Source organism: Euphorbia lathyris, chromosome 7 (genome assembly GCF_963576675.1).
Source record: "Euphorbia lathyris chromosome 7, ddEupLath1.1, whole genome shotgun sequence".
NCBI classification, from domain to species: domain Eukaryota; kingdom Viridiplantae; phylum Streptophyta; class Magnoliopsida; order Malpighiales; family Euphorbiaceae; genus Euphorbia; species Euphorbia lathyris.
In genome coordinates this window covers 42,689,470-42,761,558 of record NC_088916.1, presented here as the reverse complement: position 1 = coordinate 42,761,558, position 72,089 = coordinate 42,689,470, and the positions used below count along the sequence as shown (strand labels likewise).

Below are 72,089 nucleotides of genomic sequence, written 5' to 3'. Positions count from 1 at the left end.
ATTTTTCCTACACCAGGTCCATGCAAATGAATCTCACACGGCTAAGCATCTATAAAAGCCCATCATCGAGGTGTTGAAACACCTTTCCATATGACTTTGATTTGACAAAATTATTTTAATCCATGATTAAGAAAATTAAATTTATGTGCTTTGATTTAATTGTACTAATGTGCTTGTTCAATGATGAGTATAATTATAAGTAAGAACAGAAACAAAAAGTATGACAGACGAAGTCAGCATGAGCCACAGAAGCTGAGTAAAACACGACTCAGCGTAATAGAAGAAAAGTCTTCCTCAGAATCAAACGCTTGAAGACGAAGCTGATCAAAGAAACTGAGTGGAACACGACTCAGCCTGGCCAAAAATAAAAGATCAAAGGAAACGTCTATAAGTTCAAGCTGAGTGTTCGTTAGGACAGCGCGAATGGTCCGTTTGCTAATAGACAAGATCCGACAACTGTCTGCACCAATAACAGAAGCTTTAGAATTATGCATGGAGACAGTTTTGAGATGCATGGGTCAACTGGCCATTAGCTAAAAGACGAAACTGGCGCTAGAAGACGAACCTGGCAGAAGAAGACAAGCCTGACGCCTGCTAATTTCAGAAGACATGATTGGCCTGCTACATCTATATGCTGACCAGTGAATGACGCAAGGAGCCGTTTTAATTCAACGGATACTTCTAGATTCAAATGATTGCCTCTTCAGGAATTCACTATAAAAGGACAAGTGCTTCACTTGGATCCTTTGCCGAAGTACAAAAGAAAAAGAGTATACATACAAAGCACATTCAAACAAGAAAAAGATCTTACACCAAATTTCTATTTATGTGTAAAAGCTAGATTGAATTTATATTCATCTAAAGTGTTCTTCATCTAGAAAGAACAAGTTTGTATCAATTGTAAAAATTGAGAGAGTGGTGCTGAGTACTCAGTGGTAGAGAAAATCTGAGTGTTCGGTTATAGCGCTCAGTAGGAGTTAAGTAGACGGATAGAGGAAGGTACTCTTGCATATTCAACTGCCTTGTAAACGGTTTGTGCTCTACCTTTAAAGAGCTCAGTATTGGATTGAAAAAGCCCGGAAGGACTCTGGGGACTGGACGTAGGCGGTGAGGCCGAACCAGGATAAATCTGCTGAGTAATTTCTAACCCTTTTTCTCAATATATATGTATGTGCTGTTTGCTTAAATTACTCATGATATAAATTCTATAAGCTGACACTGAGTAATCAGAGTGCTGAGTTGGAAGCTGACCTTAAGTGTTAATTCCCAACTCATAAGTAAAACAGTTCTAGTCAGTTTCAGACTAAAGTTGTCTTACATCTCTCGGCCGTGCTGACCAAAACTGAGTCAAGTAATTCAAAGAATTGATTAAGTCAGCAATATTAAATGAAAAAGTTACATTAGTTCCTAACCCCCCCCCTTGGAACTAATCACACGGGACCAACAAGTGGTATCAGAGCACAGTAGCTCACTACTCAAAAGATATAACTATCTTGAGCTGATCCCTATAAATGGCTGAGAACAGCACTCGTTTCCTTCCTGGAAATCAAACAACACAGATACTCCCTGATGGATTATCAATTAGTCGGCCTCCCTTGTTTTTCGGATCAAACTATACATTTTGGAAAAACAAGATGAAAAACTTTATTCAAGCTACAAACATGAGTGCGTGGCTTGCAATAGTTCAAGGCCCATATGTGCGTTACAAAACTGTAGACAACGAAAAAGTTGTTAAGAGTGAAGCTGAGTGGTCAGAGGATGACCTTAGAAAACTGCAAAATAATGCTTCGGTTATCAATATGCTTCACTGTGTGTTAGATGCTACAGAATACAACAAAATTTCAGGTTGTGAGTCAGCACATGAAATATTGAAGAAGCTGGAAGTGACCTATGAAGGTACCAACAAGGTCAAAAAGTCAAAGGTGAACCAACATATGCGATTATACGAGCTGTTCGAGATGAATGAGAATGAAGACATCTCGGAGATGAACTCAAGGTTCACAAATATCATAAATGAGCTTAAACGACTCGGCAAGATCTTCACAGAAGAAGAGCAGGTGAAGAAAATCTTGAGAAGTCTACCCAAGAGCTGGCAAGCTAAAAAGACAACTGTGGAAGAAGCTCAGGACTTGACCACATACAAATATGATGAGCTGATCGGATCTCTGCTGACCCATGAGATCTCCATGAAAAACTTTGAAGATAAAGAGAAGTCAGAAGACAAGAAACAAAAATCACTTGTCATGAAAGCTGACTCAACAGAAGCTGACTCATCAGATGACGAGGAGATGGCCATGTTCACAAGAAAGATGAAGAAGCTGTTCAGAAAGAACGACAAGAATAGCAAGAGGTCTTTCAGAAGAAACAACAAATACAAAGCTGAGCCCAGCGACAGCAAATACAAGAAGGCATCTCAAAGTCTGTCACATGCTTTGAATGTCATCAAACTGGGCATATTAAATCAAGCTGCCCCACACTGAAGAAAGATAAGAAAGGTAGCAGAAAAGCTATGGTGGCAATGTGGAGCGATAGTGATGAGTCAACCTCATCAGAAGCTGATGCCACTGAGTCGGCGAACATATGTTTTATAGCTGACGAAGCTGCTGACCTATACCAATCTGAGCAAGCTGACCTCTCAGATGACACTGACCAAGAGGACCACTCCAATGAGGTAACATCTCTTCTTTTGCTTAGAAATGAAATGGTCAACGCCCTGAGTGATTTATATACACTGACCAAAAAGTGTAATAATAAAGGCACTCAGCAGGCGATGTGATGAGATTGAGGAGGTCGAACTGAGTGATCTCCGACATCTACTTCAGGACAACACTAGACAGGATGAAAATTTGAAAATAATGCATAAATTTGTCTCTAAAGTCCAATCAGACTCTAAGAAGCTGAGAAAGGACATCACAACCATACAGAACCAGCTGAGTACATCGGCTAAGAAAAGGTTCCATCCCAATGCTGAGTTTCAAGGTACTGGTGAGCATAGACAGTACACTTAGCAGAACAGTCAGTGTGACTATTGTGGGAAAAGAGGGCACACCATTGATGTGTGTTGGTATATTCGACGGAATGTCCAATGCGACTTCTGCGGAAAGAAAGGCCATACCACTAAGGTATGTTGGCATGCTCAGCACAATCGTGCTGACCAGAAACAAAATTACCCTCAAAGGGAAACCTATTGTGACTTCTGTGGTAAAGCTGGCCACACCATAAACATATGTCGTCATAAATTAAAATATGATGCTTCACCTGTTCATGCTAACAAACGAGGACCCAAAAAGAATTGGGTACCTAAAGATGAATAGTTCAAAATGCAGGTGAGCCTGAGGTGCGTGGAGAAGTCAAAGCTTTGGTATATTGACAGCGCATACTCGAGGCATATGACCGGTGATGAAACTCAATTCATCACACTTGAGCGTAAACGAGGTGGAAGTGTAAGCTTTGGAGATAACAAGAAGGGTAAGATAGTAGGTTCAGGTACTATCGGAGGTAACCCTACTATTGAGTCAGTCTCCTTAGTCAGCGGTCTCAAATATAACCTATTGAGCGCGGCTCAGCTGTGTGACAGCGGTAGAAAGGTTGTATTTGATGCCACTGAGTGTCGGATACTTGAGGGAAAAACAAACGATTTGATTTTAACTGCCCCTCGTGTTGACAATGTTTATATGTTGAGTTTAGAAAAGAATTTTTCGAAAAACATATGCTTAGTGTCAAAGGAAGATAATTCCTCGCTATGGCATAGGAGACTTGGTCATGTAAGCATGGATCTCCTTGCCAAATTAGCAAGAAAGCAATTAGTTAAGGGATTGCCCAAACTTAGATTTGAGAAAGATCAATTATGTAATGCTTGTCAGCAAGGTAAACAAACCAAAAAGTCTTTTCAAAGTAAAAATATTGTCTCAACCAAACGTCCATTAGAATTACTACATTTGGATCTTTTCGGACCTGTCCAGCCACTCAGCTTGGGCGGTAAGAAATTTTCCTTAGTCATTGTAGATGATTTCTCTCGGTATACATGGGTTCTCTTGCTGAGTAGCAAGGATGAAGCCTTTGAGATGTTTTCAACATTGATAAGAAAACTTGAAAATGACAGAGATTTAAAATTAGCTCACATTCGTAGTGATAATGGCGGAGAATTCAAAAATCAACAGTTTGATGAATTCTGTGAAGTCAGCGACATTGACCATAATTTTTCTGCCCCTAGAACTCCTCAACAAAATGGGGTAGTTGAGAGGAAGAACAGAACTCTAGTTGAAATAGCTAGGACAATGCTGAGTGAGAATAGGCTTCCAAAGTATTTCTGGGGTGAAGATGTCAACACAGTATGCTATATACTCAATAGGGCTTTAGTTAGACCTATTCTTAAGAAAAACCCCTACGAACTTTGGAAAGGACGAAAGCCCAATATTGGATACTTTCGTGAATTTGGTTGTAAATTTTTTATACTCAATACGAAAGACAACCTAGCCAAATTTGATTCTAAAGCTGACGAAGCGATCTTTCTAGGGTACTCAACTAACAGTAAAGCATATAGGGTGTTCAATAAACGAACTCAAGTTGTAGAAGAGTCTGTCCATATAGAGTTCGGTGAAACTGACCCTATAGGAAAATCAAGTCAGTCTGCCGAAGATGATCCAAGCTCAGCTTCCGCTGACCAAAATGGAGCCGCTGAGTCATTACCGCATGGGCTGACCAAAGGTAAAAGCGAACCCGAAATTACCTTTGCTGACCAATCTAAAACTGCAGAGATTGTTGAAACACCAGCTGCTGACAACTCAACATTACCCAAAGAAATCAAAATTCCAAGAGGACATTCGGAGAAGTCCATTCTTGATGCTGCTGAGAACAACCTGATGACAAGAAATCAACTCAGGAGATATCTTAGCAATGTTGCGTTCGTCTCAGTCCATGAACCAAAGAATTTCACCGATGCTGAGCACGACGTATTCTGGATCAATGCTATGCAAGAAGAGCTTGATCAATTCAAGAGAAATGAGGTATGAGATGTTGAAACACCTTTCCACATGATTTTGATTTGACAAAATTATTTAAGTAATTGATAAAAAATATTCTAAACACATTAAATTTAAATGCTTTGATTTATTCATACTAATGTGTTTGTTCAATGTTGAGTTTATTGATTAATAAGACATTAAGATTAAGAGTCAAAAAGCCCATAAGTGGAAGTCAAGCCCAAGTCAACACATCAAGACCTCACGGCCCAAGATTTCAATGAAGAACTTCGAGGTGAAGGAGAAGTCTGAAGACAAGAAGCAAAAGTCTCTTGTCATGAAAGCTGACTCCACTGACGGGAACTCAACAGACGATGAAGAGATGGCAATGTTCACTAGAAAGATGAAGAGGCTGTTCAGAAAGAATGATAAATATTCCAAGAAGCCTTACAAGAAGCTTGATAAGTACAAAGCTGAGTCCAGCGACAGCAAGTACAAGAAGGACAGCTCAAAGCCAATCACATGCTTTTAATGTCATCAAACTGGCCATATCAAATCAAGTTGTCCTACCTTAAGGAAGGAAAAGAAGAACAGCAAGAAGGCAATGGTGGCAACCTGGAGTGATAGTGATGAGTCATCATCATCAGGAGATGATGCCACTGAGTCAGCAAAGATCTGCTTCATGGCAGATGAACTTGCTGAGCCATGTGTTTCTGAGCATGCTGACCCTTCCGTTGCATCTGACGATGAGGCACACTCAACTGAGGTAAGCCTGAGGTGTGCTGAGAAGTCAAAGATGTGGTACATTGACAGCGCATGCTTGAGGCATATGACTGGTGATGAAACTCAGTTCATCACATTTGTGCGTAAACGAGGTGGAAGTGTAAGTTTTGGAGACAACAAAAAGGGTAAGATAGTAGGGTCAGGAACCGTTGGTGGTAATCCTACTATTGAGTCAGTCTCCCTAGTCAGCGGACTCAAGTATAACTTACTCAGCGTAGCTCAGCTATGTGACAATGGAAGAAAAGTTATATTTGATAACATTGGATGTAAAATATTCGAGGGTAAAACAAATGAGTTGATTTTAACTGCCCCTCGTATTGATAATGTCTTTATGCTGAACTTAGAAAAGAAGTTTTCAAAAACTGTATGCTTAGTGTCAAAGGAAGAAAATTCCTGGCTATGGCACAGGAGACTTGGTCATGTAAGCATGGACCTCCTGGCCAAATTAGCAAGAAAGCAATTAGTTGAGGGACTGCAAGAACTTAAGTTTGAAAAAGATCAACTATGCCACGCTTGTCAAGCTGGAAAACAAACCAAACAATCTTTTCATAGTAAAAACATTGTCTCAACTAAGCGTCCATTAGAGTTACTACACTTGGATCTCTTCGGTCCAGTCCAGCTGCTGAGCTTGGGTGGTAGAAGATTTTCCTTGGTCATTGTAGATGACTTTTCTCGGTACACTTGGATCATCTTGCTGAGTAGCAAGGATGAAACCTTTGAGACGTTTTCAACTTTAGTAAGAAAACTTGAAAATGATAGAGACCTTAAGTTAGCTCACATCCGAAGTGATAATGGTTGAGAATCCAAGAACCAACAGTTTGTTGAATTCTGTGAAGCCAACGGCATTGACCATAATTTTTCTGCTCCCAAAACGCCTCAACAAAATGGGGTTGTTGAAAGGAAAAACAGAACCTTGGTTGAAATAGCCAGGACAATGCTAAGTGAGCATAGGCTTCCAAAGTACTTTTGGGGAGAAGCTGTTAACACAGCGTGCTACATACTTAATAGGGCTCTAGTTAGACCTATATTAAAGAAGACCCCCTACGAACTTTGAAAAGCACGAAAGCCCAACATTGGATACTTTCGTGCCTTCGGTTGTAAATGTTTTATCTTAAATACCAAAGACAACCTAGCTAAGTTTGACTCAAAAGCTGATGAAGCTATCTTTTTAGGCTACTCAACAAACAGCAAAGCATACAGAGTTTTCAATAAACGAACTCAGGTCTTAGAAGAGTCAGTATACGTTGAGTTCGATGAAACTAACCCTACAGGAAGAGATATGCAGCTGACTAAGGATGATCCCCACTCAGCTCCCGCTGACCAAGAAACAGCCGCTGAGTCATTGCCTCAAGGGATGACCAAAGGTAAAAGCGAAACTCAAATTGTTTTCACTGACCAATCTACACCTACAGAGATTGTTGAAACACAACCAGCACAAGACATCAATCTACCAAAAGAGATCGGAATACCAAGAGGACACTCAAAGAGTGCCATTCTTGATGCCGCTGAGAACACCCTGATGACAAGGAATCAACTCAGGAGATACCTCAGCAACGTTGCATTCATCTCAATGCAGGAACCAAAGAACTTCGCTGAAGCTGAGTATGATGAGTTCTGGATGAATGCAATGCAAGAAGAACTTGATCAGTTCAGAAGAAATGAAGTATGGGACTTAGTGCCAAAACCAAAAATCCAGAAGACCATAGGAACAAGATGGGTCTTTCGCAACAAGATGGACGAACAAGGGAACGTGGTTAGAAACAAAGCAAGACTTGTAGCTCAGGGCTACAGTCAGCAAGAAGGTATTAACTACGGTGAGACCTTCACCCCAGTGGCAAGGCTAGAGGCTATAAGAATTTTATGTGCTTATGCAAGTTATATGAATTTTAAATTGTTTCAAATGGATGTTAAGAGTGCATTCCTTAATGGAGTTATAAACGAGGAAGTCTATGTTAATCAGCCTCCAGGGTTTGAGGATCCCAAGTTCCCAAACCACGTTTATAAACTCAAAAAGGCTCTGTATGGTCTCAAGCAAGCACCACGTGCTTGGTATGAGAGGCTGACCAGTTTCCTGCTGACTAGAAATTATGTCAGAGGTAAATCTGATACAACCTTATTCATCAAGAGAAAGGGTAAAGATACCCTATTGGCTCAGATATATGTTGATGACATTATTTTTGGTGCCACTAACGAGTCAATGTGCAAGGAATTTAGTAAGCAGATGCAGACTGAGTTTGAAATGTCAATGATGGGAGAACTCACCTTTTTCCTTGGACTTCAAATCAAACAAGGGAAAAATGGCATCTTCATCAGTCAAACTAAGTATGCTAAGGAGATATTGAAGAAGTATGAACTTGAGAATTGCAAGTCAATATCTACCCCTATGGGCACTGACACTGTCCTCTGCGCTGACGAAAATGGTAAGTCAGTAGACAGCAGATTGTACCGAGGTATGATTGGTTCTCTACTTTACTTAACTGCTAGTAGGCCGGACATTCAGTTCTCAGTATGTTATTGTGCTAGATATCAATCTAACCCTAAGGAATCCCATTACATAGCTGTAAAAAGAATCCTTAGATATTTGCAAGGCTCAGTGAATGCAGGTTTGTGGTATCCCAATACTCATGATTTCACACTCATTGGATACACTGACGCTGACTACGGACGAGACAAGATTGAACGAAAAAGCACCTCAGGAGGATGCCACTTCCTTAGAAGCTGTCTTGTGTCCTGTTCAGCAAGAAGCAGGCGTCAGTAGCCCTGTCAACCACTGAAGCTGAGTACATTGATGCTGGAAGCTGTGTTGCTCAAGTCCTATGGATTAAGTAATAGCTTGAAGATTATGGTGTTCAGACTAAAATAATTGAAGTTAAATGTGACAACAAGAGTGCCATTAACCTATCAAAGAACCCAATCCAGCACAGCAGGATGAAGCACGTCAGCATAAGACATCACTTCATCAGAGATCATGTACTCAAGGGAGAGATCAAGCTGACCTATGTCCCAACGGATGAGCAGCTTGCTGATATCTTCACAAAGCCACTGGCTCGTGAGCAATTCAACATACTTAGAGAAGCCATTGGTATGTTTAATCTCTTCAGTAAATTCCAAGTATAATATGTGATATATGCATGCTGAGTTGATTACCATGCTGAGTGATTTATGCTAAATCAATAACTATCACATGCTGAGTGAATTTACTTGCTGAGTGTTTATCTTAAGCTGAGCTACTAAGCATACGAATTATACCTTGCGTAACACTGACTGCTCAGAACCTTAAACGTTTGAAATTCTTAACACTGAGTAAAAATCCATTGCAAAACTTAATGCAAAACACGCGAATTAAATAGCCACCTAGGATGACGTAAGCGCAATAATTAGAATATACATGCGCCGAATGTGTCATAAATGCCAGAATCCTTGTCGATTGAGTATCTCGAGGTCAAACGGACACCTTAACGCTTAGGATCAATTCGACACCTCTATAAATAGTGGATGATTTCCCACTTTTATCTCTTTACGCTTAGAAATTTCTGGTATTCTAATACTCTTCTCTAAAAACTCCCAAACTTCTCAAAACTTCTCTATGAATCATGGCAAAAGATTCTCAGAATGTCTCCGGTGCCGGTTACATCGATAATCGCTCCGATGAAAACCTTCAATCCCCTGCTCAGCATGACCACTCAAAGGTCACCACACCGAGGAAGCAAACCAAGGCTGACCAAGCCACCTCTTCAAAAGAAAAACAACAGAAGGATAAGGCAAAGAAGCCCATGGAACGCACCTACTCTCTAGTTTACGAGAGTGTGAGGGGGTACAAGGTTGACCACTCTAGATGGTTTTCAAAGGGTTTTGTGGAAGCTGAGCAACCCTTCTATGAGTGGATCAAAAACAACGGCTGGACCGAGCTGTTCTCAGTTCACGAACATACCTATCCTGAGTTAGTAAAGGAATTCTACGCTAACTTAAGAGTCGCCGATGATGACCGGGACTATATGGTCACCAAGGTTCGAGGAAAGGATATCTTCATCAACCCAGTTTACCTTGCCTCACTACTCAAGCTAAAAAACGAAGGAGCAATACTTCGTAAATCAGGTGACCAAGATAAAACCAACTACTCCGTTGAGTTGTGTAAACCTCATGGTCATGTAGGGGAGATTTCGAGTACTTCCATGGGCCAGCATCAGAAGATGGCCCATTACATACTGACCAATTTCCTCTTCCCTAAAATCAACTGCACCAACTCAGCTGAGAAAAGACCAAGGCAAGCTGAGCCTGAGGTAGAAGAGAGAGAAGACACTGATGAGCAACCTCTGAGGAAGAAGAAGAAACTCTCTTTTGAGTTAAGACCCATCAATGCACCTCCCACTGACTTCATCATTCCCGCTGATTCACACTATGCACGAAGTCTTGGCGATGTCATTGAGCAACCACAAGATGAACAAGAGGAAGAAGAACTGGGTGGTCAGTTCGACAATCAGGAGACAGAAAATGTTGAGGAACATGAGTCAGACGCTGACCAATATGATACAACCTACACTGAGCAGGTTGAAGAAGAAGAAGAAGCTGAGCAAACAGAAAAGGAACACACTGTTCTAAGAGAAGCTTCACCTGCTGACTCTATTGACTCTATTGAGTCTATTCCTACTGACTCTCCTCCAAAGACCAAGAAATTAAGAAGACTTAAGAAGAAGGCACATCGATCCCCTGTCATTGACCTAATGAGTGACTCGCCTCTGAGGGATGAAATCACTGACCTATCTGATGTGCATATTAGGTTCTTCTCTAACCCTATTCTGAACTTTTTTATGCATGAAAATGAGGGGTACGCGGGGCGTTCCATGGGGTACGCGCTGCGTGGATTTATTATAAACAGCAAAAATAAACGTAAAAATAGCACGAAACATAAACGGAAATGACTGATATATAAAAAGATGGTACATCAAAACATCAAAACATCAAAACATGAAAACATCAAAAGAGAAATGGAAAACACAAAGAAATGGAACTATGGTTGAGGTGGAGGTGGATTGCCATGGAGGTTGAAGTAGGAGGCGAAGGAGGCGGTGAGAGCATCGAAACGAGTGTCGATATGGGCCCGGTCCTCCCGTTGTTGTGCTTCGATGGAGTCGAAGCGGGTGTTGAGGGTGGCGAATTGGGAGTCATAATGAACCCGGTCCCGGTGTTGGTTATCCTCCAAGATACCCAGCCGAGCATAGATGGCATTGAAGTCATGGTTAGGTGGAAAGCTAAAGTTGAGACCCAAATCGGAATCCGAATCCGAACCCCCTTCCTCGTTTGTATGAGCCACCCCCGAAGTCTCTCCCGGGCCCGAAGTGGAACGGTTAAGGGACTTAAAAGCATTTTTCTCCATGGGCCTAGGCAAAAGGCTTGGGAGGCGAGCAAGGGTAGCCTCGCCAAGAGCGGAAGTGGCGAAAAGAGTGACTAAATGGCCCAACCCGATCTTGCCCCGCTTTCGGGTGGAAATGTGGTGGAGTTGGACGGCCACAAGATAGGAGATGTCATAGGCACGGTTGTTGACACAACAATAGAGTGCCAAAAGTTCGTCCTTGTTGACTTTGGTGGATTCTGACTTCCCCGAAAAGTAGACGGAGATGAAGCGGTGGAGAAGTTGGAGGATTGGATCACGAATGAGAGAGGGGCGGAGGTTGGAGACGTCATAATCCTCGGACCCGGTGATGGAGGTCCAAAAATCACGAGCGGAAACATCCTCGGGCCAATGGGAGATACCATTTTCCGCCTGTTTGGTGAAGTGATTGCGGAGCCATTGGGTATCAATGGTGAAGGGGTGGTTGTGAAGGCGGAAATTAAAGAGGGCGGCACCGGGGACATTGTTAGAGGTGAGGGTGGTGTAGAACTCCAAAACTAAGGAGGGGTAAACGTGGTGTCGTGCAAGAAAATGATCATACCAAGAGAGGGCACGGAGGCGCTCCACGAAGGCCCCGCCAAGGCCGAAACGGTCAAGAGTGTTCCGCTCAATGTACGGAAGTTTTATAAAGTGGGCAGCGGAAAGTGTTTGGTAGTGCTCGGCCTCCCCCTCGGTTAGGAGATGAAAAAGGGCCCGGTGCAGGCGGGTAAGTGGTGGAGTTCCCTCCCGTTCGGGAGGTGGAGGTGATTGTTGGTTTTATGCGGAACGGGAGGATCGGGCCCGAGTGGACCGTGGGGGGCGCATGTCGGCGGCTCTCTTTCGTGCCATGGCAATAGTTAGGAATGGAGAAGGATTGAGAGAAGGTGGAAGAAGGTTGGGAGAGAGTTGAGATAGTTGTGAGGAAGGGAAGGGAGAAAAGGGAGATATAAATAGATGAGAAGTGGGGAATCCAAGCAAAACTCGGATTCCTAGAGGGGTACGCGGGGCGTAAAGGGGCCACGCCACGCGTATCCCTCCCCCTGATGTTATTTTTGCGCAAGAATGGTGAGATACGCGCGGCGTAATTGGGGTTACGCCACGTGTATCGGACCTCCTACTCCTTTTTGATGACAAAAAGGGCGAAGACGCGGGGCGTAAATGGGGTTACGCCCCGCGTATGAGGACGGAAGATGAAGGATTTTTGTGGTTTTGGTAATTTTCTGATTTTTATTTTTGGGTTTTTGAGTGTTTAATGATTTTTAATTAATTTTATGATTTTTATGTTTTATTTATGACTTTTTTTAATTTTTATTAATTTGTAATTAGGGGGGGTAGTTAATGAAAATTTATTATGGAGGGAAGTTGAAAATTTGAATTTGGAAGGATGGAAGTTGATTGGATGGAAAGGAAGGTGGAGTGTGGAAGTGGAAAAGGTGTATGGGGAAGATGAATGATGGGAAGTTTGAGGGAAAGGGAGTTGCCATGTGGAGTTGTAATTCACAACTCCCCGAGCATACGCGGGGCGTGCCCTGGGGTACGTTCCGCGTGTCCTCCCACGTGGCATTTATTCAAAAAGTGACGAAAAGTAAAGTGTACGCGGGGCGTGGTAGGAGAGACGCCCCGCGTACCGTGTCTTTTATTGTGAATGAGGATCAGACATGTAGATACGCGGGACGTATAGGTGCGTACGCCCCACGTGTCATAAAATTTGGATTAAAAAGGGATTTGTTTTTCTTTTGGTGTTATAAAAATAAAAGAAAATAGAAGAAAATAAAATAAAGTGAAGATGAAAATAGAACAACAATGCAAAATAAAGAAATGGAATAAAGTTTATAATACATATAGATAAGTGGTTCGAGGAGTTCAAACCGGTGCTACGTTTTGAGTCGAAGTAGCTCGACTTTGAACTTCCTCCTAGGTGTATGCTTCCATTCGTGTTAGGAATTCAAATTCTTGAATAAACAACCCGTACCTGCAAAACGGATTGTTCGCTTCAAAAGAATTTGACAAAAACCAAAAACTATATGTACAGAAATTATCGAAAAGTTTAGTTTGCTCCCTTTTTGACTCCTTTGGTAGTTCAAAAGGAGCGAGATGTTCCGAGGTAGAGGGAACCTCCGACTCTTCTAACTTTGGATTTATTTCCATGGGTCCGCACACAACCGGTTCATCGATGTCCGTTTTCTCACAACTGAAACGACTTTTATTCTTTGGGGAATCCTTTTGAGAAAACTCAATTAACTCGAGCTTCGCATTTTGACGAACCGAATTGGAATCTCGAATTGATTCGTCCGCGGCGGAATCAAGAGGAGACTTCAATCTGGCCCATAGATTTTCTATTTCCCTGAAATATATCTCAGTGTTAGATAATCCTTCATGAATATCTTTAAGCAAAGAGTTTATCACATCGAATTCCGAGATTGAGTGTGGGCATTCGTCTTCCATGCGGTCGTCCCACCGATGATGACTATGAAGCATCATACCATGAAACAAATCATTAGTAACATAAAACGAAATAAATTATTCACAAAAAGAGAAAATAATATTTAAGAATGCTTAAACTAACAATAAAACGTTTTTGTCTAATATTGCAAGATATTATAAATCCCGGCAACGGCGCCAAAAACTTGATAGCGCGATTCGTCTAGCTGTGTTTACGGATGTAGTGTGATATGAGTGTGCTATGGGACTATGGATGTGGTCTTTCTAATTGCTCTAAATTCAATAGACGTCACTACTTAGGGGCAAGTGTACCCCGTCGTATCAAGTAATAATCCGGTTAAGACCGGGTATCGAATCCACGGGATTTATAATTACAAGTATTAGACGACTCGGTTTCGTATGTTAATTAAGCGGTAATCACTTTGGGGTTAAGTAAGACACAACTACACACTATTCCTCGCTATTGGCGACACAGATTTATGTAGCTAAAACTCTATGAAGTGGGATGAATATGTGATAGGGGTCAAAAACCCCTATCTTTGGGTACGGTTTTAGGACGGGTTTTAGAGTTATTTGGTTAATAAGCGAGCAATTCTCGCATTTAAATGCTTTTGTGTGAGTTAGTTAGGAATTGGAAACGTTCTATTTACTTTTCGTCGTTTAGGCTCGTTTTGTGATCAATTGAGGCAAATACGGCCGAAATAGCATGCATATTAGAATTCCGTTATCTTTTGAAGCTAATTGGTCCGTCAAAAGTCGCACCAAACGAAGCGTTTGCTCAAAATAAGCGATTGACGGATCAATTTGGCTTTTAGACTAATGTTTTCCAGAGTTTTTATGCGTGTGCAGGTGTAAGTTCAGACGAAAAAGGGCATAGAATTCATCAAGCTTGAATCGAGCACGCTTCGGGCGAAAACGCTCGGCGAGCAGGGTCCCACGGGCCATTTCTGCTCGTCGAGCAGGCCACCAGGCGCTTGCTCGGCGAGCAGGGGGCTGCTCGGCATGAGCAGCCCTGCTTGCCGAGCAGCCTTCCCTGCTCGGCGAGCAGCCCTGTGGGAATTGGTCAAAAAGACCAATTCCGCCCCCACGAAGCCACATTCGGCCCCACGTCTTCCTACACCAACTAAGACACGAAAATAGGTTAAAACGAGGCCCAAGACGCGTCTATAAATAGGATTTTTCTATTGTAATTAGACATCTTTCGTTTTTGTAAATTATTTTAGCTTTCCCCTTGTAATTCCTCTCCATCTTCTCCATTTTCCTCAACCTCCATTGAAGCTCCTTCAAAGCTTTCTACCGAGGAATTACCAAGGTCCGTCCTTAAGATTAAGTCGCCGGCTGCAGAGTAAACAGGTTCCCTGAAAGGGATTTTTGTATCTCCTTTTATCTTTCCTTGTTTGTACTCTTTGATACAGTTGCCGAACTTGACTTATTGTATCTTGTGACAATTATCTTCGCCTTTAATAATAATTTAGCTCTTGTTTTGTTCTATGATTATTTGTCTAATCTCTGTCTTACGCTTTATTCAATTGGTTTAACTCATTCAAAAGCCCCAAAATCTAGTAGGCACATATTGCGAGCTGAATCTGACCTAGTCAGAGCCTAGGAGATTGACGACCTCTTAGTTGATTAAGCGCCAATTTACTGAGCCTTAGACCTAGTTTCAGCCTTAGGGAATCACACGCTAGGAACCTCAGGAGGGTAAGTAGGGTTAATCGCCTTGAATACAAGTGACTCAGATTAGGTTTTTATTCAATAGACTTGATAATCTATCTTTATTATTATCGTTCATACCATGTTCCTTCGAATAGTTTCATTAATGAAAGATCAATTAGGGGTAGAGTAACTTAATTAGGCGTAGAATAACTTAGATAATTTAGTTAGAATTAGATAACTTAGCTAGGATTAGTATAATTCAACCTAGGAGTAGATTAATTAAACAAACCAAACTCAAAACCCCCTAAGCCTAGATAACATCCGAGACCGAGTAGCTTGATACTTGCAGAAATAAATCCTGTGGACGATAACCTGGACTTAAACCAGAAATTTATTACTTGATAACGACGGGGTACACTTATCCCTTAGTGAGGTTTTGCAGAAACCGCATCAATATTTTGGCGCCGTTGCCGGGGATTTATTTCTTCTGCAATATCGAACCAAAGGTTGATTTGTTAGTTTAGGCATTCATTGTGAATATCTTTTTTTATATCGTTTATACTTGTTGATATATGATTTCTTTATACTTTTCTATACTTGTTCATATCTGTATACTGTTACTTATCAACTTTTGTGCTAGAACTTCACTTTTTCTCAGCATTCTCTGATCAATGAATTGGCAAGAAAAAGTCGAGTGGCAAGCTCAAAAGTTTACTATCCCATCAAGACAATACATTCATACCCTGGAGAATGAGGCTCCCAATCCCTCCATGGCCGACTTAAATGAGAAAATGGATATCTTGATGGCGAAACTGAGCCTCAACACCAATGAAAGTGTAAGTTTTGTGGGTAATCACCAAAGGTATAATTCTAACCCCAATTCTTACAGATTTTATGGTAGTGATTGGAGGAGACCTCAACACTCAAATCTGTCCTACGGGAACCCTAACATGCTGAGGCCTCCAAATAGGTTTGTTAATGAGCACATGGAAAACGAATTGAGAATGTTCCCTTACGAGAAAGCAAGCCAAGTTCCTCCACAACCCTGTAGCTCACGAGATGAGGTGATGTCCCTTTTGAAAGGAATATCAGCCCGACTTACAATCAATGAGGAGGTTTGCAAGGACTTGAGCAACCAATTGGCTCAAATAAACCATGAGATGCAAGAGCACTCCCGAGATGCCCTCCCAAGCATAAAGGAAAACATAAAAGTCCCACAAAGGGAATCAGCTCAAGCCATCTCTTTGAGGAATGACAAAAAGGTAGAACCAAGTCCACTATCACATGCATCACTCGAGGTAAGTGAGGAACCGGAAGCGGTAAGCAACCCCGGTTCAAAATCTGAAATTCTGAATCATGTGATAGAGATAAAAGATCAAATCAAAACTTGTGTATCTCAACTACCTTTTCCTCAAAAATTAGAAAAGTTTAGGTTTGCTTCATGCTCAGAAGTTTTCATTCTCTTCGACCTACTAAGAGAATCCAAAAGGGAGCAAACCAAACTTTTTCATAATATGTTTAAATTCGACCTCCTGCTTTCATTAAACTTATTAGAGGCTCTTAATCCGTTTTGTAGGTACGGGTTATTTCTCAAGGAGTTCGAGTTCCTAACGCGAGTAGAAGCTTACACCTAGAAAGGAACTCCATGTCGAGCTAACCGACTATAAAGTAGCGCTTCTTGGGAGGCAACCCAAGTTTGGATTAAACTTTTTCTAGGTTTGTTTTTCTTTTTTCAATTATAGATTTCTGTTTTTAACTTTGGTTAGTAAGTTGTCTTCTCCACCCTAACTTTTTTTGCACATGCGCTTGATGGTTTTAGATGCAATGTTGGAACTTATTGCATATTTTAAGTGTGAGGAGGAGGGGTAGACAAACTTACAAAAATTTGTATAATTTTTAAATTTTTGTTGCGTCGTGTCTAGTTTAGTTTAGCGTTTTTTAGGTTTTGTGTATGTTTTTGCATGTTTAGGACCTAAAACCGTGAACCTCCTTCGAATCTAAACTTCGTTATTTGTCTTTGAGGGCTGAGAACCGAAGCTAAAATTGCATGACAACTAGTTTAGGCATAGGACACAACTCTTGTATCTGTAAAAGCATGAGCTACAGTTTGCATTTAGACCCTACTTTTGAAGAAATGCTAAAATCATTACTTAGGTAGATAACTTAAGAATTGAAGGCATGTGATATTAAACTTGAGTTTGGGGAAAACTAGTAAACACAAAATTGAAACCCAAAGAATTGTGACCTGAATTTGAGCCTAAGAGCGAACATCAAAAAGCTCTTTTTCTTGACATTTTTGTGTGAATGCTTTGACTTGTGGAAGATTACAGATTTTGCACCTAATACTGTGTTGAACCTACATGCAATGATTTGAGATGATAAACGATGAATCAGCCTCATTAGAATTAACCCTTTTCTTTACCTTATTTTCTCTTTTTCATCCACTCTAGGAAGCCCCTTTGAGCCTATATTTTTGTAGTTTGTAGATTTTTCTTTCGTTCTAACCTGTTTTTGCAAACCACAACTTGGTTCGCTACTTAACCCAAATTTTTTGCAAAGCTCGAATTGAGCCTTTGTTTTCTTCTAGCGCTTTATCTTTGTTTATGGCATTACAATAGCAAGCCAAAAGGCTAAGAAGTGAATGAGAATCACTATCCAAAAAAGAAAAAAAAAGAAAAAGAAAAAAAAGAAGAAGAGAAAAACAGAAAAAAGAAAAGAAAAGAGACGAACAAGAGGGAAGAACTTCATTCCCCAGTTCCTAAAAATCAAAAAAACGTCTCAAGAAAACATCCCAAAAGAAAAAATAAGGGATGAATAAAAAGCTCAGTCACTTCGTATTTGCTAAAGCCATTTTAACTTTGTTTTTGTAGCGCTAGAACTTTTAACCCTTGTTGTACCTTTAACCCTCTAACCACATTACAACCCCAATTAGAGGCTGTTTTTGATATCATCGGAGTCATATAGCATAGTAGAGGAACTCAGATGAACGTGCAAAATCAACGTAATCCTAAGCAAGAACATAAGTCGAGAGTAAACACTTTAGCCACCAAAATTGTGTGAATGAGTGAACTACCTATGGTGAGGTGTTTTACTTAGCGATCCCCTTAAACTCGTTTAATTGAACATGTGTCCATTTGCTTAAAACTATGACCCATGATAATTGAAATGCGGCTTTTGGATATCGTGTCTCTACTTTGTATTTTCGAATGCATGTAATTACAGATGCTCGAAGTTGTGTCAAGCACCTAGTCAAACCGGGAGGTTTTCTAGCTTGCTTGTGATGGCGGGTTTAGTTTTTAGTTTACTTGGGGACAAGTAAAGTTTTAAGTGCGAGGAGGTTTGATAGGGGTCAAAAACCCCTATCTTTGGGTACGGTTTTAGGACGGGTTTTAGAGTTATTTGGTTAATAAGCGAGCAATTCTCGCATTTAAATGCTTTTGTGTGAGTTAGTTAGGAATTGGAAACGTTCTATTTACTTTTCGTCGTTTAGGCTCGTTTTGTGATCAATTGAGGCAAATACGGCCGAAATAGCATGCATATTAGAATTCCGTTATCTTTTGAAGCTAATTGGTCCGTCAAAAGTCGCACCAAACGAAGCGTTTGCTCAAAATAAGCGATTGACGGATCAATTTGGCTTTTAGACTAATGTTTTCCAGAGTTTTTATGCGTGTGCAGGTGTAAGTTCGGACGAAAAAGGGCATAGAATTCATCAAGCTTGAATCGAGCACGCTTCGGGCGAAAACGCTCGGCGAGCAGGGTCCCACGGGCCATTTCTGCTCGCCGAGCAGGCCCCTGGTGGCCTGCTCGCCGAGCAGGGCGCCAGGCGCCTGCTCGCCGAGCAGGCCACCAGGCGCTTGCTCGGCGAGCAGGGGGCTGCTCGGCGCGAGCAGCCTTCCCTGCTCGGTGAGCAGCCCTGCGGGAATTGGTCAAAAAGACCAATTCCGCCCCCACGAAGCCACGTTCGGCCCCACGTCTTCCTACACCAACTAGGACATGAAAATAGGTTAAAACGAGGCCCGAGACGCGTCTATAAATAGGATTTTTCTATTGTAATTAGACATCTTTCGTTTTTGTAAATTATTTTAGCTTTCCCCTTGTAATGCCTCTCCATCTTCTCCATCTTCCTCAACCTCCATTGAAGCTCCTTCAAAGCTTTCTACCGAGGAATTACCAAGGTCCGTCCTTAAGATTAAGTCGCCGGCTGCAGAGTAAACAGGTTCCCTGAAAGGGATTTTTGTATCTCCTTTTATCTTTCCTTGTTTGTACTCTTTGATACAGTTGCCGAACTTGACTTATTGTATCTTGTGACAATTATCTTCGCCTTTAATAATAATTTAGCTCTTGTTTTGTTCTATGATTATTTGTCTAATCTCTGTCTTACGCTTTATTCAATTGGTTTAACTCATTCAAAAGCCCCAAAATCTAGTAGGCACATATTGCGAGCTGAATCTGACCTAGTCAGAGCCTAGGAGATTGACGACCTCTTAGTTGATTAAGCGCCAATTTACTGAGCCTTAGACCTAGTTTCGGCCTTAGGGAATCACGCGCTAGGAACCTCAAGAGGGTAAGTAGGGTTAATCACCTTGAATACAAGTGACTCATATTAGGTTTTTATTCAATAGACTTGATAATCTATCTTTATTATTATCGTTCATACCATGTTCCTTCGAATAGTTTCATCAATGAAAGATCAATTAGGGGTAGAGTAACTTAGTTAGGCATAGAATAACTTAGATAATTTAGTTAGAATTAGATAACTTAGCTAGGATTAGTATAATTCAACCTAGGAGTAGATTAATTAAACAAACCAAACTCAAAACCCCCTAAGCCTAGATAGCATCCGAGACCGAGTAGCTTGATACTTGAAGAAATAAATCCTGTGGACGATAACCTGGACTTAAACCAGAAATTTATTACTTGATAACGACGGGGTACACTTATCCCTTAGTGAGGTTTCGCAGAAACCGCATCAATATGATAAGTTATAACCATGATAAATAATGACTCTAAATGTATACGGATAATAGTTTACTCTTGCAAAGACGACCAATTGTAGTAGAACTGAACCGTGAAGTACTTAGACTACGTGTTCCTAGTCAAGGCGTGTCTAATGCGAGGGAATTAAAAACTAGGGCCCATAAGTTCCGTGGCTTGTCAATTCCTACGGTTTCCGGTTTGTCACTTCCGGTAAGGCAACACCTATATAACTCCCTAAAGATAGCCCGAATGGCGGCGGTAATCACGTTCTCCTACACAATAATCAATTATCAATATCAAAACAAGCAATAAACATTAACACATAAAGGGAAATAGAGATTATAAATCATAAATTATAAATATGGAAAGTGATTAGATGAAATACAACCAAGCCTAGGACATAGGAAGAGTACAAGCTAATTAGCAAGTAAAAAGGGAGAATCCGCCCTTGGAACTAGCTAACCGGACTCAAAGCCGTCTCCTAGGTCGTGGAGGTGGAACTCTCGAGCTTGGTGACGAATGGTGGAACGGAACGTTAATGGAGCGCCAGAACAACGAACAAGCTCTCGAGGGGGAGAGTTTAACTTACAAAATCTGAATCTAAATTACAAGGAAAGAAAAGAGTATAGTGTAGCTCTCTAGTATGTAATTGGTGTCAAATGAAGTTCAAGAGCTTCTTATTTATAGATATCAAGCAAGGGCAAGTTTGTAATTTCACAAAGCACAAGTATGGAGCAACATTATTTGGTGCAGAAATCCCATGATACGCCCTGCGTATATTGGTCTACGCCCCGCGTAAATGCCCATTCCGTCAGAAATCTCCTGCATGTGGACCAATTCGTTGTCTTGTTGTCTCAAGCACGCCCTGCGTAAAAGATTGTACGCCCCGCATGTTTGAGTCTCTAGAGTTTTATTGCTTGAATTGGTGCTTTTACGCCGTGCGTAGCTGAAGTACGCCCCGCGTAAAAGAGTCTCTGATCTTTTTATGTTGAGGAACTGCCTTTTACGCCCCGCGTATATGGTGGTACGCCCCGCGTAAGGAGAGTTGACTCTGGGAGACAATGCAGTCTGACTTTCAGGATTAGGCCAATTATTGCCGACATGTGTCATACGCCCCGCGTATGCTGAGTCAGTTCCACATGGCTTCTGCGGATAAGGCAATCATTACCGACACCATGTTTCACGCCCCACGTAGGGGATTATACGCCCCGCGTATGGAGTGGATTTTTGCTCCTTTCTCGTACCTGAAATACAAATCTTGAGAGCCGAGTTAGCTTGACGTTTTTATTTCCTAAACTAATAAAAAACGAGGAAAATAAACTGAAAGTACGAGATTTATTTTTATCTCTTTATTTTATCAAAAACACTTTATTTTGTAATTAAACTTATTTATTTTATCCAAAATCAACCCGTAAATCACGCTAAAAGATAGGGGTAAAATACCCCTCATTTGGCATATGCTGACCTACCAACCACTCAATATGCCCGTCTTTCTTGTCAGCGCATTCTAACGAAAGTCATAAGATGTGGCTAAGTTTTACGCTGGCCGCCACAAACCTACCGCAACCCTCCTCCTTTTTCCGGGCTTGGGACCGGCTGTAAAGGCCACCAAGTGACCCTCACAGGCGGAGTTTTCCTTACGCAAATGTAAAGGTAAAATAACATAGCTTCCATAAAAGATCAAAACAAATTGTACTTAAAAATGTTTTTACAATGTCACAAATAAAAGCAAGCTAAGCAACAATAGGAGCATCCTCCTTTGCGCTTTCTTCGCCCACAGAGCTTGCTTGGGGATCCTCCTTCTCCACATCCGCAGACACGCCATCAGAAGATACCTCCTTATCCACCGAAGATGTGGGACCAAGGGGAAGAGCCTGATCAGGAATTGGTCCTGCATTCGCCTTGAGGGGCACTTCTTCAAGCTCATCCGCCAAGACCGTAGTAGAGGGTTTGGTTTCTTCCACAGGCCCCTTCATCCATCTCCGAACGTAATCACGGAGGTACTCCTTAGCGTCTGACATCTTATTGAACTTCACCACATCTTCTGGTTCGGGGACGGTGAATTGCGGATCGGTGAAGTTAGTCTCAGGATGCGCCAAGGAGAAGTACGCCATAAGCATCTCACCATAATAAAAGGCTTGTTCACCCGCCATGTATTTAGCTTCTCCAAGGGCGTCTTCATGGCTTTTGGCATCAGACACAATCTTTGCCTTTAACCTCTTAATTTCCTCATCCCTGAGAACTAGGGCGGCTGTGGCGGAAGTAAGGTTGGCATTCGCGGAAGCAAGACCTGCATTAACAGAAGCGATAGTGGAATTGGCTTCCACTATCTCTTTCTCTAGCCTCTCGATAGTTGCCTTATCCGCCACATTCTGAAGGAGCTCAGTTTCCATAGTACGTAGGCGAGCATACAACTGTCCAAAAACAAACGATTCAATCAAAAGGCAAAAAGGATTAAGGAACTAATATTGTCTGCATCCTTTCTAAAGAAACTCACCGAAAGGAGCTCCGTCTTCCCCTTTTGGGCATGAATGGAACCAGGAATCTGGCTATAGTTCCTCTGCACTTCGCCCACCTGACCCAAGGCCTCATCCAAATCGTTTAGAATGGATTCATTCTCGAAAGAACCTTGGGCTCCAAATTTGGCGGACCAGTATCCACCGATATCGGGCTTCGCCGTCTACACAAACGTTCTAGGGTCAGAACTCAAGTTCAAAACTTAATGAACAAATAAAGATCAAGGTAACCTACCTGTGCAATCTCCCCAGCAGGCTTGGCGGACCTCAGGGCATCCGCCATAAGCTTAAGACCTCTAGTGGTGTTAGGCTTCCTCCTCTTTAGTGGCGGCTCAACCACTGTTTCTGCAGGACGTTTTCCAGTATCCGCTTGAGGATTCGCCGCTTGATCTTTCTTGCGTGCTTCAGCCTCCAGAAACTTCTTACGCTTCTCTGCAAGAGCGTGATTGGCCTTAGATAAACCCCTGCCAAGGAAAACATTAAAATAATCAAAGTTCACGAAGAAATGAAAGGTACCTTGGTCAAATTGCGTAATCTTTGAGTAAATGAATTGATCCCTTCCCGGCGAATCAATGGAATATCACTCATCATGAAAGCTAAGGCATCCGCATATGTCCATGCATCCGCCTTGATCTGCTTCATGAGCTCCGCCACCTTCTCATCACTATCCGTTAAAATTCGCATATCGCCCGCCATATGCAACGGCCTGGGATTCCAAAATGAAGGAAAACCCAGTGGTTCGCCATCTTTTATCTTCACGTAGAAGAATCTCTCATCCCAGCAATGAACATTGGACATTTTGTCACTAAAGGGCGAATACACTCCGAATTTGGCGAACGAAAGATAGGATTCGGACTTCCGTTTTGATGGTTTGTGAAAAGCTCTAAAGATACGACCCGTATATACTACTCCTAAATTTGAGGCGAGGTAGCAGTCTAACGCGATATCCAACCAGCAGTTGGGATGTAGCTGGCTAACCGTGATGTCAAAGTAGGAGAGGATGTCCGCCATCATCTTTGGAAGAGGAAGTCGGAATCCTCTCTCCACGTGACTACAGTATATTGTAAGGAAACCGCTAGGCGGACAGGAAGGACGTTGATGAGATGCGGCAAGCTGAGTTTCATAGTTCTTGATCCAGGGGAAGCGATTCGCCAGATCCACTAGATCCGCGGCGCTCATACGAGACGGAGTAGACTCCGCTCGGGGATTCTTTTTCTTAGGAGGAATTGAAGAAGAGGCCATTGTCCCCGGAAACCACCTAGATGCACCGGCCGGAACGGCGCCGGAGACAGAAGGAAAAAGAGTCGGGTTCCTAATGGAACGAGTTTGATAATGATTACGCGCCGAGTTACTAAACCCAGCTAAATCGGAGTTAATCGTGCCCTCGGAAGAAGAAGAGTTCTCCGATGACGAGGTAGTCCAACTAAAATCGACTTCTATTTCAGGAGGAGAGGTTGAATTAAAAAGTTCTGAAGTTGATCTAGAAGATGAAGACGAACTTCTAAACATCCAGGAAAAAGTTAAGCGAAAGAAAATGAACTTACATGAGAAATCGGAAGCTTGGTGCGAAACTCTGAAGAAATCCCAGAAAAAGCTTCGAGCGCAGGAGAAAAATGAAGAAATGAGGAAGAAAGAGAAAGCGTAAGAAGAAGAAGAAGAGAGTTTTCTCCTTCCTGGGACAGTGTGTCCACTACACGTGTCGATCGTCCAATGGCATTGAACAGTGTGCTCATTAATGCAAGTGTTTATGACGGCGCGCGGAAGTCCAAAAGCTCTAAAGGACTTTAAGGGCATTTTGGGGGGGCTTCTGATAACATCGAGATATTATCCTGAGGACCAAAAGGGATATTCACCTCAAAGTACGCCACGTAGTGATCCCCAAGGGGAAGCTGGCTGGCGGATCTCCACGGATCAGCTCCAAGAGATCCGCTGGCGGACCTATGAGGCGAATCTCTCCATTCGCCTCTATAACGGCTGGCCGTCGACTCGGCCATAAAAGATCATTAATGAGTTATTAATTAGCTAAACCGCCAGGTTAAGGATAACTCGTAACCGCCATTAATGAAGCATTAATGGAGACTTTCTAGTTACCTGAAGGTTACAACTTCCCAGCTATATATATAGCCCGATCCCCTAGGCTATCGAGGTACACATTCTTATAACCTTTGTCAATTCAGTTTGTTTCCTTGATTCCTCTTACTGACTTTGGCATCTGAGCTTCCCCCCGTCGAACCCAACGACGCCCCCACAGGGACGGAGGTAGATCAGAATTTCGCTACCTGTTATCATATAGGTTTGGTATTTCTGTATTCTTTTACACTGAAATTTTTTCTGCTTCCTTTACAAACGAGTGTATTTTCTGACCGAGTTTGTACTGTGTAATACGAAATTGTATTTTTTTTAGTGGATTGTTTTATCCTGGATGCTTTATACTACTTACACTATCTAAAGGTAGTTCCGTGAATGTTTTAAAGAGCACGACCTCGTCGGCGACTTATCCCATTACTATGTGAGGTAAATTTACATTTTTTATGTTCATATTCGTGTTCATGCTTCAACAATAAAGGTGCAAAACATAGTTTTTTTTTAATTACGCAAAAATTTACAAGGATTGATTTAAAAAAAGAAAAAATGAAACCAAGTATTTTTTTTTTTCGGTTTATAATTTAGCTTAAAATTTAAAACTATCAATCCCCTTAAACCAATGCCACATAAAAACGCATAAATTAAATATTATCCTACTTATTAGGGCATTTTTATATGCCTATGAAATGCGAATATATATGTACTATATTTTGTTTTTATAATGATGTCGAAATTATTCATACTAATATAAAATAATATTTATTATTAGAAAAACTCTAAAATTTAATTTAGATAAATGTATGTATATATAATTACAATCACGTGTATAATTGTAAAATTATAAGGATGAAATAGAGTTTACCAAGAAAGAAAAAACATGATTCTGGAGTAACAAAGAAAGACAAGAAGAAAAACCCTATGCTCCTGTTCTGGCATTCCATTTTCTATATTTTTATATTTATATAACTTTATTATCCTATCATCCCATACCCTCCTCCTTTATAATTCTCATTAGCAAACCAACCATTCTCTCTCTCTCTCTCATAATTGCTTCCTTTTCTTCTTTTTTTTTGAGATAGAAAGAGCTTCTAATTGAAAACATCAAAATAGCTCAGAAGGTATGGGAAGAGCTCCTTGCTGTGACAAAGCCAACGTGAAGAAAGGCCCATGGTCTCCTGAAGAAGATGCCAAGCTTAAATCTTATATAGACAACCATGGTACTGGTGGTAACTGGATTGCTTTGCCTCAAAAAATTGGTATCTTTCTTTCTCTCTCTTTCTTTTAATTTTTCCATTTGATTCATAAAACTAATATGTTTCTGATTCATCAACAGGCCTTAAAAGATGTGGAAAGAGTTGCCGTCTCAGATGGTTGAACTATCTTCGCCCCAATTTAAAACATGGTGGCTTCTCTGAGGAAGAAGATAACATCATTTGCAGCCTTTATATTAGTATTGGGAGCAGGTAAAATTAAATTCAACTCTTTTCTATAGTAGCTACATATTTTAGACTAAAGTTTGGACTTAATTTTTGTATGGAAGAACAGATGGTCTATAATTGCAGCCCAATTGCCAGGAAGAACTGACAATGACATCAAAAATTACTGGAACACAAGGCTGAAGAAGAAGCTTTTTGGAAAGCAAAGAAAAGACCAATATTCTCGGAGAGGAAACACTGGTCTAAAGAGAGGAAATCGCAGCAACTCAATCATTAATTCAACTGATCAAAATTCCTACTGGCCTGAGCTTCCTTTGCTTGCTCCCACACCATACTCTACCCAAGAACAAGCCTTTAATGATCATGCTTCTATCCGGAAACTGCTTGTTAAGCTTGGAGGAAAGTTTTCTGATGATCATAATCAAATTTTTAATCCTCAATTCCCTAATGATGTTGTATCATATGCTCCGAACCAGATTTATGATCAATCTGTTAATATCTCATCTTCTTCTACTTCAATGGAATTGGGACAAACACAGTACAATTTGTCAGCTGGATTGCAAATTTTACAAGGACATAGCAATTTGGCTGGGGCAGTTGATGAGATTTCATATAGCAACAATCAAAAATTTGATGGGCTGGAATTTCTACTATCTGATCATTATGATATGTTAAGTAGTGGGTCACAGGTGGGGGAGATGAGCTCAATGATTAATTATCCTTGTTCTGTGGCTTCAAACTGTGAAGAAATACAACAAAGATTGATGCAAGATTGTGCTTTTGATGATCAGATGAGGTACCCTGGATCTTTATAATCATATGATGTACATTATTACATAATTAATATAGATTTAATTGTTGCAATTAGGGGAACTTTGTGTTCAAATCTCTACGAAAACCCTAATATTAATTTTAAACTCGGTATGCGATTATGTTTATTATCATGTCTAACTAGTTCAGTTGGGTGTCATTGTGAGCTCTCTTTTAGTCTATTTCAGAAAGTTGATTTATGTTGGCACACATTTGTTGAATCATTAATAATTCAGATATTGTAGACTTCAACAGACATTCTTGATTCTTTCCTCCCTTAACTCTTAATATATATGAGCATTGACTATGTCCCAGGTAATTATAATAAAAGTTATTTTGTTTTTTTAATCTTATCTACCAACATAAACTGTTAATCAAATTTCAGTTAGATTTATTAATTTTTGAAACACATGTTGTAAGGTTCAAGAAATAGAGATGAAATCCTTAATAAGAAACATCGTTCAATAGGGAAGGCAGGATTAGAATATATATAGATTAAAATAAATAATTAATTATTAAGTAGATATTGTTTGTTGCTGTAAATTCTGACACACTGATAGTGATGAGCTTGAAAATTTACTAATTATACTAAAGTTTCATACCCTTATATATATTCGACACTTTGGTTGAAGATGTTATTCATTCCTGTATATAGATATTATATATATTCGACACTTTGGTTGAAGATGTTATCCATTCCTGTATATAGATATTAGGGTTTGTTAGTTAATCAATAGTGTTCACATGTTTAGTCGATCACTTGTAGATCTATGTCAATTAGAATTTTACCTTAAAATGAACTTAATTCAATCCATTCTAAAATTTTAATAAGCTTATATTTAACCTTGATTGGATAAATTTATTTAGTCAGTTAGTGACTATATGAACATTAGTGTTAGTAAATATATTGGATTAAGAAACCTAATCTCTAGTTATTAGGGATATAAACCATAAGTACAAGTTAACTAGAGCCATTTTTTTAACTATATCTAATTCAATCATATGTTTCATCCTAAAAAAGTATATGGCTGCTAACGATTTTGACCTTTGAAGCAAAATTAACCTAATCATGTACCTGCTTCTTAATTTTTATATATAATTTATAAAGTATATATATTATATATTAGTGTTTCCAATCTTCAAATTAACTTAAAGGTTCTTCTTTGTTTATATATTTTTATTTTTCTGTTTCATATGTTCGTTGAGCTTGAGTTCAATGTCAGAATTTATAAAGTAGCTGGTCATGAGTCAGCCAAAACATCGAGTCAATATGCATATTTAAATAGTGGTTAAGTACAGGTGGTAGTATTAGTATTAGATTAGATTAGATGTAAGTAGTGCAGGTATATATCAGTATTTTTTCAAACTTGAGCAGCTCATTTTGAACAAAATAAGGCAGCACTGAAGACAATAAAGATAATACTAAGTCTTTCTATAGATAATTTAGCAACCGACCAAGGATTCTGATAATAAATGTTAATAAATCAATTCATTTAAGTATAATTTGATAGATGAAGTGTAAAATAGTTTTAATATTGTCTTTTGATACATCCAGTATGCAAACGTCCATTAAATTTAAAGTTAAAGGGTGTATAACATAGATTCATTCCATCATATATTGAAACTCAGTAATAAATAAGAAACTCTCAATAAATAAGGTTGTTAAAGTTTAAATTCTTAACTACTTGATTTTAAGAAACCAATATATATAAATGTTTAAATTGATTGATAAGGGCGGCCCGGTCGCATTACGCGTCCCCGCTGAGCGAGGGTCCGGGGAGGGATACCACCACAAGGGTGTATTGGGGGCAAGCCTTCCCTTGCCAATTTAATTGGCAAGAGGCCGCTCCTAAGACTCGAACCCGTGACCTCAGGTCACACGGCAACAACGTTTTACCGTTGCGCCAAGGCTCGCCCTCTTTTTAAATTGATTGATACAATACAAAAAAAATATATATATATATTTTTATGAAAATGTTTAATATAAATTGAATGAATGAGCATTCTTGGTTACAAACTCTAAGAGAAAACTAGAGGATTCTTCTAGTAAAAGAACGGCTTCTTGGCACCTAGAACCCAACAAAGCTAACTCATGAGAAGGCCTATTAGTAAAAGTAAATTGCAGCTGCTGGAAGGCAGTGCCAATCGTCCCGATGTCCTCGAGTAGAAATACTAGGTTGGCTGTCCACAAAACATTCGCATTAAACTCTATCCACATTTTTGTAAGACCCGCATCACGTGCAGACACTCCTTTAGTGCCATTGTTTCTGCTACTGCCCATAGCCAGTAGAACTTCGCCTTTGTCATTTCTGAGCAGTGCCCCCTCTCCATACTGACCACCATTCATGACAAAAATCGCATCAACGTTCATTTGGGAGGCGGTCTCCATTTTGAAATGGAAACTTGAGTCCTCCTCCGTTCCGCCTAATTCGTATCAGCAAAGTTCCACTCGTCCAGTAATGTCCGAGCTCTATCAACCGTAGCCTCTCCTCCATGGTGTCAGTTATTCCTATCAAGCCAAATCTCATCTCGAGATAATATATAGATGAAAGACATTCCCCAGCCAAATAATTATGAACAAAGTTATAAATCATATATAATTAATTGCTTCTCCAATAGATGTTTTTGTACTTGTAGGATGTTATATCCAATCTTGTTAAAAAAATTGTATCCATTAGACTTTAAAAATAAAAAAATATAACCGTAATTATTAACCATTATTTTTGAAATTGAAAACCATATACTAGTAAATTAGTTTAAGTTAATCTATATTTTGGTTTAATTTCAATTCCGTATTTTTTTTTGTGCACTCTTAAATAGCAGATATAACACACAGTTTTATACTCTAAAGGCTAGTTAGTTTTTAGCTAAAAGATATATATAGTTAGTTTAGTTTAAAGTAGAAGGTTAACTTTGTATTTTGTATTTTACCAATTCTTGGTTTTGGATTGTCTCCGTACTTTTTACACTTTCACATTTCAATACAACTTGATTTTTATCAGATCTGTTAAATTGAGTTCGAATTTATATCATGTTGAGTTTATATAGTATCATATATATGTATATTGATGTAAAATGATTAGTTTTACAAAAAATAAATTAAGGTATAGTACAGTGGCTCGTATATTAAGTAGTTAAATTACTCATGTAAGAAATATATAGCATATGATAAGAAAAAGAAATGAAGCGGAGAATAAATTATTAAAATCTGATGATTTGGGAGGTGAAATTAAAAAGTGGAATCCAGTTGTTTACATTAATTTGTTTGGTAAGCCACTTATAATAATATTGGTAACGATTTGTTCGAATTAGTTGACAATTTTTGGAAATGAGTAGCTGCTTTTTGTCAAAGGTATTGACTTCCCCTTCCTTCAATTCAACTTATGCCAAAATAATCAAATCATTATAGATTTTACGTCATCCATATATCAGGTACCGTTGTGCTATAACATATGCTTCAAGCTTACTAAAAAATCGATCTCAACTACAACATTAGACCAGCATGGATCGATCCTATTAAGACAGAATTTGAATTTAAGGATCACTCAATAGGCTTCCTACCTAGAACCTATAACAGAGTTCTAACTTCTACATCTTATATAATTTTGAGATAAGCTACTAAAATAGGGTTGTGGTTCTTAAAGAGGTACATTTAGATTTCACATACAAAATAGCATCAATGTATATTTAACGTTTAAAAAAAAGTATCAATTTAAGCCTCGATAATAAAATGTGACATGTCATTCATATTATTTTATCCAGTTCTAATTTCTCTCTACACGTACAATTGACATAACTTAACGGAATAATATAAATGATGTGTCACGTTTATCGAGACCTAAATTGCAGTACAAGAAAAAACGCTATCACCGACGGAATGGACCGACCAAATATTTTGTGTCGGTATCACCGACGGAACACCGACAGAAAATGTGTATCGGAATGCACCTACACACGCACCTACACATTTTTAAAATGTGTAGGGGATATTTTGCGGGATTTTTTCAGCCCACTTCACCGACATTTTTAGTAGGTGATTTATATTGTTGGTGATATGACCAACAAGTGGGGTTATTCACCGACGCATCTACGTGTAGGAGCCTAAATTATAAAAAGAATAAGATAAAAAAATATTATATTTGACATAAAAAAAAATAAAATAAAAGGGCATATATATAACAAGTCTTTACTTTATTTCATTCTTAACCCTAATCCCACCCCTCTCTTATAAGAAAAAACCCTAATCCAATCTCCTCCAGATCAATTTGGAATGCCGCCACCCATAACCTCATGCTCTTCCACTCCTCCTCGCCTCCAACAACACCACCGGTGTAGTGCGCTCTGATTCACCGCCACCCAGTTCTCATTTGGTCCGTCCACTCCTCTGCTATGGCCTTACCTCACAATTTCTCCTCTGGTTCTTGCTCTCCTACGCCCGATCTTACCTCCCTGACTTCTCTGGTTCTTGCTCTCTCTCCAGGTACATTTATTGACTAATAAGTCTAGTTTTCCCCAAGTTATGTGGTTATATAAGTTTTTCATTGAGTGTTTACTTCGTATTTTCAATTTATCAACTCTTTCACTATTTCTATTTCTCCTCCTTTGTTTTGGTTGTCTGTCATATATTTGCTTATTAAATGATTATAAATGTTGTTGTACTTGGTTTTGTTAATGTGATATCAAGTGGAGTCTAATAGTTTGTAACGAGTGAAATTGGAAGTTCTGCTTTGTGTTATGTTCTTGTGGTTGAAACAAACAGATCTGTCTTATATGGGATTTCCATTTAAGTAAAAGGGACAAGTTATATAGATATCTTATGAAGTTTAATTTCTCCTGTAAATACTGTTGGTTTTTTATTGGTTAAGATTTCTTTTGAATTAGTACATTAGTTGCTGCTAAAAATCAGCTTGGTACATAACTAATTATTGGCTAGCTGTTCTTTTTTTTTTCTCATCTTACTGCACCTTTGACGTAAACTTATACTAGCAAAATTCACATTATTCCCCTTAAGCTCTGGCTTTGTAATTTATTTTCCCTGAATTAATTAGGATAAGTTCATTAGGATTTTGATACATTTGGCTGAAATTTGAAACAAAGTTCCAATTTGCATTCTCTATTGACAGGTATTGCATTCGATTTGTCATATTTGAATGAGTGGAGTGTAAATTTTAATCTTCTTAAAGCAATGCTTATTGATACTCTATTTAGTTAATACATATTAAAGGTAAGTAACTACCAAGGAGTTGGTGGTGTCTTTATTCATTGGGTTTTGGATGTCCATATAGTTGAAGTTGAAGTTGTTTGTTTGTTCTGGACAACATGTTTTTTCTTCTACCTATAGTTAAAGCTTTAGACTTCTGTTCTCCTTTTGTAGGTATTCCACATCATTACCTGTTAAGCCTTATGTTTACATTTACTTTCTTTGGGTTACTAATAATTTCTAACTTAAAAACGATCTACAGTTCCTGCAACTTGCTCCAGCAAGCATATCATACTGTTGTTTTTCTTTTTACTCTGTTCTTTGACCATTAAAAAAGGATACCATTTCTCCACCATCAAAAATTGCCCGTCTCGTAGTCTATGGTATGTTCGTCTCATCTCACTTTCTATCTCTGAATTTTTCTATTCTTTTCTGCTAATTTTATATGCGAATTGTGATTTTCTGGTTTGGGTTGTTTGACAATGAAGAGAAATGGGTCGCCTTCAATTGGGCTAGGACTTCCGCTGGAACTGACTGCTCAACAGATAACCAAGCAGCTAATTATGGTGGAAGTGGTGCAAAGTCCTACTGGTTCACCATTGTTCAAATACAAGAACTACAACTTCAAACTCTTATATACAAATACATAAAAGGAGGGAGTCTAGTTCTTTAAAGGTAGAGCCTCAAACCTTTTACAATATCAGCAATTGAGTATGACAAGAGTACCTTCCTCTATACTTCTACTCAATCCTAATAACCTTTTACAATATCATCAATTGAGTATGACAAAAGTACCTTCCTCTATACTTCTACTCAATCCTAATCTCTCCGCTGAGTACTTAAAACCGAGTACTCAGTCTCTCCTTTCTACTTCTAGAAGTGATAAAGATTTTGTCCTAAACAACAATTGCTAGAACACCTTAGATGTTTGAACAACAATCACTCTAGACTTTTACACAAATGAATAGACTTTGTAGTGTAAGAATTTTGCTTTGCTTTTGATGGAGAACTTTTGTATACGTTTTGTCAGCGTAGCGACTCTTGCTCAAAATTCTCTGAAGAATGTGGATTCTGAATGCTCTATTTATAGAGAGCTATGAGAGCTTCTGGTTATTTCGAATTTCGAAATAACCGTTGGAGGGAAACGGCTACAAGCCGCTTTCACTCAGTCTGTTTAGCAGTTCTCCTAGCCAATCAGATTCCAGCATCTTCTGTTCTTCGGTCAGTGTGGCAGTATGTTCCTCCAAATCGGGTAATGTCAAACAGACAGCTTTCTGCGTCTTCTGTTCTTTACCAATAGAGGAAATACTTGGTCTGGAAGTTGCTTTGTAGTCAGCGGCTGTCTTGTACGCTTTGTCGAGACAGCTCAGCAGCTTCATACCGAAGTTGTCTACGTGGATCTTCTCGATCCTTCTTTGCTCAGCATGCGTTTCATTACTTCGACGGCAGCGTCTTGGAGATACGCGGGCTGAGTGATCTTGGGCTTGCTTGACTTGGGCCTTGACTTCCATATAGGGCTTGGGCCTTATGATCTTTATGTCTTATAATAAATTATAAACTCAACATTGAACAAACACATTAGTAACACTAAATCAAAGCATTTAAACTTAGTGTGTTATAGAATATTTACTTTTACTTAATTAATTTTGTCAAATCAAAATCCTGTGGAAAGGTGTTTCAACAATCTTCACTAGGGTTAAAACTTCTAGCTAGGTGTTGGGGAAGTCTGAGATTGACATAACACAAACTCTTATAAGATGTCCACAATACTGGCATCAAGGGGAAATTGCATTTCCCACTTTTAGGTGTTGAGTATAAATATCCAAATAACTGTTTCGATCAGTATTCACCCGATAAGAGGTAGATCGGAGATGAACGTCTATATGTTGAAGGTCATGATACCTAGAAATAAAAGAACTCATTCTGATGAGAACAAAAAGGGATGCTCATTGGCTGGAGGATTTGTCTTCTTTCCCAACGCTTTATCAGCCATTTTGTTAGAATGTTTTTTGGGATTTTGTTTCTTAGGATCCATGTTACAACCAAAGAACCTGGTACACCTATATGATTGGAAATAACAAACATAAGAAAGTTAAACCATGAAAAACTTACGTTCAATTTTATTAGATATCTAGAAAGGAAGAACAAATAACCAAGCGAAAAGAATTAAGGACAAAAAAGAGCAACGGTAAAAGAGGGAAGAGTAAAAAGCCACTCACCAAACTCCTCCCCCCTTTTATAAGGTCCAATGAGAAACTCGAGAGGAGGCAATAATTATTACCAAGCAGTAATGATCAAAGAGCATTAACTTCTCCTGACATTCCTTTGCAAAAAACAACGCCACCAACAACACGTGTCAAGTGAGGATTGATACTCGTCAGCTCAAACAATGCCCATCGAGATAAACGCGCCCTAACACATCTATAATTAAGGCGGGTGAAAAGACATGCGACACAATCGACAAAAACTCACATACACGCCTCATCAGTCTACCTTTTAAATCACCAAAACAAAAGACACTAGTCCAAGGCCCTCCCAAATGGTCCCGGGCCTTTTGGCCCGTTCCAGACAACCTGAAGGCATGGCCCTCGAAGGTATAATTAAGGAAATGCCTTCTTGCCTAAAACACTCAAACCCTGAACCAAGAAGGGGGGGACATATGATGTCAGATAATATGAAAGTCTATGTGGCGTTATCATGGAAGATCAATGGTCACTCATAAGACTGGGTCATATGACACGATCCGAACATCGTAACTGATCCTACCATAGATCAAATTGTTACAACACGTTATCCTAGATCATGTCAATAGTGGAGAATGTGGGTTTTAACCACATTGATTTTCGCTTAATGAACGCACAACTCCGCCTGTCATTAGGCGACACATGTATCCACACGCTCTAGGGTTGTTTACACCCTCAATTGGCCATAATTCATGATAAATAGGATGAGACAATCTCCAAGAGATTCAATCATTAAATCATTTCTGATACCATTTATTTACTGTTATGTTCATTCTCATCCCATCCCTAAAAGCATATTTAGACATTGGAGTGAGGTCGTCGATCCTCAACTCCTCATTTGATTCATTTTTCTGTCTTAATAAAACTTGTTGGATCTGTAGGATTCAACCACATCAATATATATATATATATATATATATTGTGAAGGAAAATAGACAAGTCTAGGCGCAGCGGAATAATAAAATTTTATCTATTTCCCTTTTTCAAGATCTGTTAATTGTTATTTCATATAAAGAGGGATAGAAAGTAATACATTCGGTGAAGAACTATCTACGGTTGCAAACGAAGTGCCCACAACTCTAAATCCGTGTATCACGAACAACAAAAGAAACAACACAGAAAAAGATAACTAATCAGTAATCAACCTTAATAATAGCAATCGCAATAATTGCCTCTAACAAAAATCGATACGAGATCAACGAGAGAGTAAGAAAGATTGTAATTAGCCGAGACGGTTGCGGAACGATTCCTCTAGCCCTTCTATTTAGTGTTGGCAGAATTATAGGGTTAGGGAGTCTATTTATAGACTTCTCAAAACTCTAATCCCAGTTGTGTCAGGTAATTAAATAATTGGAATCTTATTCGGAATAGGATTCCTAATTAGATAATTAAATAAACATTTTACTATTATCTAAATAGTAACTAATTATATCTAGATAATTATTATTAATCAAATTAATAATTAATTAATGTTAGGGATAATTAATTAGAGTTTCAATCACATAAAAACTTCTAATTAATATTATCAGATAATACTTTAATTTAATTTATAATCATAATCTAATTATAATTATTAAATCAAATTAATATCCCTATTTAATTAATGAATTTCGGCCCATATATCGTGTCTCACTAATTTACACTTTCGTCCTCCGATTCTAAGTCCCATATGCGACTCATTAGGTTCTTTATTGCCACTAGCCGTATATATCCTTTGAGATTATTCATCACGATTAATTCCAACATATATATAACGGAATACCGTCGCGAGCTGTTACTAGCAGAACCTATGATATTCCCCCAGAGCAATTAAGAAGTCAGATTGATAACTGACGTTAACCTTTCTGCATTAGGTACAGTATAATACGATCCTTCATCAACTATATCATGTTGGTCAATTCCTTATAACCATGGAACGTGTCAAAGTTACATATAACGAAGAGTCTGTTTTACTTATACAGGTTGAATTCACTCTGAAAGATAAGTTAAGTGAAATATCTATTTCTACTCTTAACTCTATCACCTTGCAAGGATTTCAGTTAATTCACCACAAGCGGCCATTTGGATATATCTGCTACTTATCCGGAGTGACGAATGCTCAATCTGACATTAACTATTCTGCAATTACTTTGTGTGATACCCAACCCTGCTCTCACACACCCCAGGCTCTCACCTGTTGGATCGTGCTCGCACAGAATCAATGTACCAGACTCTATAATCCAGAATCACTAATTAACGAATGTTTGAGTAGGATTAGTTATACCTACTAATACCAATGAGATGAACAGTTGACACATTAGATAAATCAATCCATACTGTTATCTCAAGTCGGGTCCCAATCCTAATGAACTCCTTCACCGGATCCATGTAACTGTCTAGATATCTAAATATCTAAAGCTTGTGAGATCAGCTTTCTGTCTCGACAGAAAACATTGTTACATGTAAGTCTCAACAGTAATATGTCAACCCCTATAACATATTACTTGACTTGGATTGATTTTAAGTTTATTGATCTTATTATAAAGTATAGTTTCACTTCATGCTTGTATGAACACTTTATAATTACTTAAACAAACTTAGGATTACTTTCTTTATGAAAGATTTGTGTCTTTATATATAGTTATATTTTACGCTATATATCTTATTAAACAAATGATTAAATAAACAATTTATTCATTAATATTTATATCCTAAAATAATTGTCTTTAGGACACTAAACTCCAATATATTGATCGCATAATCCGTCACTGATTCCTTCATGTTTATATATGGGTCTTACATATGTACAACGTTGTAAAAAACGCTAGGTGTTAGTCGGACGGACAGTGCCCTCGAGAATTAATCGGATTTGTATTTTTGTATTTTTTTATTTGTTAATCAACAAATTATTATATAAGTTCAATTAAAATATGTATTATACTCCACTCCCCCTACGCCCCAGGTTCGAATCTCTCGTTCCCCATTTTTTCATTTAATGTTGATTAAAGGTGGTGCATGTTATTTACTAAAATGTCACCGCGTCCTTACACCGTCAAAACGACGTCGTTTCATTCATGTTCTCACATAAAAATCTGTTCTCACCTGATCCTTCCCTTACATATATCAACGTAATTAGCATATAAATAGTTTAAACCCAGCATGGCATGAGATTAAATGGCTCGTCAATTTTTAATGCACACTTTTTTGTACAGCTAAATATATAATTAAAAAAAAATCATAAATTCTGATATGTTCCTATATATTTATAATCATTTACAACTAGTTATTTTCTCCCTGTAAAATTAAAAGGAATATTGTGAAGAAATAACACAACAGAAGAAGGTCTGAACAAAAGACCAAGGTCTTAAAATTTAGTGCACTCTATTAATTTTAATGACGATAAATATTTGTGATTAGCAAGCAACCCTAGCACAATGACAACAGCCAAACGACGAGTTTCTCTCATCACAACATACTACTAATATTTATTATATTTTGGATATTCTAATAATGATAGTGACACTCACTAACATTATTATTTCTAGTTAGATTTGTCTTACTATTAGGCATCTTGTTTTTATTATAAAACTTGTTACTTTCAATATCAAATATTCATAATAGGATAAGTAAAATAAAAATTACTTCCATACTAATTTTAACATTCTCCTCAATCATGCACCGTGTATTTTTAGTAACATGTCAATGTGCACACATTTTTAAAAAATAAAAATCATTACATGTTCCGTATGTATTAGAAAAAAGAATATTACATTAAGCATAAAACATTTGATTTCTAATTTAAGATCGCAATAAACCAAAATCATTTTTGAGCCAAATTGATATGCAATTGGACTTAATATGGGATCATAATATTTATATTTCTAATGATGTATGAAATTAATTTAATTTGCTAACTTTAGGTGCTCAATTATATCTTTTATAAAGGTTTGGAATAAAATTGGTTTTAGTTTAGACCTGTTTATGGACCGGATTCGGGTCAGATCTAATGGGCTTTTGTCTAAAACTCAGCCTGTTGTTAATTTAGACGAGCTCAGGCCGGATCCAACGGACTTTTTTCTGAAAATGTTCAATCCAATCTCAGTCTAGCTCGCTGTTAATTTAGGCGGATTCGTACCGGACTAGACTCGGGCTCAAAAATCAAATCGCAAACTCAGTCCATATAAACCCACCTAAATACATATGTATAATTTTTAATAATAAAAAATTAAATTTATACTTAAAAATAAATATTAATTTATAAATATATTAATTTATTAATTGATATTCATAGACGGACCGATCGTATTTTTATAAATTCCAAGTCCGTCCAAAAAAGGCGGACTTTAGCAGACCTGGAGCGGTGTTGGCCCAAATTTCATATTCAAGACAGGCCCAGAGAATACGGGCCGGGCGGGTACGGACCCGTGAACAGGCTGACTCAGCCCACAGAAAGCATTTCGACTGGAGCTGAATGACCAATAAACCCTAGAGAGAAAATCCAGCAAAGAACACGAAAGCTAAGGCGATGTGGTGAAAGAGCAACCGATCGACGGAAAAAGAACGCTCCTTTAAATGGCGCTCCCGGCGTCATCAGTGTTTTCACCTACCCCAAAATGTCAGGTGAGATTTGCATTTCCGTAATCTTGTTAATTGTGCTCTGGTTTACATCAATTGCAGTAACAGTCTGATTATTTGGGAGTTAAGAGGTTAATGGAGGTGGGAGTTAAACGGAGGGAAGCAGAATTTATGGAAATGAAGGGGGAGTTCATGGAATGCAAATGAGTGTTAAAAGGTTATCTCCATTAAAAAGTTCCGATTTCCATTAACTCGAATTTGGAGGTTAAAGGGTTAGAGTTAATGGGGGAGTTTAATGTGTTTTCACTTGGCTTCTAATTGTTTGTTCTTAACTACTAGGGTTAAGATTGATGTTCATCTGCTATTGCAAGTCTTTGATTGATGTATTCTTGCAATCTGCCACTTGGATAATTTTTTCTTAACTTGTATTGTTCAAATCAAATTGCTTATCATTTACCAAAGGGAGTCCTTAATCAAATTCACTGAATCTGCATGAGCTTATGTTTTGCCCTTTATGCAGATTAGACTCTTGGAAAACAAACCCGTTCAGCTCCATAGATGGGCATTATTGTGCAAAAATATGCAGCTTTCTCCTACATTTTGTATGAAAATAAGAAATGGCCACTTTGGTAACCGGAGTAAGATTAAGATGCAACTGAGTATGGGTGGAGAAAGGTTGTGGGAGGCCGCCCCGAAGCCTGTGAAAGAGTTCCCATGGGGAAAGACAGGGGCTGTGCTTCTGAAGCGGTCACTGATTATTGGACAGACAACATTGAAATGGTCTCTCATAACACTTTTCATTTGTAGCTCTTTATCAGATGTTATATTTTCCATCTCTAGAAACCTGGAATTGTTGATTCCTATTGGTCTCCTTATTGGCTGCTTGATGACTGACTTTTTGAAGGAGACATTGCAGGAAATATTCTCAAACTCTGAGGTATCTACGCCTGTATGCTTTCATTTATATGGACATTTTTGCTGCTGTATGTAATGTAAGTTAACTTTATATGTTGAGCAGCACAAAGGATTGAACATGCCCCTTGTTGTTATTAGTTGCTTGTTTGTCATCATCAAGGCTGCGTCGACAGTTTTTGCGGCACGCACACAAGTACTCCTTCTGCATATTGCAAATGGTGGGTTGATGCAAGTTTTATGGATATGGAGAAATCTTTTGACGGAAAATGAACAACATAAGAAAGATAATTGCTTCACTGGCCCATTAGCTACAAGTGCTGAGGAATATTAGTCACTCGATTTCTCTATTGGGAATGCTTCTCTTCTCTTAGTGTAGACGGATGAGATGTTGGAGAGGCCTAAGGTCTTGTTGAGAACACACCTCTGTACAAGGTACTGCGGCTTAAATGGTTTACACTAATATACAATTACATAGCCATTGAGCTTCCTTTCATAATCGGTCATTAGCCGCATTTATATTTGTGAATGCAAATATTCCATAAGATATGGATCTTTCTCTATACCTAATAAGCTGATGCTGAATATTTCTATTTCACCAGAAACACATTTATTTCTGTCTCTATCTTCTTTACTTACTTGTAATAGTTTAAAATATATTTTCCTTATTTAGCGAACAGTTAGTTCAATTACATTTTTGTTTAAGGGCTAATTACAAATCTAGCCCAATTAAGAGGGTCTTTTATATATCTAACTCACTTTGCTTCCATCTTATCAAATTAGACACTTTCAACCATTTTGGACAAAATTACCCTTAGTTCTATTCAATCATCACATCCATTAAACAAAGGGCCAATTACAAATCTAGCCCAATTAAGAGGGGTCTTTTACATATCTAACCCACTTTACTTCCATCTTACCAAATTAGACATTTTTAACCATTTTGGACAAAATTACCCATAGTTCTATTCAATCCTCGATCTTCTTCTTCTTCTTCTTCCGCTTCTTTTTCTTCTTCTTCTTCTTCCGCTTCTTCTTCTTCTGGTTCTTCTTCTTCTTCAGTTCATCTTCTTCAATTTCTGATATCAATCATTATCGATTTTTGAGATTATTGACGTATTATGTTCAATTTCCCGTAGAAATGGTATGTTTTTAGCTTATACGCTTGCTTTTCTCGTTGATATTGTCTCTTTCTTCATCTGTAATGGTATCGTTTCAATTTCCTCTATTTTCCACAATTTTTCACAATTTTCCTCCATTGCTGTCGCATTTCGTCACAAATGCGACAAGAGTTGTCGCATTTCGTCACAAATGCGACAAGAGCTGTCGCATTTGCGACGAATGCAACGTTTGCGACGAATACGACAACTCTTGTCGCATTTGTGACGAAATGCGATAAATTTCATCACAAATGCGACAGCAATGGAGGAAAATTGTGGAAAATAGAGGAAATTGAAACGATACCATTACAGATGAAGAAAGAGGCAAGACCAACGAGAAAAGCAAGCATATAAGCTAAAAACATACCATTTCTATGGGAAATTGAACATAATACGTCAATAATCTCAAAAATCGATAATGATTGGTATTAGAAATTGAAGAAGATGAACCGAAGAAGAAGAAGAAGAAGAAGAAGAAGATCGATGATTGAATAGAACTAAGGGTAATTTTGTCCAAAATGGTTAAAAGTGTCTAATTTGGTAAGATGGAAGTAAAGTGGGTTAGATATGTAAAAGACCCCTCTTAATTGGGCTAGATTTGTAATTAGCCATTTGTTTAATGGATGTGTAGTAGATTTGACAAATAAAAACATTGATATTTTATAGATATTTTTTTTAGCAATTCATATTTGAATTGTTAGTTGCTAAATATAACTTTGTAAACATGGATAAATATTTGTGTTTTTCAACAGGACTACAAAGAATTCTCTTGTTATAAAATAGTGGTTGATGTCATGTTCTTAATCACTTTCTAAAAATAAAAGCATGTAAACCCATGCTATAGCTAGGTCTTTATTAATAATAAAAATATATTTAAAACAATGAAAAATATTTTTAAATTTTTATTAACAAATAAAAAGTAAAGAAGAATATAAGAAACATATTTATTCATACAAGTGAAACAAATATTTAAGAAGCAAGTTGCACTCCTCGGTCTGTCGGCGGTTTAAATGTCCCTAATATTGCCGACGTCAATACGGCTATGTTCCATAAATTATCTTGGCGGGTTCTTCATGAGGACAACTTGATTCCTAAACTGTTAAGGGGTCGGCTTCTTACTGGAAACAATATTCCTAAAAAAATCATTGGCGGCTCTTCCATTGGTGTTTCTCTTCGTTTCAGTCTCATTGCTATACGGAATAATATTTTTTGGAGCATCGGTGTCAATTCCAGACTTTGTTTCTGGACTGATAATTGGATTGTCCCTAATATTGCTACACAATTGCAAATTCCTCTCTCTGCGTAAAATGTTTTGAAGGACAAGGTCTCAGATTTTATTGTTGATGGTGCTTGGAGACCTAACCTGTCGGTCAGCGCCAATATTGCTTTCTCTATTAACCAGGTTCGCATTGGTAGTCAAGAAGACGATGTTTGCGCCTGGAAACCGAGCTCAAATGGGATTTTTACGGTGAAATCAACTATGTCTATCATCTGTCCTTCCCGTTCAGTTGATTGGGCGCGTTTCCTTTGGAAAGAATTTTTCCCACCTTCAAGATCTATTGTTTGCTGGAAGGCGAATTTAGGGAAGCTTAGCACCATGGATTTATTACGCGAAAAAGGTCTCATAATAGCTTCGCGTTGCCCTTTATGCGAAAGGAGTGAGGAATCTATCGCTCATATTTTTCTTCATTGCCCGTTCTCTTCACAGGTTTGGCGGAGTATCGGGGATGCTTTTGGGACCTCTGTTAATTGCACATCGACTATTAAAACTTTAATTATTTCGGCAGACCTAGCAAATTTCAGCAGTCAAATTTTTCAATTATGGAATTCGGCCATTGTTAGCGGTTTCTGGACTCTTTGGCAGGTTAGAAATGATAGCGTCTTTAATGATGTTAAACCTTCTATTATTCTCACATTGAAGACTATTTGGAAGTGTGTGAAGGAGGCTAGCATTGGGATGAAGGGATATATGCACAATACCGTTCTTGATAAGAAAATCCTGGACAATTTTGGAGTCAAGGGCATTGCTCGGTCAGTTCTCACTGTTTTCTCTCTAAAATGGCAGCCCCCCTCCTCAGCGGTGGATTAAAGTTAACACCGACGGGGCAACAGGCTTGATGGGAGCGGGCGCTGGCGGAATTTTTCGGACTTGCCGTGGTTTTCCTTTAGCTTGTTTTACGCATCCTTTGGGGGCAACAATAAGCTTTCATGGCTGAGTTGAAAGCGATGACCATTGCTATCCTCAAAACAGTTGAGCGGAATTGGTTTCCTTTGTGCATTGAGAGTGACTCAATCTATGCGATTGTGTTACTAAAATCGAGATCGAGAAATGTTCATTGGAGCCTTCTTTCGGATTGGTTGATTTGCCTTGACATTATTCGTACTCGTGCAGTTCGAATTTCTCATGTGTTTAGGAAGGGGAATGCAGTTGCAGATTGTCTTTCCAAGTTTGCTGTCACAGCTACCTCTGACTGTTGGTGGAACTCTTTTCCTTATTTTTGCTCTAATACTGTGTTTAGAGATGCAAATAGGACAGAGTATTTTCGCCTTGTTAAGTAGGCATTTGCTTTCATTGTATTGAACTTTTCTCTTTTTCTTTTTAATAAAGTTTTTTGGTTTCTTGGCCAGGGTTTGGTTGCTTAGTTGGTGCCAACCTAGTTGGGATTAACTTTCCTCCTTCCCTCCTTGAAACTCAGTTTCACTCAAAAAAATATTTAAGAAGCAAGCTGCGTTTTTTTTTTGGGAAGCAAACTTCGTTAATGAGCCGGAGAATGATAAAAGTTAAACAAAAGAAATGAGACAAAACTCGGTAATACATCAAAAAAGACTAGACTAGCACGTTGAGAAGCTGATCTTGCAAATGCATGAGTCAAGCTATTAGCTTGTCTTTTAATAAAACGGACTGAAAACCATTGTTAACTGATAATATGGACTTGCAACTTTGAATATGTCTCCAAATTCTGAGTGGTCGGTTGCTAATGAATGAATAGCAATCTGGCGTAGGTAATAGTCCGGGCAGAAATAGAGTTGTCGGCCGAGTCATGAAGAACAACGCTGAAACCAGTCTGGCCAAGCGACTTGAACTGAGCCATGTCCGTACAACACGACAGAAACCCCGGTGGCGGATGGTGGCAAGACAACATACACCTCGACTGCACAGTCAGTTCCCTCGCCGGCAAATGCTTCCGTTTTTGCATGTTGGCGTTTTCTACTACTCATGGAATTAGTAATAATGTTATTTCATACTCTTTTCTTTCTTTCTTTTTGCTTACAGGGAGGAGCAGGTGCTCCGAGACAGAAAAAGAAGAAAAAGAAAAGATAATAAAATAAATTGATCATATCCTAATCAATCGAGAGCTACTAATCCCTCGTCTGTCAACTTGCAACGTATCCCGGATGCCTGCAGGAAGTACTTCATACTCGTGATAGCCCAGGGACAGAAATCCTACAGGATGCTCTAAACAGCTCCCTACACTTTTTAATGTTATTTCATACTTTTATGGACTCATCAAGTTAGAAATAATGTTACTTTTTCTGTCTCAATATATAAGTCAGTATTATATAAGTTAATTTATGATGTTGTACAGAAATTAAAAACTACAATTAATAGAGTTAAATTAATAAATTTATATTGGTTAATTTAAAAAATATCCCACTCATCACGATACACTGAAAATTAAGATAAAAATTCAATATTTGGATCAAAAAAACCACATTAGAATTTCTTGAAAAACAAAAACATCTTAGATTTTGAAAAATACTTCATTTTCTAAAACGACTTATATAATGGGAGATGGAGTTAGTTATGTTAATCATGTTAGAATAAATTTTATAATTTAACAATACATGTAACTGAAAATCATTGTCAGCATAAATTATTTGCATTAGAATTGAAATAATATAAATAAAAAACTTCGTGGAATCTAACAAAAAGGAAATATAAGAGGACACGAGACAATAAATTAATTTTTGTTAGGTAAAGATGATAACTAAGGACAAAAAACTTTTAATATAAAATATTTTAACCTTATCATTGAAAAAACTCATGAGGTATTTAGACCAACTAAATCTCTATTCGAGAGGTATTATATTCGTGGAAAACAAAATACCAATGCATCACTTGCAACGGTTTACAACGAAAAAGGACTGGTTGGCAGACAATGATTATCAAAATTTGATGCGCTACATTAATTTTGTAAAAAATAATTGTACCTTAAAAAATGGAAAGTTCATTCTATACCCTATTTGTGGAACACCAAATATTACATTCATGCACAATTTCCAGACAGAGATGTCCCATCGGAACTACTTTACAAAGCACCGTCTTGATTTTAATGGTGTAAATTAAGGAAACTGAACTTTCCATGCTTTTAGTATACATAAAGAATAATTGAATTCTCACTGTAGGCTATGTACTTGCAAAATTGACAACAGCCCATGAGTCGCTTACTTCGCTGTCTGCCTTTTCACTCCCTGAGAACATAGACATCCTGTTATGTTAATAATGTATTCCAGTGTATGAGTTTGTTCAAAACGAATCAAGTCTAACCTGGCTTTATAGGCTCTGGATCAGTGACATGTCCGTCCTGACTAGACTGTGCAGTGCCACACAAATCACGAGCAATTGGGAACTGGCAATATGATGAATGCAACTGCTGATGTATTTCGGTCATTCTCCCGGATAGTTCATCACGTCTATCCATGTCAATAAGAACCTGACCAACTCAACAAACTTAAGACACCAAAAACAGATAGACTCGACTGTGTGAATGCGTGGCTGGAATCTACTTCAGTAACTACCTGTACAGCATCCTTCCTGAAGATTGGGTAAAATCTCTGTCTGCAATACTCATTAAAAAGAAGAGTGCAGATAAGTAGTGGAAAGGTGAAACCCGATGCAATTGGTGATTGTTTGATTCCAAAGACGCCAATAGCTATTATTTGAGTCAACACCAATGAAAATATTGTTGTATTATGAACCATAGGCCAAAAGATCCCTCCACCTTCATATTTCAGTATATATACATTGAGAATCTGCAGGATTGAAATGAAAAAATAATATAAAAATTGCTCATATGGAGAACCAAATCACTACATAAGAATGTCCAAAGATAGGAGTTACAGGTGAGCATTTCTATTTAAGACAACTACTACAACCTCCTCCACCTGCACACAAATATTTCTATTTCAGTCTCTCTTTTCACACACATACAAAACAGCTATCCTGTTCCATGGTTTTCAGTGTCCAATGAGTATAGAAAAATTCCTGGTCAAAAAGTACAATCAAGTCAATTTCCTAGTCATTCTAAGGGAATTTACAACACATACTATACAAATATTTAATAAAGGCTAGTGATAACTAACATTAATAAATCACTAGATAATTTCAAATTTATAATTCTACATAATTTTTTCTTAATTTCAAATTTATAATTCTACATAATTTTTTCTTGTGCTCAAAATATAGAATTTTAGCAAGTATATATATCTTAATAATCTTCTAAGTGAAAATAAAAAAAAAAAAAAAAAAATCCTCTTTCTATTCTGCTCTTGACTGTAGAAAATGTTTTCAGGTACTTTTTTGTGCCTAAAAATGATAATAATTTCATTTCGAACTCTCTGAGAAAACTTCATCGTAAAGAAATTTTCAGAAAGATATCACTGTCTGGGAAGGAAATAGTTAGATGGAGTACTAAAAGTACCAGAGTAGGATTTCCAAGAATAAGCAACATCTCAAATACAAAACAGTAAAACAACCAACAAACATGCTTTTTCAACAACTATTATTTTAACTTTCAACATCCATGAGCAAACTAGTACACTTCACAAAGAAATTAACAAGAGATGTCCTCTCTCAAGTTGTTCGATCGTATACTAAAACAAATCCTAATAACTCAAAACACATGAGAATATATTCAAAAGCAAAAGATAAAAGTTAAACAAATGGTACCAGAAGTTTAAAATTTCTTGCTCGAGTTTTAGAATAGAATGCATGAACAAGTTATACAATAGGCAGAAAACACACAATGCTCAAACAGACCTTGTTCATTTGCACCAGATGAGCAATGCAAGAAATTCAAATTCAAGTGAAGCTGTCAAAATTAAATGTGAAAAGAAGAGGAAGAATTCACTCACCTGGTTACGGTACACCAAGTAAGCCAATACAAAGTAAAACAGCAGAAAAGGCAATATTAAGGGTGCCATGATTGAACAAGTGAAGCCAATAAGACAAAACAGTAGGACCCTAGGAACTTCTGTATGGTATGGAAAGGTCATCAAGTCATCAGATGAGTCATCTAGGTTACGGAGAATGAATTTTTTGAACATGTTCCATCCAAGGGGAAAGATTTGCATTAATTCACAGCCCAGACTTGCCCAACCTGATGTTAAAACGTATGTCATGAAGAAGCTTGCCTGTAATCAAAACCATAATAATAATAAAATTAAAGCTTAAGCTTTCGAAACATACATAAAGTAACCTTAACTTGCTTTCGTTTATACACTGCAGGCAATTAATTAATGTTAAAGAACTATCCATATTGAAGGAATTTAGTTCCACCAGTTTTTTCCTAAGGATATTTCAAATATTAATATTGATCTTTATAATAAAAACATTTTGTCTATGGTTTCACTATGTGTGTGTATGAGGTTCCAACTGTTAATGTGTAACAAGAATTCTTTTTGTAAGTACGAGTTCCTTGTCATTTATGATTCGTAGCATTCATCTTTTCAAGCATACCCATCCATAAAGAAGAGCTCCATCTCTTGTGTCCTAACAAATATCATTAACCCATGTGAGGCAAAAAAATATTTTGAAAAGCATAGAGAGATAGTATCATGGCATGTATAGAGCTCTTTTTCTTGTATTGTTAGAACAATTTTTCAGTTTAAAAGACCTAAATATAATTTTAGGAAGCAGAGAGATCTCTGTCATTATTGAGTTCCGATTATTATTTGCATTATTGAGTTCCGATAATTATTTGAAAAGCATAGGGAGATAGTATTATCGCATGTATAGAGCTCTGTTGTATTGTTAAAACAAACAATCTGTGTTAAATACAGAGATATGGTCATATGTGAAAGAAGAATTTTATTCAGTCTACTAACAGTAGAAACTATGAGGATTAGCAATTACCAATAATAATATACATTTATTAAATTTTATGACCAATCAGAATTACCCATAAGGATATATAGTCAAATTATATTTGGTCAAATAAATGTTTTAACTCTATATCCTACTTTTGTGTATAGTATAAATTATACTCTAGACCTGTCATTATACCTTCTTTACCTTCATGAAGTATTTTTAGTAAAGTGTAAACACTTAAACGTTAGGTGAAAACAGCAATGTAAATGATAATACCAAAATAACATAAAATATACATTAAACACAACAAAAGTTAAAAAGACAAAATAACAGATGGGGATAACTTAATTAAAAAATAACAAACTAAGAAACATCACCTGGGTAGGTATTGCTTTGGCAAGTTCCATAGGTATGTCTTGTACGCTAGAGAAGACACTTAGATTACTGATAACAGAACCAGAAAGCACATTAACGAAGAAAACATTCCAGATTGTGAAGTATAAGATTTTTAAGCCTGCACTCCTTTTTCTTCCGCTACGAGAGACAGGCCCCTCCACTGATGAGAAGAACATCATCATTGGTGGAACAGTATACATAAACAACATTAAAATGACACTGGGCAAGTAACCTGTTACCACGTGGTTGACAAAGTCCCTACACAGGAGCACAAATAAGTTGGCATTAAAATGTGCTTGTTTGACTTTGTCAAGAAAACAATTGAGCATATTTTCAACTTATTTATTCTCCAGCAAAGTGGAAACTTAGAGGATCAACATCTCAGAATATGGAAGAAACAATAGTCTATTAGATTTTAATACAACCAAAATTGAATTCCATTAAATGAAGCCACATTCGTGTCCTACCAGTCTGTATTAATTTCAATATCACTGGATCTTGATCAAAAGCAATTGGAAGATAATGCCAAACCGGATTATTAAACCAGCGAATAGAGGCAACAGCACAATGCAATTCATTGAATGATTGCAGTTGCCATTACGCAGTAGAAAATTCATATAATGAACTTATCTTAAATTACTGAATACACTGTTGACTACTCCAAATTAACATTTACATCCAGTTTATTGATGCATGCAAGTTCACTTTTCATAAATTCCTGAATCCAACTCCATAAGCATATATGCACGCCATGAAAAAAAGTTTCAGAAAAAGAGCACTGAAAATGAAAAATGACAAGCATAAACCATATATTGATCATTAAAGAACAAAATAATACTACTCACTTTTTCAGAAGTCCTTTAAGAAATGGGAACATTTTTGATAGCTTATCTAGTTGTGTTAAGCCTTGCACAAATGTCACAGGAATAAGAAAAAGAAACATGAAGACTATAGCAGCCAGCAGTATTGCTATCTTGCGGAGCCAAAGCTGTCTATAAGGTATAGAGAGGTTTGACCATAAAACGTCATGTGGTTCTGGAGCCATTTCAGATACCCACTTCATGGGGTTTGATGATTGAAGCATCTGAGTGGCAACCACAGCTGAATATCTACTCTTGAAGAAAACAAAAGCAGTGGCACACTCCTACATTAAAGCAAATAGATTTAGCTACCATGATCACTTATAAAACTAAAAGTTACTAACTAATTTTGGCAGTCAAAATTCTATACCAACATATATCACGCAATGCATCAATCAAAAACAAACATGGACATAAAATAGAGCCACATGTCATGAGTCTCTCCATGAAAGATCGAAAGCCACATATTATTAGCTAATTGTGTTATTTGAATTATTATGCTAATTCATTACCAGTATCTAACTATCTTTTGTTAAAATGGCATTCCAATGATTAAAAATTATCAATAAGATAACACAAAAAAGATGAGTTAGAACTTTACAAGGGCCTTAAGACAGCTATTATGAACACATGGGAAAATATATAAACACAAAATATGGGCACAATATTAAACACGAGCAAATAGTTCAAAGACCTAAAAAAAAATGTGTGTCAGATATAGATCAGAAGATAGCACAGTCCTTAAGCATAAGCATTGCATGGTCAATCAAATATTCCAACTCAGAGTTGTGAAAAGTTTGACATGGAATGACTCTCAGAAATCAAAGAAAATTTTAACATAATTGCAACATGGCTTATCATTCCATGGAGCAGCAAGTTTTGGGCAATGAGAGAATCAAGTGTTGTCATGGATGTGCAGACATACAAAAGATCATACAGATAAAGACAAAATACATTCAAAATAGGGTGACAACAATACATTCAAATCCACTCATACAGAAGGTGGATTAAGCTAAAACATTTGAATTATAAGAGATACAGAAGTGAGGATTAAACCCAGTTTGATACATGGAAAAAAAAAGTGAAAGAATTTAATGCTAGATCTTTCTGAAGATATAACCCTCAACACAATAATCAGGAACTGGATCATATACTTAATTGAATCAAGTTCATCCTAAGTTGATAAAAGAAGATAACGTTAGGTAATATAAAGTTGTGATGTAGCTATGACACTGATATAATGTCACAAATTTTTACCTCCCGTAGATTGATGAAGGGAATAATATTTAGCAGATAACAAGACATAGGGGACATTCATATGAACTTCTTTGTCAGGGTAACAAAACCTCAAAAACTTCATGTTCAATGGAGAACCAAATAATAAAATAGATGCAGAAATCACATTCCCATTATGATAATTATTGAATCTGGTTGCTAAAAGTTCTTACATCATCACGTGTAGCCAGATCAAGATCAGTAAAGCTAATGTCATTGGGACTGATATCTCCACTGCTACTGGAGAGCATCTTAAAAGAAGATGTACTTCTTCCGCAAAAGCAACATGGTCTTAAACTTGACCGATCAAGAGGAACAGAAATAAACATACTGCACATCCTTTCTGCATCCACCTATAAGGGAGACATCCCAAAATCATAATCAGAATGTGCCATAAAATATAATCATGCATGCATGGAATGGATTAGAAGTCAAACAAAAAGTGAAAAGGTGTAAGTAAGAGTCTAATAAGTTGATAATGATAAATATGCTGGAGCCGATAATGATAAAGTATGTTGGAGCCGACTACATAGTTTCATAAAGTCAGTTACTATTCCTGAATAGAAGCAATTTTACCTCTAGCATCAAGTACCTAGTCATCAAAATAAAATATCATCGACTATATCAGAAATTATAGATCAATAACATAAGATCATTATGTCAAAATTAAATGAAATTAGATCATCACAATCAACAAACACTTATTTTCCCACTTTATGATGGCTTGTTTGGTTATTCTAGGCCTCAATAAACACCAGCTAAATTTGATTAATAGAATCTTCAAATCACCAGTTTTCAGAAATTTTCCCTTTAAATCCTACGTAGAGGTCCATTACCAATATAGTCATACAAAAAAATCTGTTAATTATAATCAACTAATAATAGAATTCTTATTGTCAATAGTTTTCTATTTCACTTCATCTTTCAAACCCATAAAGTTCTATGTAGAAGAAAGTAATCCACAAGACTAAAAGAAACTGAGCTTGATTTTTTTTTTAAAACAACAACGTTCCTTTGTAAGTGGAAGGAACAGAATTGACTCGCATATTATTAATATGGTCTTGATTACTCAATGCACATTGATGAAAAAAGATAAGAATGGGGATATATCAAATCTTTAATAAATAATAATCATAAAACCTGCTAGCAAGCTAGGTTTTTTTTAAAGAAGAAAAGGAAAATGCAGAACTCCCTAAATCCTATAACCATTCAATTATCTTGGTATAGTTCCATTGATAGAGATTGGATATAAGAAACTTGCCAAACAGGTTAGTACTAACACACAAAACACAGTGAACACACAGAAGAGAGAAGAAATAGAGATTTCTGATTAAAATACTAGAACAGAGAATAAAGAACAATAATAAAGATAGAAAGATAAGTGAATTGAACCCAGGCTCAATTCCCTTCTCTACCACAATGGCAGAGCCTCTGCTAAAAGCAGCCTAACAGAAAAGATACCCAAAATTCTCAATGCCAAATCCTCCCAAAAAACGTACCCTAAATACCCTTTTTTGCCTTTTTACTTTCCAGCTCACCAATCCCCAAAAGGTACTAACAGAATTCCCAAACTAATTAGACTTTTGTCCTCTTGTGCCTTTGCCTCTCCTAGTGTACACGTGCCATACTTTGGGTCTGCCCATCACCCCCATTCCCATCTAAAACATTACCAGCCCTCTCTCTATCAATACCCCGGTCCTGAAGAACAGTCTTGTCCTCAAGACTACAACAACAACATCAAAACCTTAGTCCCGAAATGATTCAAGGTCGGCTAACATGAACCATCGTATAAAACCGTGAAATCAAGTCGTGTCAGCAACACAAATTCGCTCCCTCCACTCCGTCCTATCCACTACCATATTTTCCTCAATTCCCAGTAAACTCATATCACTCTCGATCACCCTCCTCCAAGTTTGCTTAGGTCTTCCCCTGCCCCTCACCACTACATCCCTTTGCCACTCTTCGGTCCTCCTAACCGGCGCATCAAGCGCACTACGTCTCACATGGCCAAACCACCTTAGTCGGTTTTCTCTCATTTTATTCTCAATAGATGTAACCCCTACTTTTGTCCTAATTATTTCATTACTCACCCGATCCTTTCTCGTATGACCACACATCCATCTCAACATATGCATCTCCGCCACCGACATCTTATGGATGTGACAGTGTTTCACTGCCCAACACTCCGTACCATATAACAATGCTGGTCTGATTGCCGTGCGGTAGAATTTTCCCTTCAATCTATTAGGCATGCCGGGGTCACAAAGGAAACCCGTAGCACTCTTCCACTTCGACCAAGCAGATTTAATCCTATGAGCAACATCTCCATCTACTTCTCCATCCGTTTGGATAATAGATCCTAAATACCGGAAGCAATCCGAGGCCTGAACAACTCTCCCATCTAGGGTGATTGTCTCTGCCTCCCTACTCCTATGGCCGCTAAACTTACACTCCAAATATTCAGTCTTACTTCGGCTCAACTTAAAGCCTCTAGATTCTAGAGTTTGTCTCCATAGTTCCAATTTCCTCTCCACTCCTTCTTTCGTCTCATCAACCAACACAATATCATCTGCAAACAACATGCACCATGGTATACCATCTTGAAGTGAACTTGTTAGTTCATCCATAACGATGGCAAAAAGAAATGGGCTTAGTGCGGAACCTTGATGCACTCCAATCGTAATAGGGAACTCTTCAGTCTTCCCAACACTAGTAAGTACACTCGTGCATGCTCCCTCATACATGTCCTTTATGAAAACCATATGCAAGTCTTTCTTCTTATTTCGATAGTGCTCCATTAATTGTCTCATTAGATGGATGGCTTCCATAGTTGATCTTCCCGGCATAAAGCCATATGCAAGTCTTTCTTCTTATTTCGATAGTGCTCCATTAATTGTCTCATTAGATGGATGGCTTCCATAGTTGATCTTCCCGGCATAAAGCCAAACTGGTTTTCCGAGATCTTCACCGTCCTCCTTAGCCTTTGTTCGATCACTCGCTCCTAAAGTTTCATAGTGTGACTCATTAATTTGATTCCTCGATAGTTGGCACAATCTTGGACATCGCCTTTGTTCTTATACAAAGGGATTAAGATATTTTTCCTCCATTCTGATAGCATCTTATTGTTTCTCCAAATTTTGTTGAAGAACGTCGTCAACCATTCGATTCCTCATTCTCCCAAACATCTCCAAATCTCAATAGGGATGCCATCAGGTCCTACTGCTTTCTTCAACCTCATCTTATTTAATGCCATTTTGACTTCACCATTTTGAATTCTCCGCAGGCATTCATGATTTATCATATCGTGAGGGATACTTATATCTCCAAAATCTTATCTGCGATCTCCATTAAATAAGTCATCAAAATAGGACCTCCATCGTTCCTTGATATCCTTATCTCCAACTAGGACTTTCTGGTCCACATCCTTCACACATTTAACTTTTCCGAGATCTCGCGTCTTCCTATCTCTCATCCGAGCAATTCTATATATGTCTCTTTCCCCTTCCTTCGTATCCAATCTTGTATACAGATCTCGATTCACCTTTGCTCTAGCACCTCGTATGACCTTCTTTACTTCCCTTTTAGCTTCTTTGTATTTTTCGTAGTTCTCATCACTCGTACATTTCCCCAATATTTTATAGGATTCTCGCTTACTCTTTATTGCTTGTCGTACTTCTTCTGTCCACCAAGATGTGTCCTTACCCGGTAGCATGCTACCTTTAGATTCCCCTAGAACTTCTTTCGCTACTTCCCTTATACTATGCTCCATCTTAGTCCAAATCGAATCTATATTTAAATCCATATTACAAGTCCAAATATCTTTTTTGGTCATCTCATCCACAAATTTTTGTTGATTCTCCCCTTGCAATTTCCACCACTTAATCTTAGTCTCCACTTGTGGTGTTCGTTTTCTTATACATTTCCTACTTCGAAAATCAAGCACCACTACTCTATGTTGGGTTGTCGTTCTCTCACCAGGGATCACCTTACAGTCAATATAACTCGTTCTCCAAGCACTCCTAACTAAGAAGAAGTCAATTTGGCTCGCATTACCGCAACTCCTATAAGTCACTAAGTGGGATGTTCTCTTCATAAACCATGTGTTCATGATACTCAAGTCATAGGCTGATGCGAATTCCAAAATATCATTTCCTGCTTCATTCTTATCTCCAAAACCATACCCTCCATGAACACTCTCAAACCCATCTCGCCTAGAACCCACGTGTCCATTGAGATCACCCCCCAGTACCATCTTTTCATCCCTAGGAACCTGTTGCACCACTTCCTCTAAGTCTTCCCAAATCTAATCCTATTTGTGGCGCATATGCACTGAAGACGTTCACAACCTCATCCCCTATCACTAGCTTAACACTCATAATTCTATCGCTCTTCCTAGACACCGCTACTACATCATCAATATACTCCCGATCAATAAGAATACCTACTCCATTTCTACCCTTATCCTTTCCGTACCAAAGCTTATAAACCCCAAGGAGCTATCTCTCTAGCCTTGGCTCCAACCCACTTGGTTTCTTGTAGACACATTATATTTATTCTCCTCCTCTTCATAACATCTACAATTTCGACTAATCTTCCTGTCAAAGAACCTATGTTCCATGTCCCAAAGCGTAACCTACTACCCTTACCCCTACCCCTACCATTACCGTGGACTTCTGCACCACGCATTTAGCCAAGATAGAATGAGGAAGTAGGCTGGTAGGACTGGCCAATTCCAATTCCGAGGGAAGAGAAGAAACCACAGGATGTTGACCCACGGCGCGTTTCGGCAATGATATGCCATGCTGCCGACACGTGCCACAATCTAATACGGACCGTAGAAACAAAGCGCGAGCTTAGGACAGATAATCTCTGTTTTGTTCAAGCATATTCATTAATTTAGGGATATGAACTGCTAAAACTAAGTTTTATTTTGAAACAAATATTTATCAACTAAAATATAAGAAAGATCTTATGAACATTCAAACCAAGAACTGACTCCCTTGATGGCTAGATATGAATAAAAAGTTAAACTGGTAAGGAATTGAGTCAGCCGCGCACCATTAATTTGTGAATAATGCCATGTTTATACACCATTTGGTGTGACAGGTAGCATGATGCATAATAATCTGAGAAGAATTTTTTCACTGTAGCACTGTATGATTCTCCTATAGATCTTGGAACTGCACGGACAAGAATGGTAAAATGACTTGGATTGGGAGGAGATTTATTTATATGTGCAAGCCTCATTTCAGTAATGCTTTTATATTCCTGCATTGAAATGGCAGAGGTTAAACAATCACAATATAATGATATATGCATGTTAAAGGCATGAAATTTTCATGCTTTGTAGATTAAGAAAAAGAAAATGAGAAACTAGATATGATTTTAGATCCTTACAAAGTAAAGGAGAATGCAAGCTGAGCAAGTTATGACGTATAAAGAAAGACAATGAGCCCATAGCCTGACATGGATTTGAACAGAAGATAAGGATGTATCAGTATTCATTAAACAAAAATTAGAGAAATGAGTTAGATAGGCATCACAAATATAGTCGCAGAATAACCCAATTGACAAAAAGCCTGGTTTGAAATAAAAGTTCCCAGAGCCAATTCCTTTTTATTGTTTTTTTAATTTAATTAAGTTCTTGCTAGAGAAATCAATTATATTTCTAAAACTAAAACGTCCTTTTCTTAAGTCTTACAAAAAACAAAAGAAAAGAAAGAAAGAAACAGTCAAACAAAGACAATAAGAAAAATAAAATAAAATAAATCTACACTTTCATTGTAGGCAACTTACACAGGTTAAATAGATGCTCAAGTAAGATCAATATCTAAATGACTTAGAGCATCTCCAACAGCCTCTTAAGTTGGCTCTTAAGTTAAAATTTGAGGAGGGAGAATGAAAATTCATCTCCAACAGCCTCTTAGTGGCTCCTCAAATCACTAAGAACCTCTCCATCCTCTCTCAGAGAGCATCTCTCCACCTCTTAGTGCCTCCTAACTTCATTTTTTATTAATAATTTATTATTGATCTCCTCACACTATTGGTAATGTAACAATAAAGGTAACAATAAAGAATAATCTTAATAATTTATTATTGGTAATGTAACAATAAAGAATAATTTATTATTGGTAATGTAACAATAAAGAATAATCTTAATAATAAAATAATAAATAAGGAGTGAATATAAGGAGCATTGTTGGAGATGATATATCTTAGCCACTCTTAAATCACTAAGAGTCAATTATTTATATTATTTTTAGAGAGCTCACTAAGAGTCTCTTGGAGATGCTCTTAATAGATAGCTAAATAATTAGGAAAACAAAACTCATACCATCTGGAACCTTCTTTGACATTCCCTATTGTAAAAACATCTAGCGACTCTGATGGGATCTTCTTGTGTTGCATGTCTTTTCCATAATAATTCATTGGAAGCACTAGAAGAAGGCAAATTATTGCAGCAATAGAAAATATACGCATACTGCAGAGAAAACCACCCATAATCAGGCATATGGTCACATAAAAAAAAACTCTCATTTGTGAATCTAAGATGTAAACTTACTAGAATAGTGAATAACATCAAAAATTGATATCCTTAGGGAAAACATAAATGAAAATTTCAACCACTATTGTCATATTTCTTAAACTACCAAAGAAAGTGGTAAGACTGTTGATAATTCCTCAAAGACAACAAAATTTCCCACCACTAATTACCCAACCGCAGTCTCAAATATTAAATCATTTATTTTATCCAGCAAAATCAATTCACCTGAAAGCTTGTAAGACTGTTCATTATTCTAGCCAGTTCAACTTCCTAGTGTTGTCGTCAAATTAAAAGAATATAGCCACCTGTCGAGGTGGTGTGGTGTGTGAGTGATAAAGAGCACAATGGGAATTTGTCTAAAATAAATTTACCATCAAACCAAGAAATATAGAACAAGCTCAAAAAACATTAAATAAAACAAAATTAGGAGACTGGTCATTTCCTCCATACACACAATCCAACCAGAATATAATCACCTAAATACGAGCAGCCTTTGAAAGGCCAATGCATCAAGTCCACCAATAGCAAGAATTTCATCTTCAGTTGTTTCCCAGGCCTTCAGTATCCAACTTGGAGAAGGCACAAATCTATCGATTGAGAAGAAGTCAATGTTCCTTACGCGTACTGAAGCAAGCCTCCGCCCAAAATACACAACCCTGTTGCTAGGTTGTTTTCTCAATACAGAATAGAGCGAGAAAAGCACCACACATACACCTATATTGATCCCAGCTGAAGTTAAAAGAGCAGCAATGTCCATTTGTCTCTACTGTATCTGCAATCATTCAATTCTCATTTGACCGAAGTGCAAAATATACAGCAGCGAGAGAGAATTACAGTAAAAATCACCGATATGATGAGTATCCAATATGACTTTTATGCATTTTGAACTGCTAAGCCAAGAATTTTAACGGTCTACTTTACATAAAAGAATAATCATGACATTGTAACTTCTCCAACTCGAGAATTTGAGAAATCATGCAATTTAAAAAAAGAAAACAACGATATCCAGAATGAAAATGGCATTACACAGACCAAAATAGAAAATACGGAAACAAGAAAGGAAAAGAAAGCATACCTATTAAACATCTAATCCGGCGTGTAAGAAGAGATCAGCGCAGCAGAGATCGTGCCAGTAGCTTACACGCCATTGACACGCGTGTGCTTCGACTTTACATGAACATGAACATGAAGATTCAGAAAATCTGTGAATTATGAGAGTGAGAAACACAGAGAATTATTGAAATCCAAAATCTTACTTTTCCTTTTTTATTTGAGTGGAGAAATCCTAAATCTTAAAATATAATTAAATTGAAAATTTTAAAAATCCAGCAAAGTTTTGAATGGAAAAGGGAAAAGAAAATAAAAATAAAGTCGGTTACTCCACGCAAAATTAATAATTAATTTTTGTTAGGTGTGTGTTTGCGGAAATAAAGCAATAAAGGAAAATAGATAAGCGAATGCCACGGTGTAAGGGAAGGAGATTCGAGAGAAAGCCACGTGGCAGACAGTTAGATATGTGAGATGCTGCTGACCAACCAAACTGTAGCCAGCCCAGTAGATACTGCATGCATGATGATATCCATTTGGTTTGTAGAGAATAGAGAAAGAATGATCTTCGTTGTATCTTCCATTGTTATTCTTTTTTATTCTTATTCTCCACATCTCTTCATATCTAGATTGAGGCGGCTGGGTGGGTTTTCTATTTCATAGTTTCTGGAATTAAGGGGTTATATATCCCCTAATTCCATTTCAATCTCATTCGCACATCAAGATTGTCATCAGCGGCTCAGATTGATTCCCACAATATTTATTAAACCCACTTACTTCATTGCAGGCAGTTTTTTCGCTGATAAATGGTCAATGATTTTTTTCTTTTAGTGATTATATGTGTCAATGCCTATGGTAATATGGAAAGCCATGATTTGGGGGACTAATTATGTGTCAATGCCTATGGTAATATGGAAAGCCATGTTTTACATTTTTATTTCAAAACAAATTATGTTTTCTATAAACAAAATAATATAAAAGGTTAAGGTGCAAAAATATCCCTAACGTTTTGGGTCAGGAGCAATTTTACCTCAAACATCTAAAATTATGCAATTTTACCCTTAACGTGGGTAGCCAAAAGCAATTTTACCTTTAACGTTGATAATTTTGATCAATTTTATCCATATTATAAAACACATATATTTTTATTCCTTATTCTGCACCAATTTCATATCAATTCGTTCTTAAAAAAAATATTTCATGTTTTTTTTATAATTTAATAATAAAATTGGAGATTAATATTTATAAATTCAGTGATTTTTTTTTCCAATTCGTACAAAAGACAGTATATTTTTTTTTCATATCCCAACATATGTTTGTAATTTGTTACTGATAAAATAACGCACATGTGAAGTGTAGATAACAAGATTCATAACCGAAAAGACAGTCGGGTGAATTATTTCTCAAATTTAACCATATTTAACAACATTAGATGTAGAATTGCTCTTGGGTTTCAACGTTTGGGAGTAAAATTACACTATTTTAGACGTTAGGGGTAAAATTACTCCTGATCCAAAACGTTAGGGGCATTTTTACACCTTAACCTTTATTGTGTGACAATGACCAATTTTATAATTAACCAAAAGGAGTGGCAAATTTGTAAATAAAAGGAAAGAGAAAATTGTTTTATTTTTTCTTTAAAATGCATTTTCCCGACTTTTCCAATCTCGTTTTTCAAAAATTTTTATACTGTTGGACTCGTCTTAATTAGACGGTCATTTTAAGATCCCAGAAGTTCGGGTAAAAAAAATTCCGGTGAACGGAATCCGGCGATCTGTTTTTCTGTGAGAACAAATGTCCAGAAAATTCTCAAAAAATTTAAAAAAATGTAAAACATCATTCTGAGAAACTTTAATTCTTGACTCAAAGTGAGATTTCTTACGGTTTAATCTCAAATCAACGGAATCCGATAATTAGATGGGCGTTTTCCGGTGAGAAATCCGAAAGTGCCCAGAAAATTCTCAAAATATTCCAGAAAATGTAAAACATTATTTAGAGAAACTTTAATTCTTGAGTCGAAGTAGGATTTCTTACGGTTTAGTCCCAATAAATTGTTGAACCATGTAAAATGGATAAAATTAAGGAACAAGTTTTATTGGGACTAAACCGTAAGAAATCCCGCTTCAACCCAAGAATTAAAGTTTCTTAGAATAATGTTTTACATTTTTTAAAATTTTTTGACAATTTTCTGGGCAACTTTTTCCTCACCAAAAAATGCTCACCCGGATTCCGTTCACCGGAAATTTTTTTACTTGAGCTTCAAGGATCTTAAAATGACCGTCTAATTTAGACGAGTCTAATAGTATAAAATTTTTCGAAAAACGAGGTTAGAAATGTCGGGAAAATGTATTTTAAAGAAAAGAAATAAAACAATTTTCTGTTGGAACAATATAAGTATTATGTTGGAACAAATGGTACACTGATTTGGAACAAATGGTGCACTGATTTGGAACAATTTCGTACACTGTCGGAACAATGTAAGTAGGATAAAAAACGTGCCCAGAAAATTATCAAAAAATTCCAAAACATGTAAAACATCATTTTAAGAAACTTTAATTCTTGGCTCAAATAGAGATTCTTTACAGTTTTGACCCAACAAATTGTTGAAGCGTGTAATGGATAAAATTAAGGAACAAGTTTTATTGGGAATAAACCGTAAGAAATCCCGCTTCGACCAAAGAATTAAAGTTTCTTAGAATAATGTTTTACATTTTCTGAAATGTTTTGAGAATTTTCTGGGCATTTTTTTTTCGCCAGAAAACGCCCATCCGGATTCCGTTCACCGGAAATTTTATTACTTGAGCTTCAGGGATCTTAAAATGACTGTGTAATTTATACGAGTCTAATAGTATAAAATTTTTCAAAAAACGAAAATGTCGGGAAAATGTATTTTAAAGAAAAGAAATAAAACAATTTTCCGTTGGAACAATATAAGTATTATGTTGGAACAAATGGTACACTGATTTGGAACAATTTCGTACACTGTCGGAACAATGTAAGTAGGACAAAAAAACGTGCCCAGAAAATTATCAAAAAATTCCAAAACATGTAAAACATTATTTTAAGAAACTTTAATTCTTGGCTCAAAGAGAGATTCCTTACAGTTTTGACCCAACAAATTGTTGAATCATGTAAAGTTGATAAAATTAAGGAACAAGTTTTATTGGGACTAAATCGTAAGAAATCCCACTTCGACCCAAGAATTAAAGTTTCTCAGAATAATGTTTTACATTTTCTAGAATTTTTTTGAGAATTGTCTGGGTACTTTTGTTCTCGCCAGAAAACGCCCACCCGGATTCCGTTAACCGGAATTTTTTTTACTTGAGCTTCATGGATCTTAAAATGACCGTCTAATTTAGACGAGTCTAATAGTATAAAAATTTTCGAAAAACGAGGTTAAAAAATGTCGGGAAAATGTATTTTAAAGAAAAGAAATAAAACAACTTTTCAATTTTCTCTTTCCTTTTATTTACAAATTTGTCACCTTACCCTTTTTGATTATCATCAAAACTACGTAGTTTTGTTATGTCACACAATAAGCTCCTTGCCACACCCTAACCCCTTGTCACACTGGATCTCACCCCTATATATATAATTTAGGGTAAATTTCAAATAAAACCTTTGTGGTTTCACTAATTTTTAGATAAATGACTGTGATTTACTTTTTATCAAAACGAGGATTGAGGTTTCGCACTTTTAATAATGCTATTAAAACTATCTTTAACGACCTGAAAATGAAAATTTTCAAGAATTAAAGTTGTTTAATGTCATATTTTCTATGGAACTACATTTTCGATTTTAGAAAATCATCTTTTTTGGAACTTTCTCTCTCTAAACATTAACTTTCTCTCTCTTTACCAAACATCATCTAAATAATCTCGAAATAAAAAAGTTGAAGAATTAAAGTTGCTTAGAATATTAGTAGTTCTTAAAATATGTCATTTTTGAAGTCGTCAAGAGTGATTTTAATAGTATCAATCGAAAAAGTCCTTATTTTGCTAAAATTGAAAACCTCAGTCCTCGTTTTGACAAAAAGTAAACCACAGTCCTTTATCTGAAAATTAGTGAAACCACATGGATTTTATTTAAAATTTACCCTATAATTTATGATGTCATCTGGTTCAACCAATTCGAATCAACTGGTTGAACCTATTAACCCCTAACTTAATTGTTAATCCGATTCAACTTTCGGTCCGGTTTTTAAAATATTGGTTTATAGTTATTAATAACTCGTTGAAAACTGGAGTAAAACGGGTGAACCGGTTTAACTACGGTTATTTAAAAAAATCAAATTGCCCCTTTTTTATAATCCCCCGGCATTTAGGAATTTCACCTTTACTGTCAGCCACTACTCTGCCTACATCCTGTAGCTGCTGGTGTAAAATCCCCTAACTGAGCCATAAAATTGTGTATTGGGCAGTAATGGAAGCATGAAGAGAAAAAAAAAACGAAGGAGAAGATGGCTACATCGGAAAAGAAAAGCCAAAAAAACTAAAAGCAGAGCTAACTTGACCCTATAAAAAGCATGCTGGACAATTTAATACACGGTAAAGACATTTGGATAGAAAATTTGTACTTAGAATGGCTAGAGTATAACAAAAGGACTAATTTGCCCATACCAGTATTTTTATAGATAAAAGTAATTAAAATTCTTATATTTTATTCTTCTATGGCCTAAACCATACGCAGCCTCCTGAACTTGTCAATTTTGATAATTTTACCCCATGAACTTACGGAACGACCTATTTATCCCCTCAACTATTTAAAAGTGGGATTAGTAACCCCCTATTTTCATCATAACGGAAACAAAATGAAATTCCAACATTAGTACAAGTGTTTATGAAAGTATTGGAATCAGCCTGCATATATATAACCTCATTTGCAGTTTGTTTTATTAGTGTATAACCATATATGCAATTTTTACAAGAGAACTTACTGTCTATACTAACCTCATTTGCAGCTTATTTTAGTAGTGCACAACCCTTTTTTATTATGACCTTGGTGCTTGCAATGAGAAATGTCATAATTGTTTCTGTTATAACGAAAACAAGGGGTTGCTAATACCAGTTTTAAATAGTTGAAGGGGTAAATGGGTCGTCCCGTAAGTTCAGAGGGCAAAATGACTAAAAGTGACAAGTTCAGGAGGCTGCGTATGGTTTAGGCCTTCTTCTATTTACTATTTTGAAGCGGGAAAATTACAAAATTGGGTCAAATGGGAGACTCATTTATATTTTTAACCCATTTACTCAACATACTATACATCTAAGTTATGTTTGTGTGACTTTTCCAAAATACCCTCACCCTTTCATCTTCCCTCTTCTCCCTTCTCTTCCTTACGTGAACGATTGTTCTCCTAGACCTTTGATCTTCCTCTCTTCATTTATATTTAGCGAAATCTGCACCATTTCTCCACATCCCCATGTCTTTCTCTTCTTCCTATCTTCATCTCTTGATTCTTCATCTTCCTAATCCTAGAAAACGAAGTCATGGTTCTTCATCTTCATGTTCCTGCTGGTTTATTGGTTTCTTTCTTCTTATGAGCATCGAAGAAATGGTTATTCTACGTTATTTTCATCGTTTTCCCCAGTTTATCATATTGTTATTGACGATTTTAATGGTGAAAGGCGTGAAAAATGTAAGTATCTACTATTTTCTCTACTTTTTCAGAAAATCACTTCGCGTAATCTGGTTTCGCGAAGATCTGTAATGAGAAAGAGCCTAAAACGTGACGATCTACTTCGTGAATCGATGATTTCACGAAGTCTGCGGGTAGAAAAGTTCATGATTTTTCACTCGCAGACTTCGCGTAATCCGTTTTCGCGAAGTAAATCGTCACGTTTCAAACCTCGCAGACTTCGCGAAATCATCGATTCGCAAAGTAAAATCATCATCTTCCTTGCATATTTATATTCGCATGTTTTATGAAGCCTCATTTTGGGAAGCCAAATCGTCATTTTTTCTGCCTAACACGATTAAATTTTTCTGAAGGTGGTTGAATACATAACATCCCTTTTTGGAAGGCGGCGTATTGGGCTGCAGAGGAGATGACTTTCCTTCCTGTACATGGAGAAATTCTCATCAAGATTGGTCACATTCACTTTAAAATGATTAGTTAGGAGTTATTGTGCCAATCTTTTTGTGTACCATGGGAGACATTCATCCCAAAAGGTCTGGACTTCCATTTCTCATCCCAAAAGGTCTGGACTTCCAATATAGGAAGAAATTTCCATTCAAGTTCGTCACGTTCGCTTTAAAATGATTTGTTAAGAGTTTATTGTGGCAATCTTGTTGTAAATTTTGATAATGTTAGATTTTAATGTTGTTATTGTGGCAACCTTGTTGTAAAATTTGGTAATGTTATGATTTTAATATTGGAATCCCTTGTTGTCGTGTATTTTTTGTTGTTATATACCACTTCTCAAAAATACGTTTAGACTTCGCATATTGAGAAATCTGCGAATTGAAATCATCTAATAACCCAAACACTATCTTCGCAGACTTTGCATATCGTGAAATTTGCGAAGTCATATGGAAGGGAGACAGACGCGACGTAAAATTACAAACATATTAAGGGTATTTTGGAAAAGTCACACAAACATAGTCTATATATGTAATAGGTTGAGTAAATGGGTTAAAAATATAAATGGGTCTCGTATTTGATCCAATTTTGTAATTTTCCCTTTTCAAGCTAACTATTATTGATTGCATCTTGATTACGTTTTAGTAGTTTACGAAGCATAAGTGTAAGCGTATATTGTTCAATGTTATCAGAACCGGATAGGACATCAAACCGGATTGATAATTGAGTCACAGATCACTTGGTCGGATCGGATGGCTCGGATTGGTCGGATCGGGTGATGTAATAATTAAATAAGTAATATTTATATGTATTAAATATATATATAATTAATTTAAAATTATTTTTATAGATTATATATATTCAAGACAAATTATAAACAACTTTTGATTTGTTATTTTTTGTCAACTTGAGACTTAAATATATAACGAATAGATAGAGTTTAGAATAACTTGAAATATGTCAACGTATTCTATGTCATTCGATCTTTTTAATGGTATATTATAAACTCAAAACGGACAAGTGATGAATAAGAAATTGATGCTTAAAGTGAACCACTTATAATAGTTTAAAATAAGATAAAAATAAACTAAGCATTCTTATCCAAGGAAAGAAATGAGAATCTTAACTAGTTTATAAGTAAATGGTCATCACAAGCCTTTAACCAAGTACTAGGGGAAAGTCTCTCTCATGCACGGGGAGGGTACAGTCGAGCCACTATCGGGTTAGGAGCGCACCCGCACGACATGGACGACGCGAATGTCACACCAAAAAGAGCTCTCTTGGGCCGGCCTCCTTTTGCTAAGATTATACATAAACAGTTTATCTTTTTTCAGAAGATTGATTAACCCAGTCAAGATCGGATCGAACTTCCTGTTAGTCGGGTCGGTGCAATTTTGGCCCCTAACGTTTACACCTATGAGTAATTTGGCCCCTAACGTCTAAAATGGTGCAATTTTGACCTTGAGATTGACAAATTAGATCAATTTGAGAAATAATTTATCAAATTGTCTTATCGATCATGAATCTTGTCATCTACACTTCTCATTTGCGTCATTTTATCACTTATTAGTAACAGGTCCCAAACATATGATTAAACATGCAAAAAAAGATTAAAAAATATATTGTATTTTGTACGAGTTGGACAAAAAATTCAAATATCTCACCGAATTTAAAAATATTAATTTTTAATTCTATTATTAAATTACAAAAAATATGAAATCCTTCTTTTAGAATCAGCATACGTGCAATTGGTGCAGAATAAGGAACAAAATGTCTGTATTTTATAATAATTTCCGAAATGGATCCAATTTGCTAACAGTAGGGGTAAAATTGCTCTTGGCTACTAACGTTATGGGTAAAATTGCACAATTTTAAACATTAAGAGTACAATTGCACCATTTTTCCTTTGAGATAAGGTGCAAAAATACCCATAGTGTTTACATCTAGGTGCACTTTGACTCCTAACATCTAAAATGGTGTAATTTTGCCCCTAGCATTGACAAATTGGATCAATTTGAGAAATAATTCATCAAATTGTCTTATTGCTCATGAATCTTGTCATCTACACTTCTCATTTGCGTCATTTTATCACTCATTAGTAACAGATCATAAACATATGATTAAACGTGAAAAAAATTTAAAAAATATACTGTGTTTTGTACGAGTTTGACAAAAAAAATCAAATATCTCAATGAATTTAAAAATATTAATCTTCAATTCTATTATTAAATTATAAAAAATATGAAATCCTTTTTTAGAATCAACACATGCAATTGGTGCAGAATAAGGAACAAAATGTAGGCATTTTATAATACTGTCTGAAATTGATCCAACTTGCCAATATTAGGAGTAAAATTGATATTGGCTACCAACATTAGGGGTAAAATTGCACCATTTTAAACATTAAGGATAAAATCGCACCATTTTAAACGTTAAAGGCAAAATTGTTCCTCACTGTAAACATTAGAGGTATTTTTACACCTTATCCCTTTTTATTTTTATTCATACATACACAGATAAATATAGGATTACACATGTCCATAAACCAAACTAGCTCATGTCTATATACTTTATAGGATGACTTACTCGATATATGTAGTAACATATGTGACTATTTTTGAGATTCAGTCTTAGACCATACCGGATCCTCCACTCCTCTCACCTAGATGTTCGGTCTGTGCTTCCAATAGATTCTTCCTCCCAGAATAAGGATATCATATTCATGGTTATGAGCCTTCAGCGCGCTGAGAGGGACGTTTTGTCCCTATCTTTTTAGCATGATTTACGGTTTATTTTGAGCCAATAATTAAGTTTAATTGCAAAAATAAGTGTGCTTTGAGTAAATAATAAAATAATAATAAAATTTGTACTTTTGATAAATTTCCCTTCCCTTTTTAATATTTTAGAGGAATAAAAAATCAAGTAACCTCGGTGTTCGTAGTCGTGTTTTGCAGGATCGGGATAAAATACGAGATGCAAAGGACATGAAAAAGAAATGGCCGAAATTCCCACTTCCACACGGAGCGTTCCTGGCCTCACGCAGAGCGTGCCAGGTCAACACACAGTGCCCACTGAATTACGGCAGTCAACCTTATCCTTGTCTCAAGTCAACTTCAGTCCATGCGGAGCTTGGAACAGTGAGAAACAGTTGATAAACTCCAGGAGTTCATTTACACGGAGCGTTACCACTTTCACGCAGAGCTTGAATCGGTGAGAAAATATTGCAAAACTTCAGGAGCTCATCTACGCGGAGCTTGGCCAGCTCCAGGCGGAGCGTGGACCGGTCAACATTTGGGGATCCAGTCTTCCAATGTGTGAACTCTGCAACAAATGAAGAAGACCTATTTTACGCGAAGCATGCCTACTTCCTCGCGAAGCGTGGCCTAGAAATTCAACAGCAAATGTGAATCATCCCGAAGATCTCTGTAATTACGATTATGCCCCGAGCTTGATTTGTGTATAAATAGGAGTGCTTGGCACTCATTTAGGCATCCAGATTTTGTGTAATAAAACTCTATGACCTTGAGAGCTTGTGTAATCTTTATGTTACTCCGTCGAAGTTCCGTTCCATCCGCTTTTCCCAAGCTCGAGAGTTCCACCTCTAAGTCCTAAGCGACGACCTTGAGTCCGCTTAGCTAGTTCTAAGGGCCAATTCTTCTTCCATTTTTACTTGTTAATTAGCTTGTACTCTTCCTATGTGCTAGACTTGGTTGTATTCCACATTTACGCGTTCCACAATAATGATATATGATTTACAGTTTCAGTTTTACTATACGTGTTGATATTTATTACTTGCTTTGATACTTATAATTGATTATTGTGTAGGTCGCTTACGAACTCCGAAATCCATTAGGATTCATATATGTGTTGCCCTACCGGAAGTGACAAACCGGAAACCGTATGAATTGACAAACCACAGAACTTAGGAGCCCTATTTTCTTAACCTAAGAATTAGAGTCGCCTTAAGCGGGAATCACGATCTAAGAACCTCATGGAGTTGTTCGATTTATAAATAATCGTCTTTGCAAGAGTAAATTGTTACTCGTATATATATTCCGAAATTTTGTTTGTTGTATATTGTAACTTATCACTTGAAGGAAAATAGACAAGCCTAGGCGTAGCGGAATAATAAAATTTTATCTATTTTATCTATTTCCCTTTTCCAAGATCTGTTAATTGTTATTTTATATAAAGAGGGATAGAATGAAATACCTTTTCTGAAGAACTATCTACAGTTGCAAACGAAGTGCCCATAACTCTTAATCTGTGTATCACGAACAACAAAAGAAACAACACAGAAAAGAATAAATAATCAGTAATCAACCTTTATAATAGCAATCGCAATGATTGCCTCTAACAGAAATCGATACGAGATCAAAGAGAGAGTAAGAAATAATGTAGATTAGCCGAGATGAAGACGGAACGGTTCCTCCTCCTTTCTTATTGTGTTAGGCGAAATATGGAGGCTACAGAGTCTATTTATAGACTTCTCAAAACCCTAATCCTAGTTGTGTTAGGTAATTAATTAATTAGAATCTTATTCGGAATAGGATTACTAATTAGATAATTAAATAAACACTTTATTATTATCTAAATAATAACTAATTATATCTAGATAATATTATTAATCAAATTAATAATTTAATTATTGTTAGGGATAATTAAGTAGAGTTTCAATCACATAAAACTTCTAATTAATATTATCAGATAATACTTTAATTTAATTTATAATCATAATCTAATTATAATTATTAAATCAAATTAATACCCCTATTTAAGTAATGAATTTCGGCCCATATATTGTGTCTCACTAATTTACACTTTCGTCCTCCGATTCCAAGTCCCATATGCGACCCATTAGGTCCTTTATTGCCACTAGCCGTATATATCCTTTGAAATTAATTCATTATGATTAATTCCAACATATATATAACGGAATACCGTCGCGAGCTGTTACTAGCAGAACCTATGATATTCCCTCAGAGCAATTAAGAAGTTAGGTTGATAACTGACGTTAACCTTTCTGCATTAGGTACAGTATAATACGATCCTTCATCAACTATATCCTGTCGGTCAATTCCTTATAACCATGGAACGTGTCAAGGTTATATATAACGAAGAGTCCGGTTTTACTTGTACAGGTTGAATTCACTCTGAAAGATAAGTTAAGTGAAATGTTCATTTCCACTCTTAACTCTATCACCTTGCAAGTATTTCAGTCAATTCACCACAAGCGGGCATTTGGATATATCTCCCACTTATCGGGAGTGACGAATGCTCAATCTGACATTAACTATTCTGCAATTACTTTGTGTGATACCCAACCCTGCTCTCACACACCCCAGGCTCTCACCTGTTGGATCGTGCTCGCACAGAATCAAAGTATCAGACTCCATAATCCAGAATCACTAATTAACGAATGTTTGAGTCTGAGGATTAGTTATACCTACTAATACCAATGAGATGAACAGTTGACACTTTTAGATAAATTAATCCATGCTGTTATCTCAAGTCGGGTCCTAATCCTAATGAACTCCTTCACCGGATCCATGTAACTGTCTAGATATCTAAATACCTAAACCTTGTGAGATCAGTTTTCTGTCTCGACAGAAAACACTGTTACATGCAAGTCTCAACAGTAATATGCCAACCCCTATAACATATTACTTGACTTGGGTTTACTTTAAGTCTATTGGTCTATTATAAAGTACAGTCTCACTTCATGCTTGTATGAACACTTTATAACTACTTAAATAAACTTAGGGTTACTTTCTTTATGAAAGATTTGTGCCTTTATATATATAGTTACATTTTAATGCTATATATCTGATTAAACAAATGATTAAATAAACAATTTATTCATTAATATTTATATCCTAAAACAATTGTCTATAGGACATAAACCCCAACATTCTCCCACTTGGACTAAAGCCAATTGTTTCTAAAACATTCCCATAAGCGTTCGTATGACGATCATGAACCTTTTGGGGTAAGGCATTCTTTTAAATGGATTTATAAGATTGTGCCTTGGTGGGCACTCTTTTAATTCTCACATTTACTCTTGTTGTTATCTCTCGAAAGAGATGGTAACGACTGAGGTAGTGTTTGGACGTATTATGAGACTGCAGGCCCTTAGCAAGAGCAACATCCCTATCGTTAATCTCATTAACAATGTCAGGTACCACGCCTAGTTCATTAATGAACTTGCATTCCAAACTTCCTTTTAGCTGCTTCCGAAGCTGCTACATATATATATATATATACTCTGATTTAACTTACTGGCTCGGTCACGATTTCTTGCTCAGAACTATTCCAGCTAATCGTACCTCTTTCAGAATAAACTTGTATTCCGTAAGATCATCTTTATCTGTATGATGACTTATATCTGAAAGTCTCCAACTTTCAAATTTCATCTCCATATACCCGGAACATATCTTCAGTCATTTTAAGTACTTAAGAATGTGCTTGACAACAATCCAGTGATCATCACTCGGATTGACCTATAATCGACTTTGTCATGCTTAAAGCAAAAGTGATGTTAGGTCTAGTGCAAAACGCTTTGAGCACATTGTCAACGTGTTTAGACTAGGAGGGGTCAAGCAGTCTTCTCAATCTATCTCCATAGATCCTAATCCTTAAGATGTAAGCTGCTTCTCCTAAGTCTATTATGGAGAATTTTATCTGATAACCAAAATTTTCACCAATTGCAGTATAGCTATGTCGTTTCCATTAGTAGAATATCGTCGATGTATAATACTAAGTAAACGACCAAGCTCCCACTAGTTTACATATAAAGGCTCATACGAGCTCCCACTAGCTTACATGTATAGGTTTACAAGAGCCTTCATATAAGTCGTAGGTTCATCGTCTAACACGTGAGCCTCTTCGTCGTCTCCCACTAGAAATCCAAATCTCTTTGGGATTTCATCGGCTCCCACTAGAAATCTAAATCTCTTTGGGATTTGATGAACTCGACCAGACCTATGAGTTAGTAATGTCACCAGTGTCTCATCTTGTGAGACAGATTCGGGTTCCACCATCGCTTCCGCTATTTCAGCTAATCCTTCTTCTTGAACTTCTTCAAGTTCAATCATGCTTTCTACTTGTGTTTCTAGAAGAAACTCTTTCTCTAGAAATACAGTGTTTGGATACTATTACTTTCGATCATCCGAATGATGGAAGTAATATCCTACTGTTTCTTTTCGGAATTCCAATGAAGAAATATTTATCAGATTTAGGGTCTAACTTAATCTGATGCTATGTATTTAACATGTGCTGAACACCCCTAAATTCTCATGAAAGAGAAACTGGGTTTCCTTTTCAAATGAACAATTCAAATGGAATAGAACTTGGCGGTTTTGTGGATACTCGGTTCAAGGTAAATAAGGCGGTTTCTAGGGCGTAGCCTTATAACATCTTTGGAAGAGAGGTTGTGCTCATCATGGATCGTACTATATCTAATAGAGTACAATTTCTCCTTTTCAGATACATCGTGGTGTATACGGAGGAGTCCATTATGAGTGAATCCTATATTCAATTTAGATAATTCAGAAAATCATTAGAAAGACATTCTCCACGACGATCTAATCGAAGTACTATAATATTCTTTCTTGTTTGTTTTTCTACTTCATTCTTGAATCATTTGAACTTTTCTCAAAAGATTCTAACTTATGCTTCATCAAGTAGATGAATCAA

General features: G+C 37.1%; 3 protein-coding genes and 1 long non-coding RNA gene across 5 annotated transcripts; 3 read left to right on the top strand and 1 right to left on the bottom strand.

Annotated features, from left to right (window-relative positions):
- Positions 1-25,811: 25,811 nt before the first annotated feature.
- On the top strand, positions 25,812-27,168 carry LOC136201019 (transcription factor RAX3-like). Its single transcript, XM_065991546.1, has 3 exons — positions 25,812-26,044; positions 26,122-26,251; positions 26,334-27,168. Exons 1-3 carry the CDS (start codon positions 25,909-25,911, stop codon positions 27,037-27,039), a joined length of 972 nt encoding a protein of 323 aa, XP_065847618.1. The 5' UTR covers positions 25,812-25,908; the 3' UTR covers positions 27,040-27,168.
- Positions 27,169-31,249: 4,081 nt separating this feature from the next.
- On the top strand, positions 31,250-38,738 carry LOC136235292 (uncharacterized). Of its 2 annotated transcripts, XR_010691748.1 has the most exons (4): positions 31,250-31,514; positions 32,497-32,617; positions 32,723-32,909; positions 33,265-38,738. It is a non-coding gene; the product is annotated as an uncharacterized lncRNA (long non-coding RNA). The 2 variants fall into 2 exon arrangements; XR_010691747.1 differs by having other exon boundaries at positions 32,723-38,738.
- Positions 38,739-38,871: 133 nt separating this feature from the next.
- On the top strand, positions 38,872-40,622 carry LOC136235291 (uncharacterized). The gene is made up of 3 exons (XM_066024894.1): positions 38,872-39,076; positions 39,552-39,968; positions 40,050-40,622. Exons 1-3 carry the CDS (start codon positions 39,029-39,031, stop codon positions 40,275-40,277), a joined length of 693 nt encoding a protein of 230 aa, XP_065880966.1. The 5' UTR covers positions 38,872-39,028; the 3' UTR covers positions 40,278-40,622.
- A 4,534-nt stretch (positions 40,623-45,156) lies between these two features.
- On the bottom strand, positions 45,157-58,934 carry LOC136235431 (CSC1-like protein RXW8). The gene is made up of 12 exons (XM_066025097.1): positions 58,344-58,934; positions 57,745-58,040; positions 57,059-57,205; positions 56,122-56,185; positions 55,783-55,992; positions 50,898-51,077; positions 49,435-49,733; positions 48,571-48,847; positions 47,239-47,517; positions 45,904-46,137; positions 45,653-45,818; positions 45,157-45,576 (listed from the first exon to the last, which is right to left on the bottom strand). Exons 2-12 carry the CDS (start codon positions 58,023-58,025, stop codon positions 45,512-45,514), a joined length of 2,202 nt encoding a protein of 733 aa, XP_065881169.1. The 5' UTR covers positions 58,026-58,040; positions 58,344-58,934; the 3' UTR covers positions 45,157-45,511.
- Positions 58,935-72,089: the final 13,155 nt, after the last annotated feature.

Bases quoted from the DNA above. Each gene is read 5' to 3' on its own strand.
- LOC136235291 (XM_066024894.1), top strand. From the start codon at position 39,029: ATGGCGCTCCCGGCGTCATCAGTGTTTTCACCTACCCCAAAATGTCAG. The intron at 39,077-39,551 runs GTGAGATTTGCA...CCCTTTATGCAG, and splicing joins CACCTACCCCAAAATGTCAG to ATTAGACTCTTGGAAAACAA. The intron at 39,969-40,049 runs GTATCTACGCCT...TATGTTGAGCAG, and splicing joins AAATATTCTCAAACTCTGAG to CACAAAGGATTGAACATGCC.
- LOC136201019 (XM_065991546.1), top strand. From the start codon at position 25,909: ATGGGAAGAGCTCCTTGCTGTGACAAAGCCAACGTGAAGAAAGGCCCA. The intron at 26,045-26,121 runs GTATCTTTCTTT...ATTCATCAACAG, and splicing joins TGCTTTGCCTCAAAAAATTG to GCCTTAAAAGATGTGGAAAG. The intron at 26,252-26,333 runs GTAAAATTAAAT...ATGGAAGAACAG, and splicing joins TATATTAGTATTGGGAGCAG to ATGGTCTATAATTGCAGCCC.
- LOC136235431 (XM_066025097.1), bottom strand. From the start codon at position 58,025: ATGGACATTGCTGCTCTTTTAACTTCAGCTGGGATCAATATAGGTGTA. The intron at 49,734-50,897 runs GTAAGAACTTTT...GCTTTAATGTAG, and splicing joins ATCTGGCTACACGTGATGAT to GAGTGTGCCACTGCTTTTGT. The intron at 47,518-48,570 runs GTGATGTTTCTT...TTTTGATTACAG, and splicing joins CCAAAGCAATACCTACCCAG to GCAAGCTTCTTCATGACATA.